Source organism: Panicum virgatum, chromosome 9N (genome assembly GCF_016808335.1).
Source record: "Panicum virgatum strain AP13 chromosome 9N, P.virgatum_v5, whole genome shotgun sequence".
Lineage (NCBI taxonomy): Eukaryota > Viridiplantae > Streptophyta > Magnoliopsida > Poales > Poaceae > Panicum > Panicum virgatum.
In genome coordinates, this window is record NC_053153.1 from 12,929,338 (window position 1) to 12,985,451 (window position 56,114).

At 43.5% G+C, this 56,114-nt stretch overlaps 5 protein-coding genes and 1 pseudogene across 9 annotated transcripts; 5 read left to right on the top strand and 1 right to left on the bottom strand.

Annotated features, from left to right (window-relative positions):
- Positions 1–6,241: 6,241 nt before the first annotated feature.
- On the top strand, positions 6,242–13,226 carry LOC120688720 (protein argonaute 12-like). Its single transcript, XM_039971106.1, has 20 exons — positions 6,242–6,338; positions 7,621–7,730; positions 7,816–7,922; positions 8,014–8,146; positions 8,252–8,368; positions 8,458–8,565; positions 8,656–8,727; positions 8,952–9,074; positions 9,155–9,332; positions 9,440–9,561; positions 9,646–9,783; positions 9,868–9,942; positions 11,722–11,789; positions 11,870–11,935; positions 12,149–12,212; positions 12,312–12,447; positions 12,537–12,610; positions 12,703–12,797; positions 12,908–12,939; positions 13,048–13,226. The coding sequence occupies exons 1-20, from the start codon at positions 6,242–6,244 to the stop codon at positions 13,224–13,226; spliced, it is 2,094 nt and encodes a 697-aa protein (XP_039827040.1).
- Positions 13,227–20,210: 6,984 nt separating this feature from the next.
- LOC120693036 lies at positions 20,211–22,418 on the top strand (annotated as a pseudogene).
- Positions 22,419–30,532: 8,114 nt separating this feature from the next.
- Positions 30,533–31,809, top strand: LOC120692726 (cytosolic sulfotransferase 18-like). Its single transcript, XM_039976110.1, has one exon. The coding sequence runs from the start codon at positions 30,590–30,592 to the stop codon at positions 31,592–31,594; it is 1,005 nt and encodes a 334-aa protein (XP_039832044.1). The 5' UTR covers positions 30,533–30,589; the 3' UTR covers positions 31,595–31,809.
- A 4,602-nt stretch (positions 31,810–36,411) lies between these two features.
- LOC120692842 (glycine-rich RNA-binding protein RZ1C-like) lies at positions 36,412–41,069 on the top strand. 2 transcript variants are annotated; one of them, XM_039976238.1, is made up of 2 exons: positions 36,412–36,651; positions 39,404–41,069. In XM_039976238.1, exons 1-2 carry the CDS (start codon positions 36,541–36,543, stop codon positions 40,238–40,240), a joined length of 948 nt encoding a protein of 315 aa, XP_039832172.1. In that variant the 5' UTR covers positions 36,412–36,540; the 3' UTR covers positions 40,241–41,069. The 2 variants fall into 2 exon arrangements, with proteins under 2 accessions (XP_039832172.1, XP_039832173.1); XM_039976239.1 differs by having other exon boundaries at positions 36,436–38,905.
- Positions 41,070–42,931: 1,862 nt separating this feature from the next.
- LOC120689713 (serine/threonine protein phosphatase 2A 57 kDa regulatory subunit B' alpha isoform-like) lies at positions 42,932–47,798 on the top strand. 2 transcript variants are annotated; one of them, XM_039972098.1, is made up of 3 exons: positions 42,932–44,400; positions 46,673–46,999; positions 47,125–47,259. In XM_039972098.1, the coding sequence occupies exons 1-2, from the start codon at positions 43,159–43,161 to the stop codon at positions 46,997–46,999; spliced, it is 1,569 nt and encodes a 522-aa protein (XP_039828032.1). In that variant the 5' UTR covers positions 42,932–43,158; the 3' UTR covers positions 47,125–47,259. The 2 variants fall into 2 exon arrangements, with proteins under 2 accessions (XP_039828032.1, XP_039828031.1); XM_039972097.1 differs by lacking the exon at positions 47,125–47,259 and adding an exon at positions 47,317–47,798 and having other exon boundaries at positions 42,934–44,400.
- Positions 47,799–48,732: 934 nt separating this feature from the next.
- Positions 48,733–53,181, bottom strand: LOC120691851 (target of rapamycin complex subunit LST8-like). 3 transcript variants are annotated; one of them, XM_039975049.1, is made up of 12 exons: positions 52,848–53,090; positions 52,706–52,750; positions 52,492–52,613; positions 51,573–51,674; positions 51,383–51,495; positions 50,788–50,857; positions 49,919–49,996; positions 49,717–49,833; positions 49,536–49,630; positions 49,313–49,392; positions 49,160–49,219; positions 48,733–49,083 (listed from the first exon to the last, which is right to left on the bottom strand). In XM_039975049.1, the coding sequence occupies exons 3-12, from the start codon at positions 52,597–52,599 to the stop codon at positions 48,956–48,958; spliced, it is 951 nt and encodes a 316-aa protein (XP_039830983.1). In that variant the 5' UTR covers positions 52,600–52,613; positions 52,706–52,750; positions 52,848–53,090; the 3' UTR covers positions 48,733–48,955. The 3 variants fall into 3 exon arrangements, with proteins under 3 accessions (XP_039830983.1, XP_039830982.1, XP_039830981.1); XM_039975048.1 differs by lacking the exon at positions 52,706–52,750 and having other exon boundaries at positions 52,848–53,181; XM_039975047.1 differs by having other exon boundaries at positions 52,706–53,090.
- Positions 53,182–56,114: the final 2,933 nt, after the last annotated feature.

Genomic DNA, 56,114 nt, shown 5'->3' on the forward strand with positions numbered 1-56,114 from the left:
TAGTCAGCCACGAGCCTTACCACGGGGGCATGTACGGCGACGAGGAGGATGAGAGGCCCACTATGAGAACTATCTGGATCTGGCGTCAGGTACGTTAGCAACAAATCTAATTTTGTTATTCATTGTTACATGATGTATTAGCGCACTTTTAATTTTACTTATTCAGAATGTAGAGGTCCTGGGCGCATGCGCAGGTTAGACGCGCATATCCTGAGTTTGTTTCTGAGCTCGACATGCTGACGCCCGAGGACGTTGTCTGGGAGCCTTACAGCCCAGAGGCTGTGGCTACCCGTGCACCAGCAGGCCTGTCTTCGCACTGCTCCGCGAATGCGAGCCTGTGGCTTACTACCGCCGTCCTGTTTTATGACATCGCGGTTAAGGCATATTGCCCCTGGAGAGTCAGGAGACAGTTTGGGCAGCGCCAGGAGTTTCCGGTGCCCACCGCGTTGGAGTGTGTCAGTCGCCAGGACCACAGGTAATTATGAATGAACTTGGCTCATACATTCGTGTCGAATCTAACGATTCTTCGTAGTCCACTTTTGTAGGTTGTCAAGGAGTGGCTTACCGTGCTCTGATGATTGGCTCACCAAGATGCAGCCGTGAGTGGACCAATGGGAACAGGCAGACGAGCACTTGGTCCATCCAACAGGAACACACACAGACAGCTCCTTTAGGGCTTACCTCACCTGGTACTTACCCCGAACTCGGGCTCGTCTGGTTTATGTTGACACTCACCCGCAGCCACACCAGGCGAGGCCTCAAGATGGCTATGCCCGGCACCACGTGGAGGCACTAGTTGGCGCGGTGAGTCTCTTGATCATATTTGCATATATATATATATATATATATATATATATATATATATATATATATATATATATATATATATATATATATATATATATATATTCGTAAGATAATTCATGTGTTTCTAACTGTACCTTTACTGAATGGATGCAGTTTCGCCTTTGCAACATGATAGAGACGGACTGCTCGACTTACCTGACGAGGGTACGTGCCGGATCCCCAATGACCCAGTTTGAGCAGACAGAGGCATGGTCGAGGCAGCGTGATCAGTTCCGTCAGGTAGTGCACAACTTGGGAAGCCGTGTGCAGTACGAAGACAGCCACGGGTCGTCCCAGGCCTCGTCGTCGTTCCCGTGTCCGTCGACCGTGCACGGACCGACATCGCAGTTCTTCCCAAGAGAAGATAACGTACATATCTCTTTAAAATTAAATCAAGTGTTCCTACATATTTACTAATATCACATACAGGATACGATCCAGCTACTGCGTTCGGCCATACTGGAATGTTTAGAGGGACAGCACCAGTTGGTGGACCATATCCAGGGATGGTACCGGGGCCACAGATACCGGTCTACACAAGTTAGTTTATGTTTCGTATTTCGGTTTCTACATGTCATTACGAAATATACGAGCGTACTCTAACATCCACATTTTTTGCGTAGGATTCTACCCCGATGCGGGCGCCGGACCTTCTTCTTCCTCCTTTCGACCAGATAACGAGACATTCATCTTAGACGACTTCGACAGCTTGACTCCAGAAGAGCCTGCCGCGCAAGGTGACCCTGATGTCTTGGGGTATTCACAGCTAGGAGGAGCACCACTTGGGATCTCTCAGCAGCAGACACCGCAGCCCCTTGCGTGTCCTGAGCGACAGGTGAGGTCTCCGGATGTTCTCACCTACTCCGAGGGCCATGTCCGTGCCCAGCAAAGGGCTAAGAGGGTCCGACGCCCTAGGGGTGGTTAGATATATCTGATGTTTGTATCTCTGATGTTTATTTGTAATGATATAGCTGTGGACCGCTTATTTGTATCCGATGTTTATGATTGTGCTAGTTTTCTTGTCATTTGTTTCTATAGATACTATTGATGTGAACTTGTTATGTTTGTGGGTTCCATAATGCTCGTGAAATAAGGGAAGTTCTTGCGATTTTTTTCCGTGATTTAATGAAGGACAAGTTAAGTGCGGTAGGAGTTAGCGGCCGAGATCCTGCCAACGATGATGACGACTACACACTCGAATAGCTCAAAATAGGAACCATAGTGTATCTAGCTGCGAGTACGAGATCACAGGTTGCCACTGCTCAGCACGGCGATCACGGGTTTCCCAAATGTCGCATTGTTTGCCCAGACATACGTGACATGTTTAGCAGTGCCCTTCCACCATTTCAAAAAGATGTGACAACACGGCAACCACTGCAGCTCACCTTCAAAGCAGTCTCTCTGCCGAGGACGACGAACCTGTCATTCTACAGCACAGGTCTGTGGCATGTAGTGGGGAAGGCGGCATCTTGGAAATAAAGACCGAGCTGCATCAATGCAGCGCTGTGAGTCTGCATGCACAGAGATGCATCGAGTAGTCATTTCGAGAATCGAATCTAGCCTTTTCAGTGTTAGGTCAGCTAGCCTCTTCACTGTGTTGTCATGTAGGCTTTTTAGGTGCATTTACACTCCACACTCCGGGTATCAGACCTTTGTGCGCCTATAAATACTCCGAAGTTTGTGAACTCCCAGCAGCACTTAAACACCAAATCTCATTGTATGCCCAATGTCTGGAGGTGGGTCTAGCGGGAAGAATTACTACGGTTTTGGGAAAGGAAAAGGTGGAAGAAAGGGAGACCACATAATATGGGAGGGTCCTCTTGGACCTGATTCCTTTCCGGAACCAGTGTTTGAGTTTCCGCCACAGCACAAGAGTGAATTTACCAATGAAACTCCTCTTCGACAATACGATAACCGTAGAGAACCGTGGCCAAAATGCAGACATGGTGAGGACTGCTTAGTGCAGATGTGCACCGACGGGATGGATGGCGGTCGGCGTTTCTTTAAATGTCCACACACATGGGTAATACTCGGTTCTTTCATTTCTTTATCTTCAATGAGACACCTTACATGAAATTTATTTTGCAGTCTTCCGATGCTCCACAAAACTGTGGTTTTACTAGGTGGGTCGATCCTGCACTAATTGATTCTGTTCAGGAGTTCATCGAGTACCTCCAGATAAAGATCTTTGATCTGGAATGCAAGGTGAACCATTATGAGAAAGTGAGCGAGGGTAACAAAGACGACGGAGTTGATGATACCAGCAATGCTGCCGGTTCGCAAGATGAACCATGCACTATTCCTTACTGCAACTGTCCTTGTCACAAGAAGAAGGGCCCTGCGCCTCCAGCACCACTGCCTGCACCACCTGCAATGGGTGGATACTGCGGAGAAGGCTCAACGCAGTTTGCTACGTGGGGGTACGGCTACTAGGACTACCCTAGTGGTAGTGACATGCTGCATTGTTGTGTTTGTTCTATTTTTTTAATTTACCTAAGGCATGTTAGGTTAGTCCGGAATCTGTTTACCGTAGTTTGCAACGGGTTCTTCCATGCCACTGCATGTGTGATGTGTGTTTCATTATCGTTGTATTATGATGTAAAATTTGATGGTTCACATTATGTAATGCATTTCTTAATTCTTATTTCTTATCGTTATATTAATTAAATATGTGCTTTTTAGTATTCTAGTGACATGTTTATACTTCGATGCTCCATTATGACTAAGTACGATTCAAACTCGACATTATGTACATGTCCAGTGAATGCAAGTTAGGTACGAGACATACATACAAGCATAATACAACATTAACAATACTAAATGCGAATACATCTTAAACCGATGAACATCATATGTTATAGATCATGGCATGAAATCATCTAGGTCGTCATCCCAGTTGATAGATGGTGGTGCTGCAGGTGGTGTAGTATGGCTCGACGAACCTCTTGGCTTTCACTTTCTCTCTTTTCTGATTATAGGTTCATGTACAGGGGGAGGACATCATGTGTTGGAGGCCATGGTTTGGGGGGCATGAAGTCATCCATGTCATCATCCCAGTTAACACAAGTTTGTACTGCAGGTGGTGCAACATGACTTGACGAATCTCTTGCCTTTTTCCTTTTTGTCTCCTTTCTGATTCTAGGTTCATGTACAGGGGAGGAACATCATGTGTTGGAGGCCATAGTTTGGGGGGCATGAAGTCATCCATGTCATCATCCCAGTTAACACAAGTTTGTGCTGCAGGTGGTGCAACATGACTTGACGAACCTCTTGCCTTTCCCTTTGCCTCCTTTCTGATTCTAGGTTCATGTACAGGGGGAGGAACATCATGTGTTGGAGGCCATGGTTTGGGGGCATGAAGTCATCCATGTCGTCATCCCAGTTAACACAAGTTGGTGGTTGAGGTGCTGAAGCATGACTCGACGAACCTCCGGGCATCTGTTCTTGCGCAGGCCAAGTACTATCACCCGAAGATCTTATCCGCCTCATTCATCTAGTTTGCAGCATAAGTCCACCGAAGATACATACCAATTTACGGAAATTTGGTATCGTTTTGTTAATCAACTCTGTGTCCTCGGGGTAATCCTAGCATATAATTAAAAAAACATTGTTACTATTTTATAAATATGGATTCGAAATGACGGACGGGATTACAACTGAATGAGAGTTATCTTAATGTGCATCTCATACACCTCTGACCGCATCCATATCTTACAAGAACTTTGTAAGAATCCAATGATATTAGGATGATTCGCTAGTTCACATACTCTCATGTATATCTTCCGACGTTCTAGCAGGTGTCCCTTTACATCTTGCGTCATAATACCTCGAAATAATGTGAAATCTTTAAACTCTACTACTTTGGACAACACAATCTCTATCGTACCATCCGCTAACGGATCCAACTTCTTACTGATAACAAGATGGGTCATGATATCAAGTATTATACTAGATTTTTCTTCGGTCCATGAAAATCCTCCACAATTGGAGGCAGCCATTGCCTTATGCTGCAATATCAATAAGGTACTTTCATAATTCTATTCTAATTCATAATTAATTTAAAAACAAGTCTGTAATAGTATTGAAATTGTAATACTAAACGAGTGTTCTAAAGCACCAAATCTAATTCAGCTAATTCGCTAATTAAATTAAATTTTTATACAATATCAATGATTCATACGGAAGTTACCGGTAGATCACAAGTACGCAATTCGGCAGAGCTTCGCCGCTTTTCTTCTCCTCACCCCTCTTTTTTTTTTGAATTTTTAGGCTCAAATGACAAAGGAGATGGTGGCATATGGTGGCATATGGTGGCCAATGCTTATATAGGGCAAAGGGGACCTTGTCGCCCTTCCAACGGGTGACAGGCCCCTGTCGCCCCTGGGGTGGGCGACAGGCCCCTGTCGCCCGTGGGGGGGGGCGACAGGCTTTTTTTTTTTGCCAGGGATCTCGTTGCGAATTTGAAGAAAAAAAATTACACTGAGGGCCTGTCGCCCTATGGGGGCGACCGGGGGATATTTTGAAATATTTCAAAACGGACATATATTTTTAAAATTTTTATTTTTTAAAAATATAAAAAAGAAAAAAAACGCCTACCGCCTGGCCCCTTAGCATCCTCGCTTCCTGTATCTTTTTCTGGTTTGGGCCTTTCTGTACGGGTCCAACTGTTGCTGGCCTAGGAACCGTCAGCCCACTTGAGTTTGAATTCCGACGGCGCGAGGAAAGCGGATCAGGGGTCAAGGCCGCAGCGGCACCGGAACCCTGTTCCGGATGGCTGCCGGCGAGCTCCAGAGCCGGCAACACGTAGTCTCCGATTGATCTCGGTGGAGACTTGCGCTGCCGGTGTAGAGGACCTTTCCATGCCTTCATCCACGGCCAGCGGATGCCCATGCATCTTCTTCCTGTCCGGCCAGCCGTCGTGCCTTCCTTGATCTGGTCCGGTGGCCGCCACAGCAAAGGCCTCCGTTGCTGACGACGTGACGCCTGACCCATGCTTGCACAGACCTGCGCCCACAGGAGTTTACGTGTTTATGTTGTGTTAATCATTGTCTTCCTGCCTACAGTGAGAAAGAGTACAAGGTGACCATAAAAGATGCTGCAAAAATAGATCTGTACAGCCTTAAGCAGTTCTCGGCTGGTAGGCAGAGGGAACTGCCACAGGATACTATCCAAGCCCTTGATATTGCTCTGAGGCATTGTCCGAGTGCAAGGTAATTATAATACATTCATGCACATTTCATGCCCACGGAGTGCCAGTCATCAGCTTATGTTGTGTGCCAGATGGGCAGGTGTATATGATCCTTTCTCATCATGTTCTGGGTCTCTTTTTTTTCTTTTCTAAACCGTGATAGGTATGTCTCCATCTCAAGCTCATTTTTCTCACAAGCCTTTGGACATGGCGGTGAGATTGGCAGTGGTGTGGAATGCTGGAGGGGTTACTATCAATTATCAAAGTTTACGCGCTACACAGATGGGGTTGTCCCTAAATATTGGTATAGTTGTGGTTAACTCATTGCATCTTAAATCGCAAGATACACGTATTCTCCTCATTATTACATGGAAGTCATATATGTACTATCTATATGTGCGCTATTAAAGTGTAACAATCTCAATATAAAGCTTTCAAAATGTTTTCTTCTGGATTATATTGGAAATAATGTATTATACCTACATATATGGTGTGCCCTTTGTAACTGAGTCATCGAAGTTAGGGTGGCCTGTTACAGGACTACTTTTTTTTTTGTACCAGGCGAGTGTGTTCTATACCATATTTAAGATTTTGTGCATGTTTCGAGGGTAAATAAGTTTATATAGATGGATTGTACATGTTCTTTTATTATTAGCCAATTACACATATGCACAGCTTCTATATATACTTTCTCTAAGCTACAAAACTCTGAAAATAAATCATGGGCATGCTGCATATGAGTATAACCCATCAGGTTTGACTAGCATGTTTGGGATTTCTAGAAGTCATTTCTTCCCTAGCTAAGTAATATGTCCCCATCACGTATCCATATAAGAAAATCCTACAAGCATTAAAGTATCATAGTAAGATCTGTGTTGCATTTTTTATAGTCTTTTGCATGCATCTTAGGACAGACACTGCCAGATTGTGCTATCAATATCCTAAGAAAAAATTGTGTAATATGCACTTATTAGTTTCTTGTGTATTTAATTTAATTGGATGAACAAGTTACTAAATGTGAATTTAAATGTGTAATCAATTTAATTGGATGGCACAATAATTATCATTATTTTTCCTTCAAAAATTCAGATACCATAATAAGCTTACAATGGAGCAAAACTAGAATAGGGTTACTTGCAAAAAAAAGGAAATGCTTATTTTGTTTTTAGTTTGGATTTTCTTTGATTTCTTAATTTTTCAAGTTTAGTAAATTTAGTTCTTAATAATAGTAAGGGGTTGTTTTTTTTAAAAAAAAATGGAAAGCTACTGAGTTGAGTAAGGGTGCCTGAACCATGACTTTTGTGTCTTTTGGGTTTCATCTCTAGCCTACCACAACTCGCTTGGGACAAAAGGCTATGTCGTTGTTGTTGTTGTTGTTGTACTGAGTTGAGTATAAATATTTTCCCCTAATAATTAGCAAATATTGGTAACCACCACATGGGTTGTTTTTTTAAATCTTGATACTTTATAGCAATCTTATTTTGTAAGATGAGATTTGAATTACATCATCTTCCTTTACTGTATCACATATGAGTTTTAATGTTAACCAGTAGCTGCATGGTGAAATTCATCTGTTTTTCTTTCAGATATTTCTGCAACTGCATTTTACAAGGCTCAACCCATTATAGACTTTGCATTGGAGTGTCTCAACATCCGTGATGCTTCAAGGCGGTTGACTGACCAGGATCGCATAAAAGTATTGACCATGATGTCTTTACTATGGACTCATTTAATTCTTTTGTTATATGGTTTGGTTGCATCATTGCTGTTTCTCTTTGTAGCTGAAGAAAGCCCTCAAAGGAGTCCGGGTTGTGGCAACACACCGCCATGATAAAACAGTCCGCTACAGGATTACAGGGCTAACCGCAATTCCCATGAATGATTTAACGTATCTATTCAATTCTAGTTGATCTTACGCTCCTTAACTCATGCTTCGCACTCTTTTTAATCACACTGTATATTTATATTTGCTTATACAGGTTTGATCAAGATGGGACAAGGGTTTCAGTTGTCCAGTACTTTAAACGCCAATATAATTACTGTTTGAAATGCATTCACTGGCCATGCCTTCAAGCTGGAAGTGATAGCAGGCCAATATATTTACCCATGGAGGTCATGATTATGTCTTCATCTTTCTTGTTACTTCCATACTTTGTTACAAGACATCTGTTTTGTACTATTTTTGTCAGCAGTCTTCAAGATTTGTTATGTATGCAGGTTTGCAATATACTTGAAGGACAACGCTATTCTAGAAAGCTAAATGAGCGCCAAGTCACGAGCATCCTGAGGATGGCATGCGAGCGACCTACTCAAAGGCAGAGTAGCATTTTAGAGGTGAATCTCATAACTATCCGATCTTTGACCATTGTGGCATTCACTATTTGTGCATTTAAAGAAGTTCCTACCCTCCTTTATCTTTTCAGGTAGTTAGTAGGAACAACTACAGTAATGATTATTGTGCCAAGGAATTTGGCATTAAGGTGACAAATCAACTTGCCTTGGTTGATGCTCGTGTGCTGCCATCTCCAAGGGTAAATTTGTTCCTTTTATGGACTGCATTATTTATAGTATTATAGTTGTTTTGGTTATCCTATACTGATGATCATTTATTTCCATTTAAGCTTAAATACCATGACTCTGGGCGAGAAAAGGTGTGTAATCCATTGATTGGTCAATGGAACATGAACAACAAGGTATGAGGCGTTATATTTCTTTCTGAGCTCCACTTTTATTCAACCGCACCAACATTTTCATTTTGTTTTGGTGAGATTTTAATTCCATGCCTACTTGCAATTTTGTTGGCAACAACTTTTATTACCTACTGAGGCATATGTACCCATTGGTTAATAAGTGTAGTCATTTTTAGCTTTACACTTATCTTTGTTGGTCAACCATCTTTTTTGGGTGTATTTCACAGATATTGATCAATGGAGGATCCATTAAGTACTGGACTTGTGTGACTTTTGCTTCTCGCTTGCATCTGAATGATGTCAGGATGTTTTGCAACAACTTGGTCGGTGTGTGCAATAACATGGGCATGGTAAACATGTAACATTTCATTATTTACTCCATTCATGTTATTTATGCTGGCTTGTCATTTCTTTTCGTTTTGTATGGTAGCAAATGAATGGGAGACCATGTGTTGACATTGGGCAAGTACGCCCAGATAACTTAGAAGCTGCACTCAGAAATATACATGGACAATCTGCAAAAGTGATTTCTCAACAAGGCGTGACTGGGCAGCAGCTTGAGTTGCTAATCATAGTATTACCAGATGCAAATGCAAGTGTTTTCTATGGTAATTAGCACGCCAAATGGCGTTCAAAATTGATAGCATTTATTATTGGCTAAATATTTTTATTTCTTGTTATCCTAAATTCCAGTTTGCATTTCTTTCATGTGCAGGAAGGGCAAAACGGCTTTGTGAAACTGAGCTCGGTGCAATAACTCAGTGTTGTCTACCTAAGAATGTTCAGAAAGGTGGCCAACAGTATCTCCAAAACCTGGCCCTTAAAATTAATGTCAAGGTAAGGTGAACCTAGTCAGTTTGATGTGGCCTTATGTGCAATGCATCTTCGAGTTTCCTTACACTACTCAAAATTCGCACATAGGTTGGTGGCCGCAACACAGTTCTCGAAGATGCACTGCATAGGAGAATGCATCTGTTAACTGATTTGCCTACAATAATCTTTGGAGCTGATGTTACCCACCCAGCTCCAGGGGAGGATGCATCTCCTTCTATTGCAGCGGTTTGTATTTTGGTTTGCCTCCCTTTATTTTATTTGATCTTAGCTTGATCTGTTATGATATTGACTTGATTTGTTATGTGATAGGTTGTTGCATCAATGGATTGGCCGGAAGTTTCAAAGTACATATGCTTGGTGTCTTCTCAAGGTCATAGGGAAGAGATCTGAGAGGCCAAGTTGACAAGTACCTTGACCTCATATATTGTGATGAGTGATTATCGTGATGACTTAGAGGTTTTGGCGTGTGTTTGTGTCAGGCTAACCGCTGTGTGTGCGTTTTGTTTATGTTCTTGTGTTTCCTTCTTCAGTGCCCGTGTGGAGCGTTAGGTGTTGACGGGTGGTCAACACGTGCAGTGGACTAACCGTGGTGTAGTCGCGACTCTGTGGAGATTGCGCCGTGTGCTTAGTCTTTGGTTGCAGGTACATGGGCGTCAAGTGTCGACGGAGAGCTGCCGTGGAGGTGCTGTGGCCGATGGACCGTGCGGTGGACGGCGGTGAAGGGCAGTCGGGACCGGAGCTTGGGCCGGGCGGCAGCTGAGGCGTCCACTCCTGAATCGAGGGCGCAAGCAGCGACGAATGGCGGGTTTCTTGGTTTACGCCTCAAAACCAAGCAGGCGGACGGCGGTTGAAGACACCAAGTCGTGGAGGCACGGACATCGGTCTCGGGACTGGCGGAGGAACGGGCGTCGACGGCGTCTAGGACCTCGCTGCGGGGCGAGGAGGTGACGGGTGTCGGACGGCGTCTAGGGCCGTCAGAAGACCGAGGCGAGAACGGCGTTTAGGGCCACGGCGTGGAGGCGGGAATCTTCCCGCGCGTGGAGTTTTGGTGGTTTTCTCAAAACCGGCCTCCTACCCGGGTTTCACGGACCTTCCAAAACCGTGGACCAGATCTTCATCAAGATGGCGGCATCATGGAGAAGACTTCGTTCCGAAGAAAGAACATCAGCCGTCAGATGAGATCATGTACATGGGGATGCTGCAGACCAACCGGTCCCTGGCACCGGTCTGGCCGGTCTAACCAACCGGTCTGACCGGTCCATGGAACTGGTCTGACCGGTCTCCGTGGGTATAAATGCCCTTTCACTTGTATTAGGTTGAGGGCGGCTTTTGTATTCTGTCCGAGGATTGTTCTGTTCCTTCCAGGCCGCCACCCCTATGTCTCTCTCCCCGTTCTTCTCTTTAGAGTAGGATTTGATTATGGATTTGTGAGACTTTGTATTGGATTTGATTGGAAAAGGAGGGCCTATCCTCCTTGTGGCCTCTGGGCTTTTGAATCAATCCAATCCCGTCCCTCTTGTGCTCTTTTGTGATGGATTTTCGTTTCGTTTTTGGTGCACATGATCGCGATGGTTCGTAGAGCTCTTTGTAGTGATTCCCGTACCCCTAGCCTCGTGCCAAACCCTCTGGAATCACGAGTTCCTACGAATTGAAGTTTTTGAGTTCTTGAGAAAACCCCAATCATTCTTGATCTTCTCTTAAATTCTCAAGTTTCTTTGATCTTTTGGGAAAGATCTCTTGGGGATATGTTCGCAGGTTAGTTGCGGAGGTGTCCTCCAAGTTTCGCTGGATTTGGACTTCGTTTGCTCGAGATTCTTCTCTTGAAGTCTTGTTCACGGGTTTTTCTGGGTGCCACCGGTCAGACCGGACGGCAAGACCGGTCAGACCGGTCAAGACCTGTTCAGGCTGCCACGACCGGTCAGACCGGTTCATTGCACCGGTCAGACCGGTCCAGGCAGTCAGTTCTGCGATTTGTCCCGTTTTGCTTCCGCGAAGTTTCCTAGGGTGTGCTGCTGCGAGATAGCTAGTCCATAGCTATTCTCTTTTACCTTAGGTTGAGGGCTTGCGGTGATTTTTGGGAAATAGACTGACGGATCGATTTCGGAAGAAGTTTTGATCGGCTCCCATTCACTCCTCTCTGGTCGCCGGCTTCGGTCCCTCAAGATCATAACTGATCTTTTCACGCAAGTGAAAGATCCACAAAAGGGACTTATTCATGGTGGAATGATCAGGCATGTTGGTTGTCTAATAACTGTTATTCTTTCGGTGAACAATCTCTATTTTCCTTCTTAAAGGAAAAATGTTCCTGCAGGGAACTTCTCGTGTCGTTCTATAGGGCAAATGGGAAACGCAAACCTGGAAGGATAATTTTTTATCGGTCCGTACAGGCAATTGTATTTGCTATTTTTAATTATGTTTGTTCTTAACTTTTTTTTTTACCGACCGCGCCTGCGCGCGTTATTCATTAAGAGGAGAATGTTTTTTTTTTCTTAACTTGAAACTTGTCTCCTTCTTGACTGGAAAGGCAAAGCACCCGCCAAATTACCTCAAAAATTAAGAACACAACTCATTTTGTTTCCTTGACTTGCAGAGATGGTGTCAGTGAAGGTCAGTTTAGCCAGGTCTTGCTTTATGAAGTGGATGCGATTCGTAAGGTGCTTTTTGTCTGTGTTATCCTTTTCTTTATGTATTTACGTTTGAGGTTTCCTGCCCTTTTTATGTGATTCTGCTGATATTTGTATTTCTGCACTCAGGCGTGTGCTAGCTTGGAAGAGGGCTACCTGCCTCCAGTTATATTCATTGTGGTGCAAAAGCGGCATCACACACGGCTTTTTCCTGAAGATCATCATGCCCGGGATCAGACAGATCGAAGTGGAAATATTCTGCCAGGTAAAATAAATCTGCTGTGGCGCAATTGATCTTGATTCTGATGAAGCCTAATTATTTAGTTGTGGCTAATAATTGCATTGTGCTCTCAGGAACTGTTGTTGACACAAAGATATGCCATCCAAGTGGATTCGACTTCTACCTATGTAGTCATGCTGGTATTCAGGTAAACGGATGCTCGATCATGTGACACCTATGTAGTGAAGTCTCCGGCTCTCTGCTTAGTATTTGTGGTTTATTCATTTTGCCCCGTGACAGGGAACGAGTCGCCCAACACACTACCATGTTTTGTTTGACGAGAATAATTTCACGGCTGATGCAATGCAGACGTTGACTTACAATCTGTGCTACACGTAAAGCATTTTCACCACTTATCTTAGATCCTTAACGCAGCATTACGTACATTTGTTACCTTCCCAACTGGCCACCAAATTTTCTCACAACTGTTTGACTTGTCTTTCAGGTATGCGCGATGCACAAGATCGGTTTCTATAGGTAAGCAATTGGCCAGCAGCCTAGCCTTCGGTTACTGGTTGTTTTCTACATCCTGTGTTGTTTTCTTTCAGTTTAACAAACCAATTGTGTTCCATGTGTTGCGAACAGTTCCCCCAGCTTATTACGCACACCTGGCCGCTTTCCATGCGCGCCACTACATGGATGACGGCCTCTCTGACCAGGGATCATCGTCAGCAGCGAGCTCTCGGCCGCACGATCATGCCGTCCTGGTGAAGCAGCTGCCCAAAGTGAAGGAGAACGTCAGGCAGTTCATGTTCTACTGCTGAAGTTTGGATGCATGGTTCCCTACTAACCTGCACTGCAAGAACTGGCATCATGTCACCGCTTTATGGTCGTGAAAAACTCCAGGTCGAGTAGTTTTCCTGTGGTGTAGATATGTTACTCAGTTCCAGATTATCTTTTGGACACAACTCATCCATCGAGTGGCTGGAACGCTTTGACTTCCTGGAACCTGTTAAACCATCGGGCTCTTTGTTGCATATGGGGCACGCAATGTCCGAGTCATCGTCTCGTCACCAGCATCCACGCGGCATTAGCACTGATCCTCTAGATTTGAAATGAATGGAGGATTACCTGTCCTTTGACGCAAATCCATCGTTCGTTCAACAAGTATATTTCTAAAAAGAATTCTCGGTTTGGTTGTGGCTTGTTGCCTTGCCATTGGCCACGTGTGAACAGGGAGTTGGAGACTACCCCGAATAACTGAGAAGCCGGTGCGCTTATCCGGCCATGAAAGGCTCCGGAAGCAACGCTGCTCAGACTCGAACAGGTCGCAGCCGGGAGTATTCTAGCGCCATTATTGGCGGGAGCCGGCTGACTCGAGAGTTTGCGTCGTCCTTTGAAGATTCTCACACGGCTTGGTCAGAGAAAGAGACGCCGGTGCCTGCTGAGTGCTGACGGGCTGACAGAGAGAGTCAGTTTTTTTTTTAAGGAGATAACTCTGAAAGCAAATCAATGTTCGGTACGACAGAGAGATTCAGTTGAATATTCATGTGTGATTGCTCGTGTATTTTCGTTGGCAGCTTATCGTCAGCCAGCATCGTTGACTGCTTCTGCTTGTGGCAAGGCCAGCGTCTATATGATTCCCGGTGGTTGGGGAAATCATCAGTTCCCTCGTAGACAGGTCGTGAGTAATGAAATCCACAACGCCATGACTCGAGAGTTTCTCCCTGCGGGGCAGGAGAGTGGCCACATCAAGAGTGGCCACATGGACGGCCTGAGTCTTTCCTAGAACGCATGTTGCGCGTATCTGACTGAGAGGAACTAAAGAAACAAATGAGATTTTACGATGGCATCAAGAACTAACAAGGAGTCATCACTAGACCAAGCTAATTGTTACTACGAATCTACTTAACCGTAGTACAAGTACAAGAACAAAAGCCTGCAATCCGACGACCTAGAAGTGCTGTTCTGGAAGACTGTTAATTACATCACGCTTAAAAACAGACTAGTAGTCCTATATATATGCTTGCATTGCATGACATAATCTCCTGAAATCGCCCACCACATATGTTGTGCTTGCACACGAGTGCATCTAGAACTCGTCCAGAGTTCCTGCTGTTGACGTGGTAGAAAAACCCTTTGATCTTTGAGAGCCACAAGCCCACAACTCACAAAATTTTGCGAGAGGAGGTCGGGGCGCTTCCGTCAGAATGTGTTCTGAACACGGCTAAGTGCCAAACGGAGGTTGTGCTAGGATTTTTCTACACGACGGGGATTGCAAATGAAAGAGACCAGCACGCATGCTCACTTTTTTTGGGTCAAGAGTTTAGTCAATAGCCTCGCGTTCCCATGGGCTGATTTGTCTCCGATCCTCTCCTTTTGCATAGCATCGCGTTCCTACATAGGAGGCACTCCCTCCGTTTCAAATTGTAAAGCATTCCTATTTTTTTGGAGTCAAAATATTTAAAGTTTAATCAAATTTATATAATAAATTATTTATAATATTTATGATACCAAATAAGTATTATTAGATTCTTTATTAAATATATTTTTATATTATATCTATTCGGTGCTATAGATATTTGTAATTTTTTTCTACAATTTCGATCAAACATAAAAATGGTTTTACTCTCCAGAAAAATTGGAATGACTTGCAATTTGAAATGGATGGAGTATATAGCATAGTTACATCGGAATAAGATGTATGTCCTCATCTGTCGTATGTTCTTTCCTTAACCAAAAACATTTGCCTAGTAGTTTCTTCTGTTCAGTCTTGTCCGTTTTAAGTAGTATATCAACAAGTTCCGGACCAATATTTTTTTAAAAACCATGACATCCAGCACAAATTCAAAGGAATTAAATTGTTTCCTCTGAGATTCACGCGGCTGTGATGCATACCAGCAGATGTATAAGCATTTTGGAACGATCCACATCATAGATCCTTGAAATAAAGGCAACGATCACGTCACACACCGAGGGATTTTTTTTCATTTTGCAAGTGGTAAGGAAGAAGTTGGCTGTTGACTCGTCGTTGCACAGTTTCAACCCTTCTCGTCTGTCGTTAGGAATCAATTGACTATTGTATCAGGCCTAATATCTAGAACGTTTTACAATTTGGGGCTTGTAAGAAAATGGCGGCCTGTGCCTTGACCAGTCGACTGCTCCGTCTTTGGGCCAGCGAGGCAGCAAGCAGCAGTGCTTCAGTGAGTCCATGGAGAGAGCAGCAGAGAGACCGAGACTTTTTTTTTTTTGCGAAGGGATATGTATTCATTTAAGAGAAAGTACATCCCCAAGTACAATAGAGACCCAGAAAGAATAGAAAATTACAACAAGGAGCCCGAAGGACTTGAATGTAAAAGACCTATCTTCCAGGCTTTTCTCCGTTCTTCTCGACGACGCGCCGCAGCCAGGGTTTTTTTTCCCGACCGGTTTCCGGTAACTGCCGGTCTCCGGTTCCGGTTTACCGGACCGGTTACCGGTCGGAACCGGCCAAATTCAAATTTGAATTCAAATGGCACAGTTCAACCGGTTCGTACCGGTATACCGGCCGGTTATACCGGTTTACCGGCCGGTTTGACCGGTTTACCAGCCGGTTTGACTGGTAACCGGTCGGTTTGACTGGTATCCGGTCAAATTCATTTTTTCTTTTTTGATTTAAATTCAAATACCCGCAAAGTATACTAAATAAATGTTTGTATAACATATTTTAGTCTAAATGAACCCTCCAACCCTCTTTTGTACTACTTTTACATTATATTTGTATACTTTTGTATGCACGTTTTTTTGTTTAACTTCAAATCCCCGCAAACTATACTAAATGAATGAATTTTTGAGAAATTTGACATCATTAGATTCGTCGCACCTTGAAGTATTTTTAGGAATTTTTTGGGAATTTTTCATTTTTTTGAATTTAAATTTAAATTTTGAATTTGGGCCGGTTTGGTACCGGCCCAAACCGGAACCGGACCGGTCCGGTATGACCGGTAACCGGTCAAACCGGACCGGTTCCCACCGGTTTGGGAAACCCTGGCCGCAGCTGCCACTCACCGCCCGCCGCCATGCGCAGCTGACCCCGACGAGGAAGACCAACAAATGTAACGCCGCAAGAGACAACGACCCACCATGAAGCCGTATGTAAACCACTGAAAGGACCTCGGCATCTTCGTCGCCAAGGAATCGCCGGGAGCATCCGCCACCGCCGGAGCGAACCCCGACCGTCGGAATCCACATCCCACCTTGGGGGATAACTGGAAGCTCACATCCCTTCGCAGAGACGAAGCAGAAAGACCCCACAAAAGCCATCTCCGGCGAGCACACCGACGCCAGAATTTATTTGGGGGAAAAGTAAGCCTAACCGCACATCTTGCGCTCTGAGAGAGACATCATCGACGACGTCTCCATCAGAGAACACGAGGAGGAGCAAAAGCCTCCAACGGCCCTCACCGGAAATGGCGTCGCCGCCGCTGCCGGAGAAGCGCTGGAAGAAGAAACCGAAGACGGTGACCCGACCGCCACCGCCGGTAGAAACTAGCTAGCAGACCTAATCTACAGCTATACAAGGTCCATCCGCCAAGGAACCGAGCACCCCTCCCACTGCCGTCGCTCAAGGAGGCGCCGGAGGGGAAGAGACCGGCAGATTGACGGAGGAAGAGCGGAGTCTCTTTCGGAGTCGCCCTTTCGAACTGTAGAAAGGGGAAAGAAAGGACTAGTGCTCTAAACACCCCGACTGCCGATTTTTGGGAAGACAACTGGTGGATCGAGACCGAGACTTTTCTTTAGACGCTCGCTTTCGACTAAAGAATATGATCCCTTTGATGATAAATAGTTCCAAGTCATGGAAAAAATGAACAGTGCTCTACACCTATCGTACAGCTACAAGTACTAAATAACCAGGACTTCACTTAATATTTAGTACAAGACATGCTAGAAAAATATTTAAGGGGATCCTAGAAAGGGAAACAAAATCGTTACTAGATTAATTCTATGGAACTAACCATTGTTGATAAAATAGACATATAGGATCTAATTTAGTTCTAAATTGCTCACATCAGATATTATGGAAAAAAAAACAACCTAAATTAACCCCCTACTAGCCTATCAACCCGTGCTCTCGCACGGGCTAAATAAAATTAATATAAGAATGATGTCAATAATTATAGTTCTGTATCTCACGCTCTTTTTCATCAATTAAATATTCTAACACATACTCTAAAATATATATTTATCATTATTTAGTTACAATAGATTTCATTTTGCATCCCACCTCCACATGTATTCGATATATATATTTAGTTGAATTATTTGTTTGTGAATTGGTAGTCTTATGTCTTCCATCATATATAAATACATGGTGACACATCGTGGGTAGTATTTTATATAAACAATAATATTAGTAATGATAGTAATTGTAATATAGTTTTTTATATTGATACTTTAATATTTTACTATAGTTATATAATTTAAATTCAGATTTAGGAGTAATTTAACTTTTAATAATGATATAATTGGATTATTTATATGCAAATTTAGGGGGCTATTTGTGTTATAATGGCATAGGTGGGTAATTTACACGAAAATTAGGGGTTACTTTAGATTTTTTTTATAATGACATAGGTGAGTAATTTAGATACATATTTAATGGGGTTACTTTAGTCTATTTTTATAATAGCAGAGGTGGGCAATTTATAAGGAAAGATAACATATCTAATGGCTATTATAATTAGAGTTGTTAGATTGATGGCTATATGTTGCTGATTTTTGTGAGAATTTATAGAATTTTTCTATTTTTTTAGAGTATCCACATAGGATCCTAAGTGGCTTCATGTGGAGACTTCAAAGGAGCCTCCAATTAGTAATAGTAAGATATCTGCACCTCACCTCTAAAAAACGATACAAAGCTATATATGCTTCTAAATCACTCACTTTTGCCATTATTGATAGATTTAAAACTAACTCAAAGTAAACATAAATTATGTATGTTATGCTGTCATGCGTACCACCAAACATTTGCATAGCAATAAGCGTATTGTTTTCATGGTTTAAATCATTTGTGATGTTTCCTACCACGCCAACAATAACAAAAGTTGCTAATTAGATGGATTCATTATATTATGAACATCATAATCCTTTGTTAGTTTAATTATATACTCCCTTCATCCTGAAATGTAAGATATTTTGTTTTGTCCAAAGTCAAGGTACCCTAAGTTTGACCAAAATTTATACAGAAAATACTAACATCTAACATCTAACACATTAAATAAGTAAATTATGAAAATATATTTTATAATGGATCTAATTATTTTCATTTAAAATTCAAAATATCCTAAGTTTAATTATGTTACTCTTTTCTATAAATTGGTTCAATTTAGAACAATTTGACTTAGGACATATAAAAAATGACTTATATTTCAGGGCGGATGGAGTAAGTACTCATATATAACAACACTCGTATACATCCCAAGCAATTTGGTGCAGGCTGAAAACACATGTTAGTATTATTTGATTGTAGTGATAACTATTGTTTTTCTTGATATGAATCAGATATGAGACACCTTTTGGTGTCTTCTTCAAAAAAAAAACGAGTACAACCGAGGACCCTTTTTTGAAAGGAATACACCTATGAACTAGAACATAGATTATTAATAAAATACAAATATAGGGTTTGAAATAGGAGGTACAGCAAAGCGTTAGGTTTCTGAAATGAAATGTGGAGGAGAAAAAATATTTAAAAATTACACGCAACTGGTAAGGTTGAAATTTGGAAAGCAAAATTTGGATTATGAATACAGATGTGCTATAATAAGTGCCGACATAGCTTTAGACCTATGAGTGGGGGAAAACACATAGAGTAATTTGTAATCAAAGTCTATTTGAAAATTAGTATTTCAAAAAATATTGTACAAGAAACATAATTGAATAGATCCAGAGAGAGAGATGCAATTTAGTGTAAACCTCAAATTCCTAGTCCATGCAGATCAGGGGTTGATAGCAAATCCATGCATAATAATCCATATACACTAAGCGCACGTGCAAGTGACAAAGAACTTTGGAGGAAGAAATGGCAAGAGACTTCTTAGTTGCACACCTAGTGCAACGTGTAGATCGAATCAAATTGAAGTTTTACTTATGTGCCGGCCGTCACTTCTCTCGTATAATAAACCACTTGAAGAAGTACACGAGTACACGGGCACAACATGTGGCAGAAGCTATCTTGGGTTAGCTAAGCAGCGTATCACTTACGAGGACGTCAAAATGACCCAAGTGTGATACGCTTACACGGTGCTCCAAGCAGATTCGGTTTGGGACCGTGCATGATGAGCTATCCCTCGAGCGAAAATTCAAACCATACCATTCAAACTTGTGGCATCACATCTGCTTCTAGATCTAACAAAAAAAAAATCTTGGAGCATCTCCAGCAAATTACTTCTCTTCCAAATACAAAAAAAAAAACTATCTTTCAGGTAATGGAAGGTATTCCAGGAGATTACCAATTTCATCCCTAATACCAAAATATTTTGGTGATGACCAAAATGCACACACCTCTCCTTTTTTTTTTTACGGTCATGCCTCTTACTCAAATATAGGAGAATTCCTTCCTCTACCTTATCCTTATCCTTGAGTAATCTGCTATAATACTAACTACCAAAATTAGTGGAGACAAAATATATAGGATATGAAAAATCAGTAATATGTTGAAGATGCTCTTAAATAAAAGGAATCGTTGAACTATCAATGGTCAATCCAAACAAATCCTAAATGAAAGATCCTCTGGGGAATTCCTTTTGATTATCCGGATTGGAAGCTCAGACATTCCACATCCCTTACTAGCTCACCACATATAAGTTAGCCACCACAATTACAGGAGTTCAGACGAGTGGCACACGCAGCTACCTCAAGCGAAACCCTCTAGTGCGTCGTCGTCCCGATCGAGAACCACCAGGCGACGACGATGGTGTTCGGCGACCGCGCCACGGGCGGCCCCGGCGCCGACGCCGCGGGCACGATGCGGTTCGCGCGGCACGTCGTGCGCGGGCGGTGGTTCATGTTCTTCGCGTCCATCCTGATCATGGCGGCGGCCGGCGGCACCTACATCTTCGGCATCTACTCCAAGGCCGTCAAGACGTCGCTCGGGTACGACCAGCAGACGCTCAACACGCTCAGCTTCTTCAAGGACGTGGGCGCCAACGTCGGCATCCTCCCGGGCCTCATCAACGAGGTCACCCCGCCGTGGGTGGTGCTGGCGTGCGGCGCCGGCATGAACCTGGCCGGCTACCTCATGATCTACCTCGCCGTCTCGGGGCGCACGGCGCGGCCGCCCGTGTGGCTCATGTGCGTGTACATCGCCGTCGGGCGTCGGCGCCAACTCGCAGTCGTTCGCCAACACCGGCGCGCTCGTCACCGCCGTCAAGAACTTCCCCGAGGACCGCGGCGTCGTGCTCGGCCTGCTCAAGGGCTTCGTCGGCCTCAGCGGCGCCATCTTCACCCAGATCTACCGCGCCGTCTACGGCACCGACAACGACGGCGCGGAGCTCGTGCTGCTCATGGCGTGGCTCCCCGCCGCCATCTCGCTGCTCTTCATCCCCACCATCCGCATCATGCCGCGGCCGAGCGCCGCGGCCGCGCGGCCGAGCGGGGAGCGCAAGGCCTTCTTCCTCTTCCTCTACGCCTCCATCGTGCTCGCCGTCTACCTCCTCGTCATGAACGTGGTCGAGCTGGAGGTGACCCACTTCCCCAAGCCGGCCTACTACGTCACGGCCACCGTGCTCCTCCTACTCATCTTCTTCCCGATCGTCATCGTGGTCAAGCAAGAGCTCAAGACCTACCTTCAGCCGCCGGCGCCAGCGGCAGCGTCCTCCTCCATCGTGGCGATCACCGTCGAGGACGAGAAAACGCACGAAGCACCGGCGCCTGACGATCATCAGGCCGCCGCCGCCGACAGCGGCAATAACAACTCGCCGTCGTGCTTCCAGGACGTGTTCCGGCCGCCGGCGAGGGGCCAGGACTACACCATCCTGCAGGCCCTGTTCAGCGTGGACATGCTGGTCCTGTTCATGGCCACCATCTGCGGCGTCGGCGGCACGCTGACGGCGGTGGACAACATGGGCCAGATCGGGCAGTCGCTGGGCTACCCGCAGCGCTCCATCACCACGTTCGTCTCCCTGGTGAGCATCTGGAACTACGCCGGGCGCGTGGTGTCCGGCTTCGCCTCCGAGTACGTCCTCGCCCGGTACCAGGTGCCCCGCCCGCTGGCGCTCACCGTCGTCCTCCTCCTCGCCTGCGTCGGCCACGCGCTCATCGCCTTCGGCGTGAGCCACGGGCTCTACGCGGCGTCCGTGATCCTGGGCTTCTGCTTCGGCGCGCAGTGGCCGCTGCTCTTCGCCATCATCTCCGAGGTGTTCGGGCTCAAGTACTACTCGACGCTCTACAACTTCGGCGCCGTCGCGAGCCCCGTGGGGTCCTACATCCTCAACGTGCGGATCGCCGGCCGGATGTACGACCGGGAGGCGCTCCGGCAGGGCGGGCGCAGGGGGCGGGACCTCACCTGCGTCGGGGTCCGCTGCTTCAGGGAGTCGTTCCTCATCATCACCGGCGTCACGCTGCTGGGCGCGCTCGTGTCGCTGGTGCTGGCCTGGAGGACGAGGGAGTTCTACCGCGGGGACCTGTACGGCCGCTTCAGGGAGGTCGGCATGGTCGGGCGCGCGGCAGCTGCCGGAGGAGAGGACAAGAAGGTGGATGAGGTAGTAACCAGCAGCGGCGGCGGTGTCAGTGACACGGACGCCAAGGCCACTAGTACTAGCAGCAGCAGGGAGAGCAGCAATGGCAACAGCAAGGTTTGATGAATTGGCTAATGAGGTGAAGAAAGAAAGATTGCTCCTGCTCCTTGAGCAAATGTACCACCACAGAGTCCATTGATGCATGTACCGTGTCAGGTTCAATTGGTCTGTAGGATGCATGCATGTTTCAGCGAGCTAGTGCATAGCGGTACATCGTGTTGGGCGAATTTGTGCACTGCGCTACTTACGTGTACCGCGCGACGATCTCACGGTGACTTTGCGTATGCCTGCACAGCACGGACCGTCGGACGCGGAAACGCGCCGTGCGCGTGTAGCCGCTCCACAGCCGTCGCGCACGGCAGGGCCGGCGGCGGTGCGTGGTAACGGGTGACCAACGGCGGCAACGCCGTCGTGCGCGTCTGAGAGTTTGAGACGTTTCGGCGCGACAAAATGCAAGCGTCATCCTTCCTTGGGCTCCAGCCCATAAGCCTACGAAAAACAGAGGTCGAACCAGTTCAGCCCGCCGGCCGAATTTTAAAAGGGAGGGAAAAAGTCTGTTCTACGGTTCTACCTCCCCCAACTTTCACGAAAATTTGATTTTCTCCCTCCAATTACAAAATCAGATATCTCATCTCCTCTAAGTTATCAAAACTAGACAATTTTTCTCCCTGAGTGGTTTGAGATTGACGTGGCTGCGGTTTTTCTATTTTTCTTTTATGTTTATTTCGACCGAATTTTTGAAAAATTATAGTAAATCGCAAAAAATTATAAAATAGAAAATCTAATTTTGTTAGACTCCACATGAGTAGATCTATGCATGGAACATATGATACCATACACTTTAGTACAAATTTTTTGTTGTCACTTTAGATATATATACTATTTTGTAATTAATCAATAGCTACAGTTTCCGTGGTCTAATTATGGTAAATTTTTTATGGTTGTCTAATCATTACATGCTTGAGCTGTAGTAAAAATTTCATACTCATTGTATCATGCATGCCTGAATTATAGATTTCTCTAAATAAACATAGACAAATCAATAACTATAAAATTACAAAGTTAAGAAAAAACAAGGGTAGAATCGTAATTTCACTGTAGAGTAGGGATAAGAACGTAAATGCCCCAATCAACAATTGAGATAAGTCACGTGTGGAGGCCTGGAGATGTGTTTACCACTTTCCCCTGTCTTCGGCCCTGTTTGGGAGGGCTTCAGCTCCGGCTCCATGAGCGGCTCCTGCTGGAGCCCTCCCAAACGGGGTGAAGGGACGCAGCTCCGGCGGTGAAGCTCCGCGAGTCACGCTCTCTGGAGCGATTTGAGGGAGGAGCCACAGAAACGTAGCTCCGGGCGGCTTCGGCCGGCTTCGCGAGACCCCTTCCACCTTTGCCCCCCACCTGCACGCGTTGCGCCTCCTCGCGGCGACGCGGGAGGCCGGGCGGCGGCGGTGACGCGGGAGGTCGGGGAGGGAAGCCGGATGAGGCGGCGGGGCGGGAGGCCGGCGGCGGTGGACCACGGCGGGAGCGACGGGGAGGGAAGCCGGAGGAGGCGGCGGGGCGGGAGGCCGGCGGCGAAAGATAGGGCGGGGAGGGAGGCCGGAGGCGGTGGGAGCCTGCGGCCCTGGCGCGGCCGACCGGTGGCGGAAGACCGGGCGGGGCGTCGGACGGGAGGGAGAGGCCGGAGGCGATGCGAATCGGAGGAGAAGCGAGAAAGGATAAGGGGGAGAGCAGGGAAGAAAAAAAAATAAATAAGATGAATGAAAAAATAAAAAGAAGGGTATTGTGGTCATTTCATATTTTCTATGTATTTTAACAGCTAGATGAAGACATTTTGCCAAACGTTTTTTCAAAACGGCTTCAGCATCATCTGAGAAGCCGCTCCACCAGAGGAGCCAGAGCCGGAGCCTTTTTTGAGGAGTCGGAACTCTGCCAAATAGGCCTTACTTTCAACTTTATGTGCTCCCTGCGCACGGCACGATCGAGATCAAGAGACGGCGAAAATCTGCTGGCCGAGCTGGTGGCGGACTGTCGGAGAGTGCGCACAGCTAGCGGCGACCGCGCAGCAGGCGACGGGCAGAGTGAATGCCCGGAGTGAGCTTGAGCTCGTGCCAGCAGGGTTCACCAAACCGGTGGGAACCGGTCCGGTTTGACCGGTTACCGGTCAAACCGGTCCGGCCCGGGTCCGGTTTGGGCCGGTACCAAACCGGCCCAAATTCAAAATTTAAATTTAAATTAAAAATGAAAAATTCCCAAAAAATTCCTAAAAATACTTCAAGGTGCGACAAATCTAATAGTGTCAAATTTTCTCAAAAAATCATTCATTTAGTATAGTTTGCGGGGATTTGAAGTTAAATAAAAAAATCGTGCATACAAAAGTATACAAATACAATATAAAAGTAGTACAAAAGAGGGTTGGAGGGTTCATTTATGCTAAAATATGTCATACAAATATTTATTTAGTATACTTTACGGGCATTTGAATTTAAACCAAAAAAGAAAAAAAATTGAATTTGACCGGTTACCAGTCAAACCGACCGGTAAACCGGTCAAACCGACCGGTAAGCCGTTCGGAACCGGTTGAACATTCGATTTTGAATTTGACCGGTTTCCGATCAAACCAGTCCGGTAAACCGCTACCGGACCGCGCCAGTTTGACCGTGCCGATTGGACCGGACCGGTCGCTTTACTTAACCCTGCGTGCCAGAGGACTTGTCGTGCTTCAGCAAGCTCCTCGACGCGTTCCTCAACGGTAATCCCTACTGTAGCTCACCCTCCCGTTCTTGCTCTCCTTGCGCTCACCCGATCTGAATATTGTTAGAATTTCCAGGATCAATTAGCAGTAGATCGAATGAGTAAACACTTCAACCTTGCTGGTAGCCATCTCTGTTTGCCATGGCGCCGCCGTCGACGCGTCGGAGTGGCTGATGAAGCTCCCCATGGCGTCGGGGCTCGAGGACGACGAACTCGGAGTCGAGGTGGACGATGGCGTTGTGGTGCTGTGGCAGCGGCGTCACGGTGGTGATGGCGAGGTCGCAGAGACAGCGGCGTGGAACCTTCCCTTTGCTTCAGCACACTCTATCAGATCGGATCGAGTCTAGGGTCTTTAGAAAAATTGAGGCACGGCGAACCTAAATCACAGTGCCCCCTCGTCATCCTTTCCTTTTTTATATTGGCGCTGCACAAAGGGGGCCCACTTGTCAGCGAAAGGGCAAGAGCACCCCCGATCAGGGTGCGTGAGAGGGGTCTGACTCAGTCGTTGGACTGGGTCAGATGAGATCAACCTTACATTCTCCCCCTTGATCTCACTCTGTACTTTAAACTTATCTCTTTACTTTCTTTTTACTAGCTTTGCTCTTGGCCTCATCTCATTGCAGATCAGTACGTAGAGCATGCCTCATCATGACGGTTATTAGTTACCGTCAGACTTAACAGCCACAATGTACCTTTCTGTATTGAAACAAGACCTTAACCTTTCTTTGGGCCCTTTAGTAATCCAGAAATCATAGGCCTCCCGTAAAACCCATGTCGACTTGGGCGGTAGGCCTTTTGGTAAGCGGATCCGCAAACATTTGTTTGATACTTTGGTGCTCCATGATTTCATATGATTCTAGATTTTCTCCTTTGCAACATACAAACCATTGTCAATTTGTTTGGCAGCACACTTAATATGTTGCCATAGGAGTGAAAACATTCGAATGATATATTGCTGTTGTCTACCATTATCAATTCCGGGTAATGATTTTCTTAACCATTTTGCCTGTCCTGTAGCCTCATATAATGCCAAACTTTGGGTACAAAACCCATGAATCACAACTATTTTGCTTTGGAGCTTTTCCACAATAAAACTCCAAGCGCGAGTGTTAGCTACTACTGTGGGCTTCACTAAACATCTCGCCAAAACTTAATTCCTTTTACTCACATCCTTTTGAGAGTACATGTTCCTTTTTTACTTAGCATGAGGCTAACAATATTTTGCAATATTGCAAAACATTCTATAACTCTATTCCAGTGATCTATTGCTGGACAGGACTTCTGCCAAAATGTCCCGGGTACTTGCACTATGTCAGGGTAAATTATTTTGAGCACTATTTTTGCTTCCAACAGCTGAAGCACATGTAACCTTTTTCTTTTGATCGATCATATAACGGTTCCTGGAATTCTGAAAATTCCAAAACTATTACCCTTGACAATAGGACAGGCGTAGGCTTACTCGCATGCATACTATATATATCTTTAGAACTCTTTTCTTAATATGCTTTCTGCGATAGTCCTGATACCCCATTTTTCTTTTATTCCGGTGAATTTACTTTCCTAGAGCGAATGACTCTTTACCGAGATTATTCTTATCAAAACTAGAGGTCAAAATAACCTTCTTTGAATCTTTTCAGGAAAAGGATTTCCCATCTTTTGAATTTTGCATATTTGCAAATTGTCATTTTGCATTGACCTTTACTTAAAACCCAACTTTTCTTTGTTCTCATAAAACTTTAGATACTACTATTCTATGATCTAATATCATCAAGTGGTATCGTAATATTCTTTTCTTTTCACAACAAAAACATTTGGTTATGTCATGTATATACTTTCTTGTGCAAATTTCCGTCGCGAGATATTGCTCTAACATCCATCTGATGCAATTTAAAAGCAGTATGCCATTAATTGCATTATGATTCTAAAAGAATCCTTTTATAAGACTGAATAAAATGTCTCATTATAACTTATTCTTTTCTTTGCACAAAACTTTTTGCCATAAGTTGTGCTTAGCAACTTTTCATGTTCCCTCCGGAGTCACGTTTCAATCTTATAGACCCATTATAGCCTACTGTCTTGGCTCCATTAGAAACTTATTCCATGTTCCAAAATAAATTTGGAACTTTTAGGTCTCATTTTATCTTCCATTGCTTCTCGCCACATCGATGAATGAGACAACTCAATTTATGACATTCATACAATGTGAAAATATATATTGAGACAATTTCAGTGCTTGAATCATAGGAGTGAACATACAGTCTCATTTCTCTTCAAGCCTTAGTTCTTGACATACTTTACTCCCCCAGATCATCCCATCTATTTCAAAAATGGAATATCTTCAAACTTTTGTTTGGGTTTGTTCTTTACAAGCCTCGGTTCAGTTTTTACAAGCCTCGTAAGGTGCTTCAAGCACCACCTTTTCTTTTTCGGTTGATTTGAGGCTTAACTATATTTTCTCCCTATTTGGAGCTGAAAACTCCAGAAATTTCACTTACTTTATTGTTGGGGTATTAACATTATGACCGTTGTACTCCTGTTTCGGTCGGTCATATTCACTTTACTAGATCATCTTTGCTTTTAAAAATGCATCGCATTTAACTTTGCGGGGAAATTCTCTAATTTTAATCTTTCTTGTCTTTCTAATCTTTCTCCCCCTCGAAATATGGCACAAACTTTGCTGCCATAATTTCGAAACTATTTTTAACACTTGTGAACGAGGAGCATTTCATTACTAGAACTTTATTCATATGACCAAGTCATACAAAGTAATGGGAGTACTATTTCCTCGTTTCTTTTCAAGAGCTCCTCAGAGTTCTTGATTTGTTGCACTTTCAAGAACTCATCAAGTTCTTCATTTTGCTATACTTTTGCAAGTCATTCTTGCAATATTGGTTAGCATACAACTTTCTTTTGTCCTTTGATTCTTTTCAAGTCACTATCCAACATGCCACTATAGTAGTGCATGGGAATTGTTGGAATAACTTTAAAAGCTCCCCTAGATTTCTTCACTTTTATGTGATACTCATGTCGCACGTGAGTCATCACAAAAACTTTCCCTGTCATGCAGGATATGAATGGCACAAGTGCCAAAACTTTTCCAACTTGCGGTAATAAACTTTAAATGCATTGGTAACACATGTTTAATTCAACGTTGGTCAAATTGAACATGCGTCAAACTCATTTCTACCATTATCTTTACTGTTATTGAAAGACGAAGAAACTTTGATCACAATGACTAAAACATGCATATCTACTTTATTTTATGATTAAATCTTTTCGTTGGTTCCAATTTAATCAGAAAATTTAACGAATTACAATATTCGCAAAACTTTAGTGAGAGAAACCAAAAACTTTTTGAAAACAGTTGCATCTCTTTTCCATAGCAACTAAAAGTCATAATGGAACAAGCACTTTTCTTTCTTAACCTCAAGCTGAGTAACCTCAAAGCTTTATCTGTAGCGGTAATCGGAATCAACTTTTGTCTGTTAATTTCTCTCTACTTGGGAAGAATTGTATGTCTTAATTTAACGTTGGTCAAAATTAAAACATACAACTTTCCTTTACTTTCAATTCTATATCACCGTTGGTCAGAAATAGAACACATAACTAGAATAAAAATTATAATATTGCCATCATCAACTTTGGTCAGAAAATGACAACATCATATTAAACTTTAAATTTCTTTTCTTTTAAGAGCAAACTAATGTTTAACTTGACACTTACAATGGCAAAAAGGTGCCAAAACATCATTTCTTTGACATACAACAGCGGAAGCTTTTCTTAACCTTAGACTTAAATGCTCCTTTTTCCCACAGGGAAAAACTCATCTGAGTTTATCTTTCTTTATTGCAGCGAAAAACTTTTTCTTTCATTCATAAGTTTTTCTTTGTTTTTCTCTATTCTCTGAAAATTGATGCAAAAATGTCAAAGAATTAACATTGAACTTAAAATCACAATGAAATTATAATATTCTTATCATTAACATTGGTCAGAAAATAACAATATCATAATTTAACTTTAAATCAATACCTTTCTATTCCTCTATTTAAATTTTCCCGTTGGTTCGAATTTAAATAGAGAATGAGACTTTTACTTTGCAGCGGAAACTTGACAAATTCTATAATCAGAAGCATTACTGTACTCAGTTATTCTCTAAACAATATACACGTTGGTGCAAAATTGAATGGAGAACAACATATAATCAAATTCATTCAAAATGCTTCTGAAAACAATGAGAAGTCTAAAACTTTTGTTACTGTGCTTTTGGCCCAGCTAAGGAAAACCGGCATGTGGCCCTCATGCGCCACGCGTCTGGGCCCTTGGCCCAGCAGCCGATGGCCAGGCCGGCAAATCGGCCTGGCGCGGTGCGCCACCATCGCCCTCTTGGGCCAGATGCGGCCCGATTAGCATCGATCGCCCTTGGCCGTCCGATCGAATCCGATGGCCATCCGCTATTCTCGCGGATCAAACCCGGCGGCGGCCGGTTCCCCCGGAAAACCTAGCTCATTTCCTTCCTCTCCCTTTCTTTCTGTCTACCGAAACGGCGGCGGCCAAAGCGGCCGGAGGGGCGCCGCGCCACCGCGGCCCTCCCCCCCTTTGCCGGCCGCTGTGAGGAGCAGCGCCGCCCGCACATGGCCGCAGCCCTGCCACCGGCCCATGGCCAGTGACCCTTCTTCTTTCCCCCTTTCTTTTCCTCCAACAAGCGGCGGCGGCCATGGATGGCCAGGGAAGGAGGTGGCAGCGCTGCCGCGGCTCTCTCGCCGGCGCGCGCGCTCGCCGGATGGTGAACGCGCCGCCGTCGAGCGAGCCGATGACAGCGCCCTTTCTAGCGAACCCGCGACGCACACCTCGGACGTCCCGACGGCGGGCAGCGGCGGCTCCTCTGGGTATCGAGCCCCGGCGAGCCGGCGCTCTGTGCTGTCCCACGCGGCTCCGCAGAGACCTAGGTGAGTCCCGCCGCCTCTTCCTTTGCTAGGGTTAGGGTTGGTTCAAAACCCGATCTGTGTTTCTTCGATTTGCATCGAATTGATTCTTCCTTTCGTCTCTGTTCCATTCGATTCGTGAACGAATCCTTTTCTTTCCTAAATCGATCTACTCGATAGATCGGCTCTGATGCCAATGTTAGAATTTCCAGGATCAACTAGCAGTAGATCGAATGAGTAAACACTTCAACCTTGCTGGTAGCCATCTCTGTTTGCCATGGCGCCGCCGTCGACGCGTCGGAGTGGCTGATGAAGCTCCCCATGGTGTCGGGGCTCGAGGACGACGAACTCGGAGTCGAGGTGGACGATGGCGTTGTGGTGCTGTGGCAGCGGCGTCACGGTGGTGATGGCGAGGTCGCAGAGACAGCGGTGTGGAACCTTCCCTTTGCTTCAGCGCACTCTCTCAGATCGGATCGAGTCTAGGGTCTTTAGAAAAATTGAGGCACGGCGAACCTAAATCACAGTGCCCCTCGTCATCCTTTCCTTTTTTATATTGACGCCGCGCAAAAGGGGGGGCACTTGCCAACGAAAGGGCAAGAGCACCCCCGATCAGAGTGCGTGAGAGGGGTCTGACTCAGTCGTTGGACTGGGTCAGATGAGATCAACCTTACAAATATCAGTTCATTGCCTCGTAATTTCCTACCAATCCAATCATATCGGCCATCATTTCCCCCAACCACGACCATGGCGCAGGCCCCTTCTGAATCCAGCAAGAGCGACACCAAATCTTTGGCTGATGAAAGTCCACCCAGAAGCTCCAGCGATCTCGTATCCACGCTTCCTCGGCGAGGAGGGTGGGCGAAGCCGCTCGTCCTGTATCGGAATTACTGGCTGAACCCTGAGAGGCTCAAGCATATCATCCCCGTCAAAGAGCGCTTCAAGCCTCACCGCGACGACATCATCCTCGCCACCTACCCCAAGTGCGGAACCACCTGGCTGAAAGCGCTCGCCTTCACCGTCACGACCCGCGGCCGTCACGCGCTCGCCGCCGGCCACCCTCTGCTCACTGGCCGGCACCCTCAGGAGGTGGTGGCGCACCTTGAGGTGCCCACTCCGGCGGGAGACCTGGCTGGCATCGACAAGATGCCCTCCCCGCGGCTCCTCGCGACCCACCTGCCCCTCTCCCTGCTCCCGCCGGCCGTGGCCGCCTCCGGCTGCCGCGTCGTGTACCTGTGCCGGCAGCCCAAGGACGCGTTCGTCTCGTGGTGGTACTTTGCGAACCAGATGCACAAGGGGCCCTCTCCCATAAAATTCGACGAAGCGCTGAGCATGTTCTGCGAGGGATTCTCGCCTTTCGGGCCCTTCTGGGAGCACTACCTCGAGTACTGGAAGGAGAGGTTGGCGAGGCCTGAGCAGGTCCTTTTCCTCAGGTATGAAGAGATTGCGTCGGACCCGGTGGAGGTTGTGAGGACGCTTGCCGGCTTCTTCGCCGTCCCGTTCACCCAAGAGGAAGAGAGGAGAGGCGTCCCAGAGGAGGTGGTGAGGCTGTGCAGCTTCGACATGCTCAGTGGCTTGGAGCACAACCAGGCTGGAGATGTCGCTCGTGGAGACAGCATAGTCGTTGGGAAGTCGATGTTCTTCAGGAAAGGCAAGGTGGGAGACTGGGAGAACCACATGAGCAAAGAGATGGCTAAGAAGTTAGATGATGTTATAGAAGACAAGTTCAAGGGATCTGGTCTTGTATTTTGATCCATCCCTTTATGGCTTTATTTGGTTATATAAGTTGTGTGATGTTATCTGTCTAGAAATAAGTTGTCTGGGTTCTATCTGCTCAAAATAAATTGGCAGAAATTTTTATCCACGTTTATCATGTGTACCTGTGGTCTTCATTTGGGTGTCACCAAATGAAATAAATTGAAATAATGTAGAATCAGCATGGATATAATGTTCTTTTATGATGCATATTTGTCTAAGTGAGTACTAGCTATGAGGATTCCTCCTGTCTGTTCGTGGATGCAGCAAATTGAAGTATATGCCGCCAAAATTATATGAGGATGCACAGCTAAAATTGATGATCTGAGTCTGAGCAGAGTTTAGCATTCAAAACTCCATGAAAATTTAACCATGCTCTTCCGAATGATATACCCATGGCATGTATATGTTGATTTGAGTAAACATCTGTTGATAGCTAAGATTTAAGTAGGTCACTCATCGTCTTGATCTTGACTTGCCACTGTTTGTTGGATAAATTTCTACTGAAACAATATGTTGGAAACAAATACTAGAGGTACAATGAGATATAATCTTTCATTTTGAAAGACCAACTAGGAGTGAAAGTATGTCAGGCTTAAGGTACAAGGTACCAATTGCTACTAGTTGTCTTGCGGGAAAACAAAGTTGTTTCCTCCACTTCAAGTATGTCAGTCTTTAAATCTCAAAATTCAACCTTAGAAGGTCCAGGAACATGGTGTTTGGATTTTGGAGATGGTTTCATAAATAGAGCATTATTAGGTCCTAACTATGAAGATGCACTGGTAGCTGTGCATCTTTTCTAGCCATAAATGTGGTAGTACTTCTTGAGTTAAAATTTTGCAGAATGGTAACGACATCATAACACATTTTAGAAAAAATATGTCAAGATTTTTTATCGTTATTTTGATAGGATATAATCTTTAATAATAAATTAACCCTTATGATACAAAATTATAGGAAAAATAATGATGAAAAATTCAAAATATATTTTTTTACATACATTGTGATGCCCACTACAATCTTGCAAAATCTTAAATTTAGATTATATTTGTGTGTGGAGAAATAAAAAAGACAAATCGTATTGGGAGATAAATTGAACCAAATGACATAGTTTAGGGGTCAAATTGAACCAAGACATAGTTAATGGGTTATCCTGACTTTGACCATATTTAGAGGGAGTAATTTAGACTTTTTCCTAATTGAAAATAAGAGGATTTGAGCAGCTTTGGTGGCATACATTTAAATATTTTGAAACACTGAAACAAGTATAAATCTTTGCAATGTAGTAATTAACATGAGTTACACAAGGAAGATTCAGTTTCCGCAGTTGAAACTCATATGATGCAATCTACATTTGTATATTTATTTTGCCATAGGTGCTGATAGCATAATGGCATTCCATTTGCCAAAATTCTGCAGTTAAATGTTTCAGTTGCAATTGTTCACGGCCTCACTGTTTGTAGCCTACATCAAAATCACATTACACTGGCAGAGGAAAGCTGATAGGATCTTTGAAACGCTGGATCCTGCCCAGTGCCCACTCTGTATGGGCTGTGTTTAGATGTGAAAAATTTGCGAAAAGTGAAGCTGAAAAGCACTGTAGCATTTTCATTTGTATATGGTAAATATTATCCTACCATGGGCTAACTAGGCTCAAAAGATTCATCTCGCAACGTACATCCAAATTGTGCAATAAGTTGTTTTGTTTACTTATATTTAGTGTTTTATGCATGCGTCATTTGCTATATTTAATATTTCGATGTGATTTTGATGTGACGAAAAGTTTGAAAAGTTTGGAGGAACTAAACACAGCCATGGTAGAGTTACTACCTCTGTTTTCAAATAATTGACACTATTGACTACACTGTTCTAGCATATGATCCATAGATTTGATTTTTATACCACTTTATTAGTATTTATATTCATAGTAAGGTTTATATATGTATTAATAACAGCCTCCGGTTAAATTTGGAATAGTAAAAGTAACAAATATTGAAAAACAGAGGCCGCAAAAGGTTATCTAAACCACCGAACCAGTTAGCTATTTGGCCCATAAGACCGACCTTCTCTGCCAAGGCCCAATAGGTGCCGCGGTTTTTTCTTTTTTATATTTTTTAAAAATAAAAATTTCAAAAATATATGTCCGTTTTGAAATATTTCAAAAATACCCCCGGTCGCCCCCCATAGGGCGACAGGGCTTAAGTGTAATTTTTTTTCAAATTCGCAATGAGGTCCCTGGAAGAAAAAAAAGGCCCTGTCGCCCACCCCCAATAGGCCCTGTCGTCCACGGTAAGTGGCTGCAAGTACCGTCTCACCCCAGCTGTAGGGCGGTACGTCCTCGTCCCCATCCGCAATCTCCCGTGCATACGGAAGGAGAATCCTATCGACCGAGTTGCCATGAGTGTTGTTGAACATGATGTAACCAAACAACCAAAGTAAGTACGCCTCCAGCGATCTGGTCACACTGTACTCGTCTGCATCCGCAGCCAACAGGGCAGGCTGCATAAACAATTAAGATTAATGGTTTCAACTGTCAATGGAACATTTGAATTGTAACAATTAAATTTATATATGGAATGAATACGTACTGTAAACTGTAGGAACCAGGTCTTCGAAGGACCTACTGCTCGCGGGTGCGGGTTGATCGGACCTGCTTCCTCCACGCGGTCAACCAGGGCAAAACGGGCCTCCAGCTCATCCTTCCACGAGGCCGCCACCACACGCGGACCTACAGCCTCCCGACGATAGGGAGGCCGAGGAGGTAGGCCACGTCCTGCAGCGTAGGAGTCATCTCCCCACACGGGAGGTGGAACGTGTGTGTGTCCGGCCTCCATCTGTCAACGAGCGCCGTCAGGAGGGATCGGTCGAGCTGAATAGGCCCAACCTCGACAAGACGGCTCAGAGTCAGTAGACCGGCCTCACGTAACCTGAAAATAAACAAAATTGTCGAAACAAAGGAATACCGACGAATACATAAGTGATAAATAATAATATTTCATTACATACCGGTCACACCAATCGTGGTGTATATAGATCGCCTCCCCGGGTGGACGAGAACGTAGCACCTCTAGGGCTCGGTGCTCAACAGCTGCAAAGTAAGACCTGTGGCTCGAGTCGATCACTGGGTCTAGTAAGGAGTCCATCTCCATACCTGCATTCAAAAATATATGAGAACACATAGGTAAATATATATTTCATACAAACTGGACACATACGTACAATAATAGTTCATTACATACCTGTAATATTTCAATGTTTGGATATGTTGCACCTTGCACTACCTCATTCCCTCTGTACTCCCACTCCTGATTTCGTACATCTTCTGCGACATGACTGCCAAAACCATGCTCCTTCCACTCTTTTGGCAATGAGTACTGCTCGTCATCAGATGAGCCCTCATATTCTTCCATCTCTATTGCGGTTTGATCTTCTGCCTCCATCTCGTCCACAATGCTATGTATCCTCTCTCCCTCATCAGCAAGGCCCTGTGGTCCCATGTTTTGGTTCTCTGACTCTTCTGACTCATCTTGCTCAACATAATTGGTCTCTCTTCGAATACTCGGAGTTCCTTGATCTGCACAATGTTGGATTTCATTTTCTGTCTTCTCCATGATTTGAACAAGAATGGCCAGAGGCCACCCACGCTCTAGAGCTGCTTGCATGTACTTCTGCCAGTCATCAGTGCTGTGTATCATCATCAATTCCCATAATTCACTTTCTACCTCCCAATTAACAAGAGACTGGACAGTGATCACATGTGTCAACGGATCAACATGGAACCCACGCTGCAGCCACTTACATATGGAACCAAAACTCCTTTCCAGAGGTTTATCTATGCCGCTAGATGTGCGCTTAAAGGCAGAAAGATCTACTCCATTTGGCCCATACATAACATTGTATTCACCATAAAATACTTGAAACTGCATCTTGCACGACATATCTGTATATCACATAATACTTATCGAGTTATACTCTTTACTTCACTAACTTATTCAATAATCCGTAAAAACTAAGTATGAAATTCAACTACAACGTATAAGTATTCATAACTACGTGATGACACTCAAATTCTATACTGCATATGCCAAATTCTATTCTAAATCATAATTAATTTATAAACACGTCTCTAATAGTACTGCAATTGTAATAATAAATGCGTAGAACTAATTTTCTAAACTAATTTACTACTACGTAACTACAAACTAAAGTATCATTGAACTCTTACTTAAATGGTTCTACTATAGCACTAATTAAATTAAATTACTCACCCCTACTTAAATTACTCATATTTAAATACGTAGTACTTAAATATAACAATATATAAACTAAATGTACTAACCTACAGATCACAAGTGCTGAATCCGGCAGGGCTTCGCCGCTTTCCTTCTCCTCACTCCTCTCTTTTTTTCTGGATTTTTGGTGGAATTTTCGGGCTCAAATGAGGAGGGAAGTGGAGGGTTGGAGCTTTTATAGGGGATACCCCGGTCGCCCGAGGGGGGGGGCGACTGGTCCCCCTGCCGCGCCCGTGGGCCGGGACGCGCGCTGGGCCCAGCGGTCGCCCGAGGCGGGGGCGACAGGCCCCTGTCGCCCGTTGAGGGGGGCGACATGGCTTTTTTTCTTCCAGGGACCTCATTGCGAATTTGAAAAAAAATATACTTAAGGCCTGTTGCCCTACGGGGGTATTTTTGAAATATTTCAAAACGGACATATATTTTTGAAATTTTTATTTTTAAAAAATATAAAAAAGAAAAAACCGCAGGTGCCTACCAATTTCACGGCCCACCGTGCGCGCAACTAGCAAATACTATCTCGCTGTCCGGTCCGGCGCTGAGGCGCTCCCTATTTGGCTATTTCCCCTCGCAACCACCTCTCTTCTCCCCAAACCCTAATCTTCCCTCTCCCTCCCCACCTCCACATCGAACCCATCGGATCGTTCGGCGGCGATGGACGGGAAGGAGGAGGGCCGGATCTTCGTGGGCGGCTTGTCGTGGCAGACGGACGAGCGCAAGCTCCAAGAAGCCTTTGACCGCTTCGGCAAGGTCGTCGACGCGCAGGTACCCGTAGTCCCCCGCTCGTATCTGTTAGCGCCTCATGCCCCGGCAAGTTTTGCTGGATCCGTTAGTTTGGTGTAGTCCACGGCGCGATTTTGGACGGTTTTATGCTTCGATAAAGGGACGGTGCGTGTCGTGGTGCAGGGTGGAAAGGTGGATCTGTGGATTGCTCTTGTGTGTGGTCCAACGGGAATCTGCTTTGCGTATGAAGTATGGTTGTGTTTTCTAGCTTTTATACCTCTCGCGCAAATAGGTGAAAGAAAAAAAAATCTTTAGTTAGAGGTAACCAAATCCTTTGGCTTCCAGAACCAAATTAAAATGATGACTACCGGGCCTTCTTGCTATGATGGGCTAAAGATTTCAGTACCATATACGGCACAATAGGAATGCAGATACATGCATTTTAACTTCTCAAAGGATCCTTCGTTATTTTTCAATGTTGAATGCTTTCTCTCAGTAATTTAACTCACTGCTCTTGTTTTGTCTATCTTTCTTTGTGTCCGGGGTCTGTTCTCCGTTCTTTGTTTGCTGAGGCTGAATGAGCTGGCAGATTTCCAGAGCTGGATTGCACAGTGATACATGTTGCTTTCCCAAGCTGAAATGTGATCGTGTTCGTTACAGTTAGATGCCTGAATTGAGCACCTCTATCCCTGTTGAATAAGGGGGGAACAGCCATTGGTCCTACTTTTGCTAGTCTTCTGCTATTCCTTAGTTCAGTTTGGTGGTCTGATGAAAATGGGACGTTACTGCCAATTAATTGAAACAGTTGGACAAGCATAACTGCCCTACCCTGGTTCTATAGTTTGTTGTCTGCAGTCCTTGTGATTTTTGAAATTCTACTCCTCCAGCACAAGAGCTGTGTACACCTGTGGAGAGCAAGCAACAGGGCCCATGTCCATGATACAGGAGGTGGCCCATTGCTCTACAGTGAAAAGATTAAAACAAAGTACAGCTGTATCGGGTTGAACCGAGTTGATTGGCTTATAAGAAGCAACAGAAATCATCTGGTTGATATAAGTGTCTGCTTGTGTCTATGGCCACGTTTTCAGTTGGGTTCATTGGCATGCTTGCAAACAGAGATCATGATCACAGTTGACTTGTTTTGATTTTTATCTATATGACCTGAATGCATAGTTCTTTACATCTTGTTACCTTTCTCAGCATTATGTGAACTAGCGACAAGCTTGATCTTTCCCCGTCCAGTATTTGTTAGAACTAGATAAAGTCTTTCTGCTATGATTTACAGCTGCAATTCTTTGTGGACACGCTTAGTTCATTGCATAGTTAAAAGCTCCAGCAAAATTTGGTTTTCCACTTTTTTATTTATTAAAACTCAAGCAACTCCTTTCTTAAGGACACTTTGCTCCAATGTTTCTTTATTGTATAATCCATTTTTTATTAATACTATTGCTGCTTGCCTGGCGCAGTGGTAGAGCTTTCCACTTGTGGCCTGGCAGCCTGGGTTCGAACCAGCCTCCTTGCACTGCAAGGGTAAGACTGCTAGATAACACCCGTGGCCCTTCCCCAGACCCCACATAATGTGGGAGCACTCGCACTGGGTACGCCCTTTACTATTGCTGCTTGCCTGCTTGATTTGGTAAATGCTTCCATTGATGGAAGTCAGAATTCGTTGAAAGTCCAGATTTGCATATCGGTGCATTGGGCAGTATTCAATGATCATGCATGGACATTTGAAAGAATACTGCTGGAACAGAAAATTGATGCTAGCCTCACCAGTGCGGACCTTTGATTCATTGTCTCTGTGTGACATTGCTTTCAGCCACCTCCATACATTGTTTTGCAGCATTGGGAAGAGAACAGATTTATTTAACATACCAGTTAGCCAGCAGCTCAGAGTTTCACTGTTGTTTTCATGGAAAATTGGAAATGGAAGTTGCTTGCCTCTCTAGGTTTTCAGCATTGGTTTAGATGACCTGGTATGTAAACTAGAAGTATATATGGCTGTGGCATATCTGCCAGATTTCTTGACACCAGAATATGCTGAAATTATTGAGAAGTTAGTTCATGTGGGTAGCTGTAAAATCGGTGCCTGGTTGGAAATAGTTCACTTTGCCAGAACATGGTGCCCAGAGACTATGACTTTGCTCCTTGTCCTGATAATGAGCTTTGCTGTTATGGGAATAGACTTTTTGATCAAGATAGTTACAGCTAGATGCATTTGTGTCAGGATTATGATTGTTCTTGAATCACAGAAATCCAGGAATAACCTAATCTCAGTGCTTCTCTCTCTCCCAAGGTAATGTCTTAAAAGTTGTCCATCAACTATCTCTAAATTTGTCCAGGAATGATTCTGGTTAGTGAAATCTGCTTCACATTGTACTATGTTAGTGTGCTATGAATTAGGTTCCTCTGCATAACTACACTTTAAGGTAGCAGTCTCAAAAGTGGCAACCTTTTTTGAGCAATGTGTTCTTCTGTTTCGAATAAAGTAGGAAGATACAATGCTGTTTTATAATATTAGTAGTAATCTTATGTTGAAATATTAGAGCAACATTTTTGTACCAAATGGGGAATTATTTTACGTAAATTAAAATATTTGTTGCCCTTGGGTTCATTTCAAAATTCAATTACTTACTATGGATGGTTCAATGCTTGTGTATGGGCTGTATGTTATTGAATTGAAACAATTGTTTCCAGGCCATTTGTTACTGACATCTATATTCTTTTCACTTGTTTTAGTATCCTTTTGTCTTCTCCACATTCCTTATATACTAATGAACGTTTTTACTTGTAGATCATGCTGGAGAGGCACACTAACCGCCACAGGGGCTTTGGCTTTGTGACATTTGAAGATCGGCGGGCAGTTGACTGCGCTATCAAAGAGATGCATGGCCAAGAGTTAGATGGTCGGAAAATTTCAGTGAACAAGGCTGAGCCTAAGATGAACACAGATGACACAAGATATGACAATGGTGGTGGACGAGGAGAGTATCGTGGTGGTAGAGGTGATGGTCCACCCCCTGGTAATTGCTTTGAGTGTGGTCGTCCTGGACATTGGGTTCGTGATTGCCCTAGTGCTGGTGGTGGTCGTTCTGGCAGATTCTCTTCTAAGTTTAGTGGTGGCAGGGGAGACCGTTTCTCTGGGTCAGACAGGTTTGGCGATCGTTACATGGATGATCGTTATGATGGTGGTCGTTATGGGTACCGTGACCAAGTTGACACAAGAGACAGGTATGCCGGGGGCCGTGATCGTTATGCCAATGATCGCTACCCCTCTGGTGGTGATCACTTTGGTGCAGAAAGGTATGGAGGTGGCCCAGATCGTTATGCACCAAGTGGTTATGGTAGGGAGCGAGAAAGAAGCTATGAGAGGGATGGAGTTCGTGGTGGTGGTGGTGGCGGCGGCGGCGGCTACGATAGGAGTGCCCCAAGGGGTGGTGGTGGAAGCTATGATAGGGATGGCCTGAGGGGTGGCATGGGTGGTGGCTATGACAGGGATGGTCCACGTGGTGGTGTCGCTGATCGTTACGGCGGTGGAGGACCTGCACGCTATGATGGAGGAAGTTACAGGGAGAGGCCTGGGCCTTATGATCGCCCCAGCAGGGGAGGACGTTTTGATGATCGCTACTGATGATCGCCCCAGCAGACTCAAGCTCTTGATGTTGCAGTTTCGTGTACCTGAATGCTTAATGTATCTCTCCTTGGCACTTTTTTTTGTCTAATTCTGTACTTCAACCGATACTGACTGATGTTGCCTTCTTTGATAAGTTTATCTGGTAGACTGTTTTTGCTTGCTGAGATCATAAATCTTGCCCTGAGCTATTACCTCATGTTTCAGTTGTTTATGGAGTGCAGTTGTAGGGAGTTGAGGTTCACAGTGATTGCTGTCATTGCTGATCTGAGTATCTGGTATGCAAGGATGATATTTTCAGAGATTGCTTGGCACTGTTGGTCTGAATAGCCGGTTTGCATGGATTGTATGTTAAGTGATGCTTGTCACTGTTGTTCGTACATGGTTGTTTGCGGGGATATATTTGCAGTGGTCTCTTGTCATTGTTAGTCTGAAACTCTGAATATCTGCAATGCAAGGACTACTGAACACCTGTCAACATGGGTCTCCTGTCATTGTCAGTCGGAATATCTGCAATGCAAGGATTATAACAGAACAGTTGTTAAGTATCCCTACGGTGGAAATAGCTGAAAGCAATTCGAAGTGCCAAAGTTTTCTGTTGCTTTTGTTACCAGTCCTGAAAACCGCTGTGTAGAAAAGCACCGAGCCAGGCCATTTTGAGTGGGCATCTTCTACTTGCTAGGTAGAGTGGTGTCTGTGATGTCTTTGTATAGCAAACCAATACAATAGGTAGCATCGTTCCTTTATTTCGTTTTCATGTCATGGTTTGCCGGTGATGGCTTTTGTACATAACCCTAATAATATCTATAAATCGATTCGAATATCTTGTGAATCTGAGCATTCACATTGCTTGAGTCCGGCGATTATTTTCAGTTTCATCTTAGCACGGGAAAGTATAGAGCGACACCGACGGCAGAGGCCTTAGAGTAGAGGCACCGATAAAATATGGGAAAAATTTCAGTTGGGAAGAACACGGTGCGGTTCGTCCAATCATAGCCGCTGCCGCCTATCGCCGTCTCCGCATCTCTACCGTCCAGCGTGACTTATCCAAAAGCTGCCCGTCTCTATCCTCCTCCGTCCTTGGACTTGGACTCGTCAAGAAAAATCACAATCTTTGGTTTCGTAATATACTTCAGTCCACCTCTTTATGTTAATATATATTAATAACATGTAATCTATGAACGGCCCCGGTAACGCCAAATTGTTAATGGCCGTCTTTCTCAAGTGAAAGGGAGTTATGGTGTACTTCCTCTGTCCCTTTTTAAGTGTCGCCGTTGGTGTGCGTGTCACAAATTTAACTTGATTTGTAGAAAAAATGTGCAATATTTATATCTCCAAATAAATTTGTTAAAAAATTAGACTAAAAGATCTATCTAATGATATTAATTATGTATCATAAATATTAATATTTTTTATATAAAATTAATCAAAGTTATTTCTCGGGAAGCGAAACAATTATGTAGGGATGGAGGTAGTACACTTCTTTTACGTTGATCGAAGAACTGCTAACATGGACGCTGATTGACGAGTGATATTGACCTTACCTCTTTATGCTAATATGTATAGTAGTATGTTATTAGTGGAGTGGATGGAACCCACTAGCTGCGGACGTTTTCTTTTTGAAACTGATAGTCTGAGGCGAGCGAAAGTTAACTAAGGGTGTGTTTAGATGAAACACAAATTTTTTTTGCGACGAAATCTTGCTAATTTGAAATATTAAATGAAGTCTATTTACAAAACTTTTTGCACAGATGGGTTGTAAATCGCGGGACGAATCTAATGATGCTAATTAATCCATGATTAATCAATAATTAGCCGATGGTTACTGTAGCATCACTGTTGCAAATCATGGATTATGTAGGCTCATTAGATTCGTCTCGCGATTACAGCCCATTCATACAAAAAGTTTTGTAAATAGACTTCATTTAGTACTCCATGCATGTGTCGAAACATTCGATGTGATGTTTTTTTTTTGCGTTTACGGATTCTTGGGGTGGAAAATAAACAGGGCCTAAGCAGTGCGCGCTACTTAAACAAGGTCCGGATGGACTACGCGACGTCCCCTCCCCTTTTCCTTTCTCTCTAAAAAAAAGTCAAATCTGGTATCCTATAGAAGATGTGTTTGGAGATACTCCCAAGAGATCAACCATATATAATTGTTAAGGTAAATTATGTGAAAATCATATAATCTCAAGATAATAAACCCACGCACAACTTGCTATCTTGTAAAATAAAATCTTTGCTTTTTTTAAGTCATTGATGCCAGGCAAGTAACGTAAAACTATATGGCACAAACACTGAAGGCACAATGATTAATCTATTAAATCTACCATAAACCTTATTTGTAACTTAGGATTGGTTCCGCCTCTCTAAATTAGATCAAAATATTTAGTGAGTTACAACAATAACAAGTAGTATTGAGAAGATATAATGTTAAATTTAGACGAGCATGCCTAATTGCCTATTTTGCTTCCAAGCAAAGCCCGGTCCAGCCACATCAACGCCACCATTCTACCAAGCGGAGCGCCACTCTGTCCCATTTATCCGGCCATGGAAATGAAAAACCGATCAAATAACCCCAAAATACAAAAGAAACGCCTCCCATAAATAAATACAAAACAAAAAACGCCCGAAAAATAAATCCGAAAATCCCCATTCCTCCTCCTCAGCCTTCCCCTTCCTTCCTTCCCCATTGATCCCCCCTCCCCTGTCCTCTCGTCTCCTCCCCTCCCATCGCCGCACCTGACCGGCTGACCCCACCTCCCCACTGCGCTCCCTGTCCCTGCCACCTGGGACCCACCGCCTTCGCCTTCCCGTCGCCACCAAATCCCCAAATCCCCGAGGGAAGAGGAGGGGATTCGTTGGCTGATCGATCGGCCGATCCGCCGCCGCCGGCCTCCCAATCCGCCGCTGCCGCCATGTTCAACAAGATCATCAAGCGGGGGAACCGCAAGAGCGCGCGCGGGGACAGCGCGGAGCCAGGGGCGCGCCCCGCCGCGCCCTCGTCGTCCTCCGGGGGAGGCGGTGGCGGCGCGGGGGGAGCCGCGCCCGTCACCGTTAACCACGCCTCCCGGGCCTCTGCCGCAACGCCGTCCTCGCCGACCTCGCCGCACGTTGCGCCGTCCGCGCTCGCGACCAACCCCGCGGCTGGGGCTGCGTCGCCGCCGCTCCTCGAGCCGCTCCCGCTCCTCCGCGATGTCGCCGCCGCCGACCGACCGGGGCTTCTCCTCCGCAAGCTCCGCCTCGTCGCCGCTATCTTCGACCTCTCGGACTCGCTCAAGCACCCGCGGGAGAAGGAGGCCAAGCGTCAGGCGCTCCTCGAGCTCGTCGATTACGTGCAGGCCCCCGCGCAGGCCGCGGGCGCCAACGCGCCCGCGCGCCTCCCGGACCACGTCCAGGAGGCGCTCGTCGCCGCCATCTCCGCCAACATCTTCCGCCCACTGCCGCCCGCGCTGCACGAGTCCGCTGCAGCGATCGACCCTGGTGCCACGCCGGATGACGAGGAGGAGCCCTACCTCGACCCCGCCTGGCCGCACCTCCAGCTCGTCTATGAGCTACTGCTCCGGTATGTCGTGTCTCCCGACACCGACACCAAGGTTGCCAAGCGGTACGTGGACCATGCCTTCGTGCTCCGCCTCCTCGACCTCTTTGACTCCGAGGATCCCCGTGAGCGTGAGTACCTCAAGACTGTGCTCCACCGCATCTATGGCAAGTTCATGGTACACCGCCCATTCATCCGCAAGGCCATCAACAATGTGTTCTACCGGTTCATCTTTGAGACGCAGCGACACAATGGCATAGGGGAGCTCCTTGAGATCCTTGGAAGCATCATTAATGGCTTTGCCTTGCCAATGAAGGAGGAGCACAAGCTGTTCCTTGCCCGTGCTCTCATCCCCCTGCACAAGCCCAAGTCTGTTGCGATCTACCATCAGCAGCTATCCTATTGTATTGTTCAGTTCGTTGAGAAGGACTACAAACTAGCAGATACTGTGATCAGGGGACTGCTCAAATACTGGCCAGTCACAAATTGCCAGAAGGAGGTGTTGTTTCTGGGAGAGCTAGAAGAAGTGCTTGAGGCCACACAGCCTGCAGAGTTCCAGCGTTGCATGGTGCCACTGTTTAAACAGATTGGCCGGTGCCTTAACAGTTCTCATTTCCAGGTACTGCTTTAATTTATTTGCTGGGTTCTGGTTGAGTATATTTTCATCAGCATGCTTGTATACATTAACAATGGCATTTAGTCAAATGTGCTCCATATGTTTCGTGATATGCCTTTTGAGTGGGTATTGCTCCAAATGACTATTTGCATGTGGGGGAAAATAAGCTATTATAACAAGGCGTTATGTTATCAATATGAAAAATGACATTGCTGTATTGTGATGTGCATGTTCTCGCAACCTAGCATAAAATTTCTTGAAGCCTATGCAAACTAGTTTTCAGTCAAGTGTACACCGCCACTGATAGTTAATAGTTTTGAACTTGTATTTGTGGTATGCCCTTTATTGATCGCCCTTCATAGCTTACTGTTTGAGGTATAGGTTTGCGTGCTTCTTGGCTGCAAGGTCATTTTGGGGTTTACCAGCTGCTTTGAGAAGTCAGAAACTTCGCTGCAGGGATAATAAATGTTTCCATCATTTTGGCACATTCTTTCTCATCAAACTTTTTGCCTGTAATTAGCCAGCAAAGCAAATATTCTTTCTGATACAGTAGAACACACCTGGTAATAACTAATTGTTTCCAAACAATGTTGTAGCAACTTGATAGCTTTCCCAGGACAAATGGGCCGTATACAAGAACCAAGGGCAGTCATCAAGTGTTGGCAATATTTATAACAGTCGTGGCATATATGTATTGAGTTTCGAGTCTTGCAATTTGAACTATTTTACAAAACTTGAATGCTATTGAATTGAAGATTTAAGTTGACTTGGAAACAAAACTTGAATGCTATTGAATTGAAGATTTAAGTTGACTTAGAAAATCTCTTTTCCCTTTTGTTTTCTCATGTTATTGTTTTATGTCACAGTTTATCCAGTTTTTAGTGGACTTTTGTAGCATGTATATAAGTTCAATAAGTTAAAATAACTTGACCACTCACCAATGGTAATAATTTTCCTCCAGGTCTCAATCATTTTGTTTTTGGTTGTGTACTATAAGTGTGTAGCTAATTCATCCTTGTGGCCCATATGGTCATATAATATTGGCCCGTATGTCGCGTTACCTTTTTAGTATAGGAACATAACCCTCTGCGCTACTACAATAAAGTTTGCTGTTCTAGACTACTCCCTCCGTCCCAAAAAACAAGTCAGCCTAGGAATTCTAGGACAAATTAATAAGAAGGTAAAATGACCATGTTTACCCCTGTTTATTACCCATATTTGGCACTAATTGATTCTTACATGCACATGCACTTTCTAAACAGGGTAAGATTACTTGTTTTTTGGGCCAAATTTTGAATCCTAGAATGACTTGTATTTTTGGATGGAGGGAGTACTCTTCTGTAGTTGTAACATTTCTTGTATCCCATTTACTCCAAACCCCTCTGTGCCTCCTCATGAAATCAGTTGGTTATAGTTATTTGTTCAAACTTCCCCTGTATTGGGTCCAACCATTTTCCTCTAGTGTATGGTTAAGCATTTCAAGAGCACCAGTACTCTGCGGGTGTTAAATACTGGATTGTGGTGCTTGCTGGATACTAATTTATGACGGTTTCTGTTCCACTTGATCATTATGCAAGTATAATGCACTGTCTTCTTGAATAGTCCGTTCATGCCTCTTCATACTGCAATACTGAGTGTTGGTTGATAAAGTGGTCTGAGTCACTCTCAACTCATGAAGTTTGGAGTTGGTTTCTAGCTAAACACATCCATTTTAGCAACTATGGTGCAGTAATTTCTTTTTTTCATTATAGTGGTCGATTATACTATTGGAGACTAGATACATGATACGTTTTGGTTGTATACACCCAAGCTATATTGTTTGCACAAATGATTGAGATTCTGTTTCTTGGTTTTACACTCAAACCATCATACCTTACTGCAATATTGTGGCCTTGCGGGCACCAATACCAGGACCTAATGGAACAATTTGCTTAATGGTCCTTTCTCTGCTTAGTTTCATCTCATCATGTATCTCTGCGCCATGTATGTCTCAATGATGGCTCTTCCACTCAATGATTTCTTTCCTGCTCTTCGCCCATGAAAATATTTTTTTCCTACTACTTTTATCATTTTTTGTAGGTATGATAACCCTGCTAGGTATATTCTGCAATGAAGAAATAAAAAAAAAATCAGCTATCCTTGCCGAACAAAATTTGCTCCCTATTGTTAGTTCTGACAAGTATTTCACTATATTAAGCTGCTAGCTCCTGCTACTGTGATACATGACCTCTCCATGTCTGATTCTTTTGCTTGATTATTGATTTTCCTTTTTCAGGTTGCTGAGCGTGCGTTGTTCTTGTGGAACAATGATCACATTGTAAGCTTGATAGCCCAAAATCGTGGTGCTATATTTCCAATCATATTTGAAGCACTTGAGAGGAATATACAGAGCCACTGGAATCAAGCCGTTCATGGTCTCACTGCAAATGTGCGCAAGATGTTTTTGGATATGGACAGTGAGCTATTTGAAGAGTGCCAACAGCAGTACATGGAGAAACAAGCAAAAGCTAAAGAGATCCAAGAGCAACGAGAATCTGCATGGAGACAATTGGAAGCTGTGGCTGCCAAGGCTGCTGGAGATGACATGGTTTTGGTCAACTAGGTAATATAACCTTCCTGCTTCATTTATTTGTTAGTGCTTGTGTTCGTAAGTTGTTTTTAATCTTGTAACCTGAAACTGTATTACTCTGTTTATGTCCTTTTCTTGATGTTCTCCCTTTGTTTTAGGATTTCTGTGAGATGCATTGCCACTTTTTGTACTGCTCACCTTTTGTTTTGACTTGGTCATGGCAGTTGACAAAAAGATGGAATATATCTGTATTGAACTTTCAGTTGATTATGGACATTTATTTTTTTTAGTAATTTGTAAGACCCACAAGTATGCAAACATCGTTTGAAAGCATGTTTATGCTTCCTCAGATAACTGCTCACTTACCCCATGAGCATCCATGTGCACCTGTCGAGATGACAAGTTATCGGTGCCAGTTGCTGTGCGCTCATATCAGCATTGATGACTTGGGATTTTACAAGCATCAAGGAAAAAATGCCAGACTGAGTTCAGACACAGTGGTGGTAGTGAAGGCCAGTTCTTGCAGAGTTTCTTTGCCAAGAGAGGTCCTGCCATGATTCCCAGTCCGTCCTTTGTTCAGCCCCTCCTTTTCTGTTCCATTAATTTATGAATAATCAGACCCTTGTATTAATCCTTCATTGTTTGCCCTAGTTTCCTACCCACAATTGGGATAATCCAAGTAGAAAAAATGACTGAGCTAGATGTAAGCTTTTTTTTTCCTTTCTTTTTTGCTTTTTACCTGTTGTCTTTTTGGAGTTATTCAGTTCATGTGTATGGAAGTAACAACACAAATGGAGATAAAAGCTCTTTTAACTTAGTCTTTGGCGTGATAGCAATACAATGGCTCATATGTAGGAACTGCTTTGATGTTCTGTTGCTGAGGTTGTTTCAGCAATAGAATGGCATACCTTGCGTTCCGCTGGATTAAGCTTTGGTTGCATGCTAATTCGTGGGGAACCTTAGGATGCCGATCATAAGCCCCTTGCATTATTTTCACCTTCAAGTTTAGGGTGTTTTGTGCTGTAGGTCTTTGTGTCAGTTTGGATGTCACTCGTTCATTTCTATGTAATCAGTTCATCTCCAGTTCCAATTGCCCGCTTAATTTATTTCCTGACCATCCAGATATTTTGCAGCTCCTGACCACCTGAGCATGTGTCTTGGTCAGGCGCTCTTGGGTTGAGTCGAGAAACAAATTTAAATCGGTGCAGCAGCCTCTCGAAAACGCGATGCTCACGTGAAACTGTGAAAGAAAGCATGTCGGCAGGGAAATATCGGAGTGCTTGTTCCCATCGCGTTCACGTGCATGGTACTGACTCCTACAGAAAAAGGAGCGGCCGTGCTCGCGCTCTCATACCGTTTTGTATTGAAGGTAGGCGAGATTTTCTACTGCGATGCGTATGGACCATGCGTTTTAGTAGTCGTTAAGCGCCTCCCTAACTGAAAGATAATAATGTCGTGTCACCAGCAGCCACTTGCGTCATGTAACTGGCCAGCCGAAAACCGAAAGCGACGCAGCCTATTTGCCGTCGTTCTACGCATACTCTGATAAACAAACTGTTCCTTCCATTTCAATACGATAGGATGCAGTGGGGTCTCCAAGAATGAAATCCTGGCCATGTCAACGAAACTGTAGTCTAGGAAAGTACGTTCAAATATACGAATGTGCTAATGTGGTATTTCAAAAATCTACCCAGGGATAATCTAATTATTGGCCGTATATCACAAACTCGAATCTTGTAACGTGTGCACCCCTTGTAAAAAAGAAATGGAGGGAGTGCTTTAGGCTCCAGTTCTGCATAAATAATTGTATATCAGCAAATTCCTAAAACAATTTGACAAATACTAGCATCCAAATTACCTCGAACGAAACTCCAGATATGGTTGTGTACAGTTTCATTACAGTAGCCACATGTTCTCAAGTTACAGCAATGCTGGAAACTAGGCAGTCAGAGCTATGTACATAATACAAAGTTCTACGGTGCTTATGACTTATGAGGGAGCTGATTCAGCCCCGTCATGTAAAGCACAACAGACGGTTGCCTTGTGATGTCCCTGGTACACCCTGATGGCCTCTCCGGTCGACATCGTCCACAGTCTCGCAGTAGTATCAGATGAAGCTGCATGGCAGAAAAATTCATCTGATTAACTCATGAATTATATGGAACATAGAGTGACGTAAGCTGTAGTTTGTACCTGTAATCAAATAAGCACCATCAACTGAGAACACGCAATCCCAAATCCAGCGTTGATGACCTGAGAAATTGAGAGCCCGCGATGTTTCAGGATCACATTCAGAAAATATTATAACTTTTGGCTAAATTGTTGGAAAAACACTCAACACATTACCTACTAAAGTTCTTTCTAACTTGAAGCCATCAACATTCCAAATCTTTACAGTGCTGTCAGATGATGCTGTTGCAAGATACCTACAAAAGTTCCCAAAACAACACGTGGTACTGAGTGAGTTAAGCAATTCTTGAGCTGTGATGAGCAGACGGTGCTTTACAATGGAATATTACTGTCAAATGCATTTTGATAAAAATGGATAGCTATGTAATGAGCACGTTACCTGTTAGGATCGCAGAATTCTGGCGAAAGTAGGCACTTCAGAATGTAGCCATCATGGGCTTGCAATTTGTGGAGGGGTTCAAAGCAGGTAATTGTCTGCGTAACAGACTTCATCAGTTTGAAAATCTATAGATCACAAGTGACTATGTACGACAGCTGTTCGGTCAGTACAACTGACTGACCTGTGTACCCTTAAGTAGGCGCCAAACATAACATGTCCCACGGTTATTTGCAGCAACCACCATACTCCCATCCCACATGACTGTCAGAGATCTTACAGCAGTATCCACCTCTGGTACCTGGATAAATGGAATCAACACATCAATTGTGTTCTTGCGTATCACCTACCCCAGAAGAACCATAATAAGGACTTTTTTGACTCACCAACTCACAGCTGCATGAGTTAGCAGCCAAATCCCACATACGTATGTTTCCATTTTGATCACCAGATATTAGTTCTTTCTGAAAAATTGGGGATACAATGTTACCAAAATCGAATGGCAAGAAATCAATATAATAGTACATGTAGAAAAAATGCTGGGACATTCCAATAAATGCTATTCAATTTATGTATAAGAAAATGAAGTTACAAGGGACTCTGAAGACCAACAGAGAGAGACTTGGGATCTATTACACAATGGAGTTGCTTATAAAAGTACCTAATAGTACCTAATCTTTTGCTTAAAGCAGTTAGCTGAAAGCATAACTTCCAGAGGCACAATAACATAAGCCTTAGTAGCACGGCACCACAGGACACAGCAAAGTTAGTATCAACTGAAATTTAAGCTTTTAGAGCCACAACAAAAAAAACTTAACAAAAAACAACACCCAGGAACTGAAAGCTGAATTTTAGCAAGCCAATGGAAATAGTAGGAGAAACTCGTGTGTGTTATCATTAATATGCCTAGTCAAACTGTATCGCCAACTCTTGTTTTTTTTAAAAAAAATGTATCACTAATGGGAAAAATACTACAGACAAAATAAATTAAACCATCTCCATAACTTGTTATAAAGGCTTGTTGCATGTTCACTTCACTCTCAGTCTCTAACCATGGTTAACATCAGGCACCACAACTAAATGTTGAAAGCTATGGATACACAGGAAAAAAAAAGTTTCACATTTGCATGCATGCAGGCGTTATGTGTCAGCATATTGCAATACAGGTTTGTCAAGAGAACCGAAAATTCCTGTCATTACCTAAAGACAGTATTGAAGTATGCAGAAGACAACAACAGAATAAAATGATTCTAACCTGATTTGGGTGTAGGACTACTGTGTTGACAGCTGCTCGACTTTCATATTCTCGCTGACAAGTCGCAGTCCTGGAACCAAAGATGCACAAGAACAAAGACAAATATCAAAGGCATAAAATAAATTATGGTCCAGAGATTAGTAGCATAAGCATTGTACATAAATTAGAAGGCTAATAGCAATTCTCGTATAAGAGGTTGTACGAAATGTGGATTTTTTAGATTAAGGAAAATCCGGCCTCGACATCTCACAAGCGAGAGTCCATAGCCAGTATGAAATGTGGATGGATCAGATTAAGATCTCATGTGGAGGGATTCTTCATAGATGATTTCTTAATTTTTTAGGGCCTATCATGCTCTTCCATGTGGCATTTGTTTTTCCATACATATAGTCCCTCCGAACCAACCTGATGACTATATGGTGGATTGGTGTGTTTGCATGATAACACCTGGAGATGGATTTGCAACGAATTTTCCTCTTAATTATAACTTAGAATATCATTAAAATTTACACAAGAATAGCAGGCCAAGAAAAAAAAATGGTTTGCAACTCTAGAGATTGGAGCCAACCAAGACAAAAAGTTTTTGAAATCTCACCGTAAATCCCAGATTCGCACAGTACCATCCTCTGAACCTGAGTACATCCAGTTACCATCACAATGGAACCCCACAGCCATAACATTACTAGTATGTGAGTCATAGCTAATTACCTGCCAGGTGCATTCTGATTAAATATGGAAAAGGAAATAATGGTCCACAATGGCTGCTACTGTAAACAGATACATACCGGTTGAGGGCTATTTGAGTTAACGTCAAATAGACGGATATGAGGGTTGCCAGCAGCAGCTAAGAAACGCTTGTCTGGGGTTATCTCAAGGCGATTAACTTGCTGCAAATGATAGAGGTACATAACATTAGTATAAAACTAGATTGCTCTAATCAAGTGAATCATCATAGCCCAAGCTTTGGTCCATAAGTTACTATGTGTACATAGAACAATTTTTGTTTTGTTGCACAGCATGTCAATGAAGATAAGCTCAATTTAACAATCCAAATCAGCCTCACTGGTTTTGTAACATTTGATAATATATTGCAGTAACAAAAATTGTGCCTACCTCATTGGTTTTTGTTGGCTAGTATCAGTCACATTGACAACAAATAGAGGTACCTACCTCATTGGTTTTGTAGCATAAAAAATGCACAAACCGAGATCATATTAAGCCAAGATTCTTATAAAGAGTACATCTATAAAAAACTTAGTGCGGTTATCAAAATGAAAGAAGAAAATATAGGAAACGTGACTATGACAAACAGCAATAACTTGGCATCTAATAATGATTTGTTTTCACCAGTCAAAAAAAAAGGAATCAATAAAGAAAATCATCTTATCTGTTATTCCCTCTGTCCCATAATGAAGGCGTATTTTGATTTGAATATGACAAAATTTATAAATTTTGAGCAATGATTAGTCAAATTATGTCTGGACTTAGTGTTCAAAAATTGCATCATATACCCATGTTTGAAGGGATTTTATGACAAAAAATGATTTTCTAGTAACTGACAATATATTGCAAGAGAAACTAAAGGTTAAAATTTAACTTCGAAGACTTTCTCCTAAAAATACTAGCCTTTCATTGATGGATAGACAGATGGAGTATATGTAAACAGAATGATAAGAGTTCTAATAACCCAGAGTCAATACTTACAGAGTCTGGGTACTGAATCGTGCGATAACAGCGGCCGCTCTTGGCTTCCCAAAACCTGATTGTGTGATCATAGCTTGCAGTTGCTAGAATGACAGAAGGTTGCGCCATTTTGCACCTTTAGCCTGCCAATACATCAACACTACACAATATGAGGGTGTTCCTTTGGGTATATTCTTCTAGAGGAAAATTGTGTTAAACACTTCATTTGTTGTACCTGTACCACTAAACCCTGCTAAATTCATAAACCCGTTGGCTCGAACTGATCCGCACAACCAGTAGTTCAGATACACCCACCAGCGCATTCAAACTGACAAGGCCCAGGGAATAGGGCACGACGCCGGAGCAGTCACACTTACAGGGGCTAGCGGAGGCGAGGCGGCCAGGATGCTGGATGGCCAGCGGAGGTTGCGAGCCCCCGCTGTCCTGCGGCGCTGGCGCAGCCCAGGCGCACCGCCGGGTGGCCCTGTGGAGGGCCTCGGGTTGACTGACGCTGACGTGCCGCCGGTCGTCTGGATCGGGAGGAGCAAGCGCCGGGCGTGGACGGCGGCGGTGGCTGTGGGCCCGCGCTCCCGTGGCGGAGTTGTTGGGACTGGGCCGGCATAAAGAAATGGGTCAGTTGGATCCATGCCGCTCCAATTTCTTGAAATTGGAGCTCATGTTGAAAATCATGCCACTATGATATCCAATTTCACGGAGTTGTGGTGGCATGAATCGAATTTTACCTAAAGAAATCGCTCGCTGGTTCGCGTGCGGGCTAGAAGTAGGACTGGTGAAAGCCAAAATAAGAGAGATACACGAGTAAAAATGATTCTCTATTTTCTTCTTCTATGTTTTATCTATGCTTCCCTTATTTTTCTTAGGCTTTCATTTGTGTATAGGAGAGATGAAAAATAAATGTATCTTACAAAATAATTATATCTTATCTTTTCTTCTATTTTTATCTATGGTTAAGTTAATTTTCTTACGAATCCCAGCCTCTGCACATTTATGGAAAAAATCTTGGTGCTTAAAACAATCTTTCCCTCCACTCCGTGCAACGCGGAAGCCTACAACAATGGATACACCTTTTTATGTTAATTTTCTTAGCCTTACATTTGTGCATAGGAGAGAGAGATACAAATGTACCATACAAATTAATTGTCATATATATAGTTACAGAATCAACACAGAGGTATTAGATATTACTTTCTACTCCTCTGTTCCCTCTATTTCTAAAATATAGATTGTTTGAGATTTTCTGGATTTATAAAATCTTGCTCGTACATAGACATACCTTATACTAGTTGAATACCCCGCGCGTTGCTGCGGGATTTTAGAGCAAAAATATTAAAGTTCAATGTGCTGAAAAGATAGAGTTATGAAATTACAGGTAATTTTAGCATTGGAGATATATGACATGGTTGTATATAAAAAATGCTTAAATACTGATGTTGATGTATATATAAGAAGTTATAGTTGCTGAAACTGATAAAAGAGGAACCATAATAGTTACGATAAGGACTCTTTAATGTTGAAATGGAAATGTCTGCATTATTTTGTGAAGCAAGAGATTGGACTTTGCATCGACTCTCTTTGGATAAGTCAAGTTTTTACAAAAAAAAAAATTAAAAAAATTAAGTGTGGGCAACACAGTTGTGTAAAATATTGATAATTGGAAAGAATATATTTTGTTTAATAGTTTCATTGGACAAATGTAGATATTTGAATTGGTTATGGATTCTCCACCATCGTGATCCACATTACTGTAGTATAATAGGATGTTAGAAATGGATGTGATAAAAATGAACGAGGGATCTTAGCACATACATTATTTTTTTGACGTTTTATTGCTAATTCCGTCATATGACAATAATAAAATCAAGTAAAAAAGGTAAGAACTCTTAGTGGGTTGTGGAAGGCCAGGATATGAGGTTTCATTCAGATCCAATGATGGAAATAAAATGATGATGTGGCTTCACCACATGTGAGAGAAATAGCTATTAAAGATTCTTAGTGGGTTGCACTTATATATGACAATAATAAAACCAATTAAAAAGGTAAGAACTCCTAGTGAGTTGTGGAAGGCCAGGATATGGGGTTTCATTCAGATCCAATGGTGGAAATAAAATGATGATGTGGCTTCACCACATGTGAGAGAAATAGCTATTAATGACTCTTAGTGGGTTGCACTTATATAAGATACTAGTTGAATACCCGGTGCGTTGCTGCGGGATTTGTGGACAAAAATGTTGAAGTTGAGTCTATTGAAAAGGTGGAGATATGAAGTTGTAGTCAATTTTAGCATTGGAGATATATGGCATAGTTTGTATATAAGATATGCTTAAATACTAAAATTGAAGTACATATAAAAAATTCAAGTTGATGAAACTGATAAAAAGAGGAATCGTAATTGGTATGGTAAGATCGCTTTAATTTTATTTTAGGAGAAAATGGAAAAAGTCTGCATCATTTTGTGAAGTGATTCGACTTTGTATCGACTCTTTGGCTAAGCGAAATTTATGCAAATATTTTTTAAAATGAAATGTGAGGAATGCAGTTGTGTGTGAAATGTTGATAATTGGAAATATAGTTGTACAAATATAGTTGTATCAAACAGTAAAATATTAAGGAGGAACCAAACATAGTGTCAATATCAGAACATAATGAATGAATGTGTAACATTGAAGAGAAGAGACCTGGAACAATCCTTCACGGTGCTCTTCCTGCATGCCACAGTGATGCAAGACAAAATTTAAGAGTAGCAAAACAGCTGGAGAAGGCAAGGAGCTACCAGAACCGAATGTAATAATGAAGTCGAGAGTGTGTGTAACGCTACGATGGCTTCGACTAAGCAAAATATATAGAGCGTTGGGTTCTACAGATCATGAGAAGTGGAAGGGGTGGTGGTGGTAGTGTATTGTTAGATAGAGAGATTTAAGGAAATGACAGCTTGGATGATCAAGTTACAAACATGAGAGAAATGAAGAGACATAGTAAGGTGGATGAAGGAGTGCTTCTTCCATTATTGGTGGCTCAATGAGGATTGAGAGAAATATAAATTAACATTTTTCTAGTGGGATGCATCAATCTTAGAAGACAGAAATACCATATGAGACTAATTGTTTTTCTTTTTGTTAACGTTTCCTAGTGGGATGCATCAATTTTAGAAGACAGAAATACCATAGGAGACTAATTGTTTTTCTTTTTGAAACAAATGTGGATTTATTTATTAATATTAGATAGACTAATATTTAATTGATAAATGAAAATAATGTTCATGATACAATGATAAAAGAAAATAAAGGGAGGGGATTTAACATATGTATGTTGCATAGAGTAATATTTAATTGATAAATAAAAAAATTGGTTGTTGGGCTTCTTCTTTATTTATACTTTTGATGAACCGCAACATATTGAAAAACATGACTGAGAGAAATAGAAACTATAACACTTAGTGGGTTGATGACATAGCAACATGTCACTTAGTGGATTGATGACGTGGCAGCACGAGGATTGAGAGAAATACAATTATGACACTTAGTGGGTTGCATCTATATAGAATATATAGATATATAGATATATAGATTTAGGTGCATAGCATGTATTATGAATATAGAAAAAAAATAAACAACCTACATTTTAAA

Bases quoted from the DNA above. Each gene is read 5' to 3' on its own strand.
- LOC120689713 (XM_039972098.1), top strand. From the start codon at position 43,159: ATGTTCAACAAGATCATCAAGCGGGGGAACCGCAAGAGCGCGCGCGGG. The intron at 44,401-46,672 runs GTACTGCTTTAA...TTCCTTTTTCAG, and splicing joins TTAACAGTTCTCATTTCCAG to GTTGCTGAGCGTGCGTTGTT.
- LOC120691851 (XM_039975048.1), bottom strand. From the start codon at position 52,599: ATGGCGCAACCTTCTGTCATTCTAGCAACTGCAAGCTATGATCACACA. The intron at 51,675-52,491 runs GTAAGTATTGAC...TATCATTTGCAG, and splicing joins CGATTCAGTACCCAGACTCT to CAAGTTAATCGCCTTGAGAT. The intron at 49,220-49,312 runs GTAATGTGTTGA...TCAATTTCTCAG, and splicing joins GTTAGAAAGAACTTTAGTAG to GTCATCAACGCTGGATTTGG.
- LOC120692726 (XM_039976110.1), top strand. From the start codon at position 30,590: ATGGCGCAGGCCCCTTCTGAATCCAGCAAGAGCGACACCAAATCTTTG.
- LOC120692842 (XM_039976238.1), top strand. From the start codon at position 36,541: ATGGACGGGAAGGAGGAGGGCCGGATCTTCGTGGGCGGCTTGTCGTGG. The intron at 36,652-39,403 runs GTACCCGTAGTC...TTTTACTTGTAG, and splicing joins GCAAGGTCGTCGACGCGCAG to ATCATGCTGGAGAGGCACAC.
- LOC120688720 (XM_039971106.1), top strand. From the start codon at position 6,242: ATGGCGGTGAGATTGGCAGTGGTGTGGAATGCTGGAGGGGTTACTATC. The intron at 8,369-8,457 runs GTGAATCTCATA...TTATCTTTTCAG, and splicing joins GGCAGAGTAGCATTTTAGAG to GTAGTTAGTAGGAACAACTA. The intron at 9,784-9,867 runs GTTTGTATTTTG...GTTATGTGATAG, and splicing joins CATCTCCTTCTATTGCAGCG to GTTGTTGCATCAATGGATTG.